At 39.6% G+C, this 69,053-nt stretch overlaps 1 protein-coding gene across 1 annotated transcript; it reads right to left on the minus strand.

Moving 5' to 3' along the window:
* Positions 1 to 15,854: 15,854 nt before the first annotated feature.
* LOC106896969 (gamma-aminobutyric acid receptor subunit pi-like) lies at positions 15,855 to 60,005 on the minus strand. Its single transcript, XM_014957320.1, has 9 exons — positions 59,950 to 60,005; positions 52,801 to 52,904; positions 42,334 to 42,401; positions 40,699 to 40,916; positions 40,005 to 40,087; positions 34,694 to 34,831; positions 23,133 to 23,285; positions 22,023 to 22,216; positions 15,855 to 16,462 (listed from the first exon to the last, which is right to left on the minus strand). The coding sequence occupies exons 1-9, from the start codon at positions 60,003 to 60,005 to the stop codon at positions 16,151 to 16,153; spliced, it is 1,326 nt and encodes a 441-aa protein (XP_014812806.1). The 3' UTR covers positions 15,855 to 16,150.
* Between the last annotated feature and the right edge of the window lie 9,048 nt (positions 60,006 to 69,053).

The following is a 69,053-nucleotide window of genomic DNA, read 5'->3' on the forward strand; positions in this document are numbered from 1 at the left end:
AAAAGACAAAAGAATTCATTTCTTACCTTTAATAGCTCATTGATACTTGGAAACTTCATTCATGAAGTGTTGGAGGAAGCATGTCCTATGGCTCATATGGCAAGGAGGGAGAGAGGGAAGGGAAATGCGTATCTGAGATTTTGTACAGCAAATCTCTGCTACCCAGGTCCTTCATTGGCAGAAAGGCACCAAGCAGCTGCATCACTCCAAACAATCCGTACTCACTCTGCAGCACCAACCTGACCTGGCAAGGGACAACTGAGCCTATGATGCCATCTTCAGAAACAAGAAATACCAAGGGAAGGAAGGTAAGTAGTTTATTGGTATAATTGCAAAACAACACTACCATCTTTCCTGAGAAAAAGAAATTTTAATTTCTGCTTGCTAGTGTGAGACACCCAGAAATTAAATTCTCATCCGTCTCTGCGTAGCAAAGATGAATACAGCACTCCTCGTCCCTCTCAGGACTGTTTGCAGCCTGGGCCCTCGCACAGACAGAAGCAGAAGTAGCATTCTTGGGAAACCTCTGTCCTGGTGGACTGGGCTACTCCAGTAGCACTTTTCTTGACGATCAGGGTAGCTGCAGCGCAGCATGTGTATCTCTCCAAACTGGCACCTCCTGGGTGGGATCAATCGCATACAATCCCTTGATGTTTCGTTGTTGGCAGGGTTTTTTTTCTGTGTTTTAATACTGTTAATTAAATCATTAGCACCATCAAAGTATTAAACCATCATGCATTCCCAATCAATACTGAAATTCAGAGAAAAATATTACCTGCTTCTGCAGCTTGTCATTTGGAAGAAATAATACATGATCCACTAACCAAGCAGCATAACCAAGATTATAAATCACTAAGACTGAAATCCCCAAGCCTTTCCCCAAGACTCACAGAGCTGCAGGACACCTGCCAGAGAAGCAGCATAAAATGCTGCAACACAGATAAATAAAATACAGTTATCCCATCTAAAAGTTCAGATATTTTTCCCCTTCCTAAAGCATTGTTCATGTTTTTATACATAAATACATATAATCTCGACTCAACATTTCTTCACCTCTTCATTCTGTGCTATCCCCCTGCTTCTTTTGCTTTATTCTGCTAAGCAAAATTTCAAGGAGAGCTAGGGAATAAGCAACTCAGTCACACACCACAGACATACCCTCAATATCTTTCCGCAGACCTTTTCCAAGATGTCAGCTGGAAGGTTTCAGGTCCTGCTTATACCTTATTACAGCCAATTACAGTATTTCCATTGACAGGGGGGAGAGGGGGAAGTTATCCTTCGTTCTAATGTTTCATTTCAGAAGCATCCAACTCATATATCGGGGTTGAGGAAAGGAAGAGGAAGGAATTGCAGACTATTACCCAATATACAGATGTTCAAGGAAAGACCTTTTTGCCATTGGTGCAAAGATTAAGTATGGCTCAATCACTCCATCTTAATTTTTTAGGTTTTCAACAGCGGTAACAGCTGAATCTCTTATTTTTTATCACCTTTAAACCCTAAGTTCCTACTTCCAGAGGCATTCTCAATATTAGACACTGGTTTTACTAGTAAACTAAACCAACATGTTAGAGTGTTACTTCTTTCACCTGGCAATAGACTCAGATTCAGTTCTCTCACTGGCAAGATTACAGGAGAAATACTTACAAGCTCACAGCAAGTATATTTTAAACTCACATTACTGTTCATCTGCAAGCAAAGCATCTAAGCACAGGAATCAACTCTACTTAGAGAAAATTCCCAAAGTGCATCACATAGAAGTTTTTAAGTCTTTGGCAAGTCGGTGGTAAAAATATAGGCCTTAAACAGATCTCAAAAGTGAAAAAAAGAAGGACATGTGTATTCTTAAAAACAGAACTGTTGAAAAGTCCTTACAGATCAAATATCTTGCCTGATGAAGAGATTTCCAAAATTTCTATTCAGTCCCTAAAAGTGCCAGTATAGTACAGGATTTCGTGACCCTTCATTCAGTCATTTATTTCCTATCTGCCAGCTGTGATAATTCTGAAAAGGATTGAATTCACATGGTACTGAATAGTTCTCTGTCCTATAGATATGTCTGTGAGTTATCTGAAGCAGTACAATTATCATCACTGCAACAAGGAAATAGCATTGTGGTTCCTTATACATAAATTAACTTCAACTATAAAGTATTCTTTTGTTGGTTTTGTTCTTATTTTTGGAGAAAATAAAATCAATTTGTATAAATACCCGTTTTAAATCAAAACCCAACTGCTGATGTTTTTAAATTTTCATTTTCTTCCATTTAAAAAACCTGAGAAGAATCCCCACAGACTTTACCAAGAAGGGGCAAAGGGTGGGATCAGTCATACATGCTTTGCTTTAGCTTTATTGCAGAAATTCGTGCTGATTTTTTAAATGTATATTATATTCTGAAGCCTTTTCAAGGATATCTCCAGTTTTCTTGCTTATATTTTCCTCAGAGGCCAAAGATCCTACTGGTAAGCACTCATGATGACTGTTAAGTATCCTGAGCAGGATACTTACCAGCTCTTCTGTTGATACTCCACCTGCAGTAAAGTCGTAGTAACACGAAAGTGGGTGATTAAGAATTGATCAAAAAGTTAGATCCATGAAATAAATACAGTGGTGATAATTTTTTATGTAAAATCATTGTCAAGCACTTTAGGTAAGTTGGCTTAGTAACAGCTTTCAGACCATGGATCTTTATGAACAGTAAAATATTTAGTAGTGAACAATAAAAGCTACACAAAAATTATGTGAGAATTGCTGAGTAGCAACAGGCAATAAATAGAGATCTAAAGTTGTACATATAATCAGGTCAGGTTTTCAAGGGCAGCAAAAAGAAGAATACAAGCAAAAAATATGAATGTTTAAGAATATGCACAGCCATAGCAATTTACAGCTTGCTGCTTCCTCAGATACTGGGGCCAGAGAAGCAGCTATTGACAGACCATTTGCTAGCTCTGGAAGTGTTTGTGGAGGTAGAGACAGAGCAAGGCAGAAATATCGAATATAAATTCTTTGTTGTGACCTATAAAAAATAGCCCATTGTCCTTAGACATTTTCAGCAGCGGAATAATTCAGCTCGTTCTTTGCAGGCTGAGGCATCAGAGAAAATGCTAAGATGACTTCTTGTGAAAAGCAATTATCTTTTTCCACTGAACTAGAAAAACTACAGAGAGCTATTTGAGATGTTTTATTTAAATTTGCCTTAAACACAAGGTAGTTTTTTATCGCTAAATATTTTGCTGCTAGTTGTTTTACATAATATACTCATGATTTTTGGACTTCACATCCAAAAAGCTGGGATTCAGAGCTTATAATGATCAACTGAGTCTGCCTGCTTTTTGTTAACACTGTTTTCTATTGAGAAATATTTCAAATCCAAACAGATATTTTCACCGTATGATTTTTGATGTCTTTGTGCCTTCACTTGCCCTGATAATAAAGGTCATCATAGAGTCAAAGAACTGAGGACTGGAAGATACCCCTAGGGTCCAGTGCTCCATCCTTTTCCCCAGTCCAGAAGACTAGTGTGCCTGAAATCATACTAGAAAATCTGATTTCTTATTTTAAGAGTAACATATGGCTGCTGATAGCAGTTTGCATTATTAGACTAAGGACTTTTACATGAAAGGTTAGTAACTTCCATACATAAGTGGGGAGGTTTCAGCTGAAAAGGATACCAACAGAGCTGGGACTAGTACTAGTCTCAGAAAATCTCAATCCAGTGCTCTCTGAGGCTACAGTGCTCCTTATGCTGGCCTGTCAGTGGGAATTAAAATCTATTGAAAATCAAACCTTCAGACTCTTCTTTTGTTCAGTCTACATCTCATCAAATGCAAAGGCAAATAGACAGGGAAATTGTAATGTTCTGGGATGGGATTGGCTATCTTCTTTACTACAGAAGCCCCATTTTGGGTGTAAACTTATCTTGGAAACAGGTGAAATAGATTGATGTTTTCCAAGGTGTCATCTTATGGGGCTCTCATTAATCCTCTGCTAGTTTTCTCTCAGGCATTTAGAAACTGAGTGATTGCTGCTAACATCATTACAATCCCTTAGCTGAATCTGACCCAATTTGCTAGGCACCAATGGAATCAGTGTGTTACCAGCTCCCAGGTCATGCAATACACGCATTTCTATTTGTATTACTTGCTAGATCTTAAGGGCAAAATGCAGTTCTCCTGTCTGCAATGCAGTGTTTTAGCTGCAGTGCAGATCACTAATATCTATTCTACCTGTCCAAGTCTCAGAGAGGTCAGCTATGATTTTGTGAACCTCTCTCTGCAATTCTTTCCACATTCTAGTGTCTGTTTCACAATCAGTGTGATTAGAGGACATGTATTGCCTTTCTATCTCTTCTGGCTTATTGTTGACCAGGCTCAGTTCCCTTTTTTTCCTATGACTTCTTAATGCACCCTCATTGCTGACCTAAGTAGCTACAAGTGACCTATGTTCTCTGACCTCCATTCTTCAGTATATAGTGGATATCCAATAATTCATATGTTTTATTCTCTGGCAAGCCTTTCAGTCCCACCTTACAGTAATTCATGTGAGACCAGAAAGAGCATCTCTCCTGTCAGTGCTGCCCAGCTGCATGGGTCCTTCATTTTTAACCTGTCACGTTGAGAAGTGCAGGAACAGCTAGAACTTGGAGGGAAAGAGCTAGACCAGCAGTGACAGCTTACCTCCTTGTAATATGGTGCCTTCAGATTAACATTTCATAAGAAAGCTGGTCTTGTTTTTGTGTGCTCTCATTTTCATTTCTTCCCTTTCTTCTGAAAAACAATGAAACCATAAAACTACATCTAAAATGGTGGAAGACAGGTTTTCCGTAATCAGAGTCCTTGGCAAACATCAGCTGTTTTCCCAGAAATGTGAACAGATTCAGTGAGGCAGGGACTCTATTTTTCCTTCTTCTTGCTTTCTTCTTTCCCAAAAGGCCACTCTGATGAGTGGACCTCTCTGCACATGGACCTGCAGGAGCTCTGTTTATTTTTTTTATTTTTTGATTTTGATTGTTTGATTTTTGACCTGACCATTGATGCACATAATTGAAACGCAGTCTCTGAAGTGCAGAATGAACCAACCCATGAAATCATGCTTTTTCAAGAAACATTTGTACATATATATGTATAGACATATATAGAGATATATATATACACATACACAAAGAGTGAGAATCCTTTTACAATCCATGTCAATCATTGCTGTCGTACACAAGAAGCATGAGCCCTCCAGGCCTTTTTTTGTGTGCCTGTAAAAGTAAATAGAAAAAGTGAAATAGTGGGGAATCAGAGCAGGGCAGTTCTCATCCATGAGCAGGCTGGGCCAGAGCTAAATGCTGCAGTGCACCAAGACATGCTGCCTTCCTTCTGCCTGCATTTACCCTCTGCTACACCCCTTCAGACAAGTAAACCGAGCCTGTAAATGTCTAGGATTATAACCATCACTTATTCCTTTGTTGCTAGAAAAAGTGAAATACTGGGGAATCAGAGCAGGGCAGTTCTCATCCATGAGCAGGCTGGGCCAGAGCTAAATGCTGCAGTGCACCAAGACATGCTGCCTTCCTTCTGCCTGCATTTACCCTCTGCTACACCCCTTCAGACAAGTAAACCGAGCCTGTAAATGTCTAGGATTATAACCATCACTTATTCCTTTGTTCTAGTGCTGTGTGCAAAATTTCATCACCCTAGAAGACTGGCCCTCCAAAAAATGAAGAAATTGCACACATATATCAACTAACTTTTAAATGGTTTATTTTTATCCATGACATCAACACTGCTTTAGTTAAACTTATCAAAAGTCAGACATTTTCTGATGTACTGTGCTCCCTGAAGTGAAATCTGTGCTCAAATTCTTTGCTAAATTATTAACAGCAATAAATTTTCATTAAATTCTTCTCTAAAGAAAAACTAGTTGTTTGTAAATACTTAGTTATGTGGGATATTTCAAAAATTGGAAATTGATCACTGAAGTTATATGTTATTCTTTCTTTTTCATGCCTGCATAAAAATTCAGGTGTTACTGGAATGAATTGCTGGTCTTGCAATTTTTAAAGTTTTCCATAGCACTCAGTCATGGGTGAGTTCCTGTAAATATTAATGTCACCAGACTGCATGAGAGCATAAACATAACACAGAAAATAGTGTGAGCCCAAACAAAGTAAGTTCATTGTGGAATGAGTGATGTTAATATTACAGTAAGCCTTCTAAAGTGTACAGAAAATTCTAGAATCAAAGACTTGAGCCTATATTTTACACATGGTGCAGTATGAAGGTGTAGCCTATTCAGTGAAAAAAACGGTAAAATATTTTACAAAAAGATCTTTTATTAATCCAAACAAAGAAAGAAGAAGATTCTGCAGACTCCCATCAAAATGTTCAAAACAAAACCTAAACCGTATGAGCTGAGAGCACCCTCTTCTGATCATTGTTTTGGTTTTCAAGTTCTAGGTAAAATAACTTCTCCATCTGTTGTAAAATGTCAGTAACCTGCTCCTTAATCAGGTTTGCAAACACATAATCTGCTCAGGAGATCAATACAATAAATTTCTTTCAGCTACAAGCCAACATTTTTACCTCAATTGTTCTTTTTTACAAAGGTGAAGACCCTTCTTCCAGTGACTCTTTCCCCTTGTATGTTCCAGTTTGATTTCCATGAGGCCGTCCAGGGCCAGAGGTGAAGGAGACAGGCTGATTTTTTCATTTAGCTCATGTCGCCAAGAGAGATATTTAAATTCAGCTAAAAAAAAGTATGCTAGATTAATACTAAAAGAGTGTATTTACAAAGATGAAGGGAGGTGGAAAGTGGGTGGATTGGGGAGTGGAGAATGAGGGCGAGAGGAAGGTTAGGAACATAAATATTTTTCTATAGCTATAGCAGCATCATTTGTAAAGTGTTCTCACACAGGCCAAGTGAAAACATAAATTCTAACTCCTGCTGTAATTCAGAAAAAAAAAAGCAAATAGAGCAGTGCCTCTGCCCTTTTACCTCGCTTTCAATTTCTGATTGCCAGAAAAGTGAAGTAGCTCATGAATGTTAGAACTAATGAAGCCTGATTTTCTCCAGATTTGTGTTTCGGCATTGATTGATTCTCATGTCTGGAAGATATAAATTGTGACTGAAGCTTGTTCTGCATTTGAGGTGCTTGGATGTGCTCTCTTCAGGGTATATTCTCTAGGATTTCAAAAGACTCAAGCTCACGCTGTGGAGTTTCTCTCAGAGGGTGGCAGTCAGATGTCTCTCTGACCTGGACATTTATTTTCATAAAGATTGTAGGAACATCTTATCTCTGAGATTTCTACATCATAATTGTTAAAAATACAACAATGGGTTCAAAACACTAGGTAGAATGGACTAATGGGCAGATATATTGATAAATCTAACCTAATGAAAGCTTGATCCCATCTATTTAAGTATCTGGAGCTTTTTGTTAGAGAGCCCTTGATCGGCAGGGGTGTGGGTAGAGGTTCCCCTCGGCGTAGGTAGTGATTCAAATCAGAAGTGAAACCCAAAGAGACAAGAAGAGCCAGAAGCCATGGCCAACAGTCTCCTGCACTGCAGACGAGGTAGGACATTTTGGGGTGAGTGGTCCCACCTCTCAGTGAGAGAGGCTTATGTACCAGCATGCATTCTCAGCATCACGCACAGTGAAAGCCAATAGAAATTAAATTGGAAGATACAGGCACAATCCTATTATGTGATAAGGAAACCAGGGTGGATAGAGACAGCACAGAGATAAGAAGGTCACGAAAACTAACAGAGCAATTTGGACCTGAGGAAGTGGATGCATTATTCACCAGATGCACTCAGGCACACTGGATTGCCAGATGAGGCTTGTCCTTGTCAAAATATAATAAATTAGCCTCTTCTGCCCTCTCTAGATTTAAGGTTCTGGCATGGGCCATTTTAGACAAACATAGATTGATGGCTGCAGTGTACACGGGAATGACACAAGACCAGTATGATGCTGAAATATCACTAAAATTGATGATTTTGGCTTGTCCCTCTGTCATCTTCAGTACAGCATGGCAGTGCATCTGGAGACTTGAAATTATTAAAGAACAATGTAGAGCCTTTTGGGAAAGGCAATGCTAGAGCTAGAATGCAGGCATATGCAGAGATGCAAAAGATACAGAAACAGTTTTTGATTCTGCTAGTAAAGAGCTGCATGGTAATTCAAGTTATCTGACAGGACAGAAATTCAGCTCAGACCATTCCGAGCACTTGCTTACAGAAAAGGTAACCTACAGTCGGGTTACAGAAACGAAGTTGTAGATGCTTTCCAAAGACTTTAAAGGCAATGCATAGTAACCCAAGGAAAAAGCAGCTTTGAAATTATTGGCCCCAAAGTGGTAAATTAGAAATTAGGATTTTAGGATATTATGGTAGAAATAAAGAAATTGGATCTTCTTCCTTTTGGGCTCTTATACTATTTTTGGTTGCAGGTGCACAGTGGGACTGATCAACTGCAAAAACTCTTTACCATTACAGCTGCAGTATCACCTTGTTTTCCAAAACTTTAGCAAGGTTTTACCCAGTAGCTGGAATGCTCTGGAAAGAACAGTCACAGAAAAACAAGTTTGAGGTTTTTGAGTCTGGTCATTTGTTCCATCTGAAATAAGACCATAGCATCTGAGAGCGTTTGTGGTTTGAAATGGTGCAGAGTCAGCCATGTAGTTGGCATCCATATGGGATGCTCTATGGTAATGTATGGAAATCTCCAGAGTTATCAGTTCTCATTATCAGGCTTTGCAAAATGTGGATCAGCAGTGCATGAAAAGGTTGTTCAGGAGAATTAAAATTATCCTGGGGCATAGGAAGCCTGAGACTTCAAAATCTTTAGATATTTGCACATCATACTTTAGTTTTTACTTTTAAAGAAAAAGATAAAGACAAGGATCTCTGAATCTTTATGATGATGAAAGAACCTCAAAAATCTGAATCTTTATCTTGATGAAAGAACCTCAAAAAGTGCTAGGAATGATACTTGTGCACAACACTTACACAAAGATGATAAAGAATGATGGGGAAAGATGATAAAATGATAGCCTCTTTCTGGGAAAGAAGTTGAGAAAAAGGATCCACTTATATTTAGCTGCTTACAAAATTTCCTCAGACCTTAATCTGCTGTATTATTATTTTGAAGATGATCATTTTGAGAGTTCAAGACTGCCAGTTCTTGTGTTCTAAGAAATTCACCAAAGGGTTGTCAAGGTCAGCCTTATAAAACTACAGCATGGACTGGAGCAGACCCCAGTAACCAATTCATAGACTGGCAGTGTAGGGTCAAAGCTGTTCCTGTAGGTCTTATATTCTTCACAAGGATGGAAAGTACCACAGAAAAGGACAGTTGTATTTATTGGATATCAAAAATGTATTGCCGTGAACAGAAAGCACTTTGATGAAGACTGAATTAGTTACACCCACAACATAGCTCAGCGTCTGAGTCTGATGGACTGGCATTAAATGCTTAGAAGCATTGGAAGAGACTAATGCCTTACGTGATTCTTGTTCGCTTTATCATGGCACTCACCCAAAGCAGATGCTTGATAAACCAAAACTGGAAGTGGGCTGAAATGAACCGGCTCCTAAAGAAACTGGGACATAGAAAAGGAGGAGACAATCCTTTCTTCTGCATCCTTGAAGAATATTTCAGCAAGTGCAATGCTAGCTTTCCCCACACTGGCAAATCTCACAAGTTTGTTGCTGTTTCTGAGATGCAACGAATGTTTTTTGTAGCAAAGCCATTAGCATCAGCGTGAGGGCCAGGGGCATACAAGCTGAGAATGCTAATATGTAATTCAGGCTTCAAATCCATTTTATACTCTCATGTTGTTTTGTTTGGTTTTTTTCATAACTTTGCAGGTTTTTTCTGCTTCCAAAGTAGCCAAGCACCAGCTGGAGCCAGTGCTGTGAGAACTGCTATTCTGGGTCCATTCCTAACCTGCCTTTAAAGCAGAAAAATGACATTCCATGCCTTTCTGAGAAATCGAATAACCCTGGTCTCACATCTTTTTACTGCTGAAGTTCCAGAAGTTATATGCTATAGCAAAGGAAGCAACAGCGGTGCAGCTGTTTGTGCATTAACACAGATGAAATTATCCAGTGGTTAAATCTGGGTTAGATTTAAATTCAGAGGTGAGTTTGAAAACTAATCAGGTTATAGCAGGGGAGTTGGACTAGATGATCTCTATGGTCCCTTCCAACTCTAAAAATTCAGTGAAATTCAGTGAAAAATTCAGTGAAATACAGTTTGTGTGCACATGTGATGGCGCTAAAATCTTATGGGGTTTTTTTGTCTTCTGAAGTTTTGGTTGTGTTTGATCTGGAATGGGAAAATAGGGTCCATCCCAGTTTGGAAAGAAACCCAGAACCCAAATTATATCAGTAAACTCACATCAAGAGACTGAAATGCCCCCCAAACACCCCCTCATCATTCTCTTTCTGGGGATGGAAAGTTTGACTGTCAGATGGAACTGGGTAAAAAAGATGTCTACAGAAGGAAAGTGATGAAAAGCTGAATTTGGCAATATTATTAAAGTGGAGCCCTGGTTTTAATTATATAGTTATATAACAAGTAATGGTAAATCCATTATATATCAAATCATGTCCAGCTTATCTGCTTTAAGCGCTCTCAAGCACACACTTCCCTACAGTGCACAGAATCCACACCAGGCTTCAGCTCTTGCCTTGAGATAGATACCTTGTGCTTGCAGCCACCTGTTTAATCAGCCCAGAAGACTCCTACACCTCGTTTTTCCATCATTTCAATAAACACTATCTGCAAGGGAAACTTTTCCAAAAGATTTTAACTGGCTTTTAAAATTAATTTGATCCTTTTGTCAACTGTTAGCAGTGTGTCAGTGAATTACCTGGGAACATTTATTTAGGATTCATAAATATTTATAGGAAAAATGTTGATACAGCCACTATTCTGTCTGCCTTGAAATATTGAGATTCTCTAGTACTTTGATTTGAAACATTATAACCTGCAGGAGAAAACCTAGACATGAGGATAGAAAACTCAGGCTTGAAACACAAGGTATTGTGGTCATGATGTTACTTTGCAGACTGGAAGAATACGTTAACAGTTTAGGTGGTTAAAATGATGGAAATAGTCTGGGTTTGAGAAGCCTGAACTCCAGTGAGAAAAACAGGAGTCCTCGGCAGTCTGATCTTAATTAATCTGTCACTACAAACATGACCTAGTTACCATAGTACAAATGTCAGCTTGTAATAGCTTTTCCCTAGAGTCCTTAACTAGCATTTGCCATTTGCATTTGCTCATTCAATCATGAAGCCTAGTTAATTGGCTCCACCTACTGCTGCACGGAGTGAATTGTACCAGCAGTGCCAGTTCTCCAGTAGCCTCTTCAGAGGGCACTGGGAGAGGTGTTTTGGGCTCTGCTGCACCGTGCCCCTGGCAGGAGCTGTCAGCAGAAACCAGGAGGTTTACACCTTTCTGTTTCTTCTTCTAGCATCAGCTTTACTGTTACACAGGTTTTCTTTAATCTCTAATCATTTTTTTAAATTATTTTTTGAATTACAGGGTGAAAATGTGGGGCATCGTTATTTTAATATGTTTTCCAAACCAAAAGATATAACGCCTGTCTTTTAAAGTAATTAGCATGAACAATGAGGAGACATGCGAAGAAGGAAACAGAGCTACTTAGGTTACTGCTGCACTGATAACAAAGGAGGCCACTATGCTGAAAATGATCACTCAGATCAGCAGATGGATGCCTTTCTCTTATCCTTGCCATATGTGCTGACTGGAGTATTCAGATGGGGTATTTATTTAGTTATTTCAGTTCTAAAATAAATGTTCTGATTTCAAATGCATTCTTAGTTTATGAGAGAGCCTGTTCTAAAGTGTCATCTTTCTCAGCATTTCCCTTTTCTTGTATGTGGAATACTTCAAATACTCTTAAAAGACCCCAACTGTCACCCCAGTGAGCAGGCTGCAGGAGATACTTACATATGACATAGCTGATTCAGAGAAACACACCAGGTAATTGCCAAAGGGGAAAGGTAGCAAGGATTAATGCCTTCAAAAGTCTAAAATCTCCAAAATTTTTAATTTTTATATTTTAAGAAATAGTTCAGCAAAGGATTTTATTTTCATAATAGCTTTATTTTTTCATTGAGAAAGAAAATAATACCAAAGAGTTTATTGAAGTCAGAGACATTTTTATGCATAACACTTAGGCATCTGTGAGATGGCTGCTAAACTGAAGGACCAGGCTTGCAGGTATTCCCCAGAGGAAGGAAATGTATTCCTTGGGCTGACTGCTGCCTTCAGATATGTCTGAAGTGATGCACGTCCTGCTAACAGCAAAGTGAATTATATGAAGGTCCATCATCAGTTCTTGCTGCTACCCCCTTTGCCTACCTCACGTCCACAGTTGTACACCTGCCTCAAGTGGCCCCAAAATGCAACAGGGCATTTCTGAATTATTAGTCTTAGAAAGCCTCTAATTAGAAAACATTCAAATCAAAGTAAGCAAAAGAAAGATATCTATAAACCAGAAAATGATTGGAGAAAGTCCAAAGTCCAGATATGAAAACCCAGCCACTTTGATTGCTGAGGCCAGCTTTGACTGCCTCAGCCTCGACCTTTGCCCCTTCATAGCTCTAAAAGAGATTTCTCCATCTCTAATTTGCCTCTGAGTTTCAGCCTTCAATACATTGTTCATGAATGCCATTTACTTAGAAGAGCCTTTCCAGCTAACTCCAAGGAATCTGATAGTTTCTGGGGGCAGTTTTGTATATTTGAATGGGATAATTTAAATGCCATTCTTCATTCTTCATCCACTGCACTGAAAATGTTACCCTGTACCCTGGAGGGAACATCTTTTACTTACACAAATTCACGTCAAACCTAGTTTTGTTTTTTTTGAAATTAGTAATTAATGCAGAATTATGCAAAGCAGAATAATAAATAATCTGGCTGCACAGTCTATTCTTTCATGAAAACATGGGGGACTTCAGCATCAAGCTCTGCTTACAATTAGCACATCATTGGGAAAACAGACCTTGTAATCAGTTAATGCACTGTAAATAAAGCTGCCCAGATCTTCAACAGCTTTCTAAAACAACATGTAATGTGAATTATCTCCAAGTTAATTGGAAGCTACAAAACTCTAAATGCTTACTTCATGCTTGGAGTAAATGTAAATCCCAAATTTAGAGTTACACAACAGGTAACTTGCAATGTGTGGATAACTATCTGAAAAGATATTTAAGAAGCTAAGTACAGAGCTTTACTATATGCCTTCTGTGAATTTTATGGGAGTAAGAAACGGAATCTCAAAGTCCAGTTCCCCACCTCATTTCTAATAAAAAAATCTAATAGAATCTGTTTCTCAATAAAGGGCTTAAGGTCAAATCTGTAACAGCAGAATGTTAAAGAAAAAAAAATAATTTTGTTTGTCTTGTCCTTTACACGGGCAGTTTTGGTTTGATTTCTTGAATGCATTTGCTTTCATATGAATGTCAGAAGAGCTACAAGGTACCAAAAGCCACTAGACTGTTCTTGAAGTCACATTGCCTCAATAAGCCTTGCAAAAGGCATTGGCAATAGAGAAACAAGCTTTCCAGCACAACCCATTTATAAAATAAAAATACTGAGGGGATTTTATTGACCTAGTACTTGTTTAACAATGTGCAATGATTTTTATGGATTTAGTTGTGAGTGGGGGCAAATCTAACCCACACTGGTATTTTGCACTTTCCGTCTTCCCCTGGAATGGTGTCCCTCACAGGCAGCACACTGGTACAGGGGTGTATCAAGGAGTCTCAATATCAGGGGGGATTTTTGATTCATTCCTAGTTGTGCAGTGTGTGGGATCATCATAGATGTTGATGTACACAGCCTATAAAAGCACATATACACTTCTGTACATATATATGCAACCCACACACACAGGAGAGAGGTAAGGTCAGGAGAGAGGTAAGATCAGGAAAGAGGTCTAAGTGCTTCTAAACTTCCAGGGTGCAGTATAAGAAACATGTTGCCATATCAATAACTTTTATAATATTTGTCAGTGATGCAACCACGCAGACTGTTATGGTTTTTTTTCAAGTGTAACCATTCTCTCATGTGGGTCATAGTTTTATCTGTGTAGTATCTGTATCATAGTTTTAACTTTCCCTCTTTCCATCAAGAGTTATTGTATACCCAGGGTTTTCTTTTCAATTCAAGAAGCAAACTTTTTCCTCTTTACATGAAATTTTTAATGGAATTTAGTAAGCTGAAAATTAAGCATATCAATTTTTTCCTCTGCATAATAGTTACCCAGGCAGTTGTGACTGAGCAGAGTATGGAGTATAAATGTTGGGACAAATTGTTATATTCCATTAAGGATTGGCCAACACCTAAGTATACCCTCACTTGGGAAAAACACCTCTCTGGATCTTTGTGCCTCCAGTCCATTTCTATTTTCTGCCCTGCACTTAGAAAAGTACAGTGATGCCTGTGGGACTTTTATCTGAAGACTCTAAAGAGTCTTAACATATATTTGTGACCTTAGAAAGAAGAATATACTTGGTTTATGTTGGTAGCCCATGCTTCAAAGCTGTTTCTTGTTATGATGTGGATGTTGTTTACCTGGACTTTAGCGAGGCCTTTGATACAGTCTCCCACAGGATCCTCCTGGAGAAACCAGCTGCTCATGGCTTGGATGGGAACACTCTCCCCTGGGTTAAAAACTGGCTGGAGGCTGAGCCCAGAGAGTGGTGGGGAATGGAGTCAAATCCAGTTGGCAGCTGGTCACAAGTGGTGTCCCCCAGGGCTCAGTACTGGGACCCGTTCTCTTTAACATCTTTATCAATGATCTGGACGAGGGGATCAAGTGCATCCTCAGTAAGTTCACAGATGACACCAAGCTGGGTGGCAGTGTTGACCTGCTGGAGGGTAGGGAGGCTTTGCAGAGGGATATGGACAGGCTGGACTGATAGGCTGAGACCAACAGGATGAGGTTCAACAAGGCCAAGTGCCAGGTCCTGCCCTTGGGTCACACCACCCCCCTGCAGCGCTCCAGGCTGGGGGCAGAGTGGCTGGAGCTGCCTGGCAGAAAAGGACCTGGGGGTGTTGGTGGCCTGTGGGCTGAACAGGAGCCAGCAGTGTGCCCAGGTGGCCAAGAAGGCCACCAGCATCCTGGCCTGTGTCAGGAACAGTGTGGGGAGTAGGCCTCGGGAGGTGATCGTCCCCCTGTACTGGGCACTGGTGAGGCCCCACCTCGAGGGCTGTGTCCAGTTTTGGGCCCCTCACCACAAAAAAGACATTAAGGTGCTGGGGTGGGTCCAGAGAAGGGCAACGGAGCTGGTGAGGGGTCTGGAGAGTAAGTCTGATGAGGAGAGGCTGAGGGAGCTGGGGAGACCTTCTCACGCTCTATAACTTTCTGAAGGGGGGGTGTAGAGAAGCGGGGGTCGGTCTCAGTCACAGGAGACAGGAGAAGGGGAAATGGCCTCAAGTTGCGCCAGGGGAGGTTTAGATTGGAGATTAGGAATCATTTCTTCACGGAATGGGTTATCCAGCATTGGAATGGGCTGCCCAGGGAAGTGGTTGAGGCCCCATCCCTGGAGGTGTTCAAAAGATGGGTTGACATGGTCCTCAGGAATATGGTTTAGTGATTTTTTTATTGCTTATTTCTTATTTATTTTTTTGTCAGAGTTAGGTTGATGGACGATTCTATGACTCTATGAAGCAAGATGACTTTGATCTGCAATTATACATTTTCTTACATAATCTGGAACATTTATGCATTATGGACAAAGCTAGAAGGAACTGAATGCTGAAAGCACAGCAGGAAAACAACACTTAATTGTTTTTATTTTTAAATGTATTTAATGCAGTTTAGAAACTAGTTTAATATAACACTTCTTTTACAAAGTTGACCATTAAAATATTTTAAAAGGACTTATTGGCCTTTGATAAATAGTTTCATACAGGCCATGCATGCTAATAGGAAAGTTCAGCTTTGGATGACAGGCATTTAACAGCGAAAAAGTGAATTAACATGAAACTTTGTAGGAATGCTTGGAAAGATGGTATGTCCTTTCATATCTCTTTATCCAACTTCTTCATTATTCTACAGCTTCCCCTCCCATGTCCACTTTCTAAACTTTAAACTGATTTCACACATTAAAACATTTAGAAATACAAATAATATACCCAATAAAATACATTAATTATGATGAATGATAATGGGAAAGAAAATCTGGCATAGTTGTCTATGTGGTAAGGATTTTTAACATGGAAACAATCAAAGATACAGAAAAGTCTTTTCATTATTGCCATTGGTGAACTACACCCACTGTATTTACTTTTCTCCTTTTTTCTGTCGATGCTGGTTTTGCTGCTCTTGTTTGAGTCGGTCTCGTTCACATTGTCCGGGGCACTCCAACTGTTAGTGACTGCTGCCAGGACTCCATTCCTCCCTTCTTCAGCCTCTTCATCCTCATCCTGATATGAAACAAAGCCACAGGTACTTAAGTGCATTTTTCATTGCCTATTTACTTTAGAGCTGCAGAAAATAACAGGATTTTTCTTACCACTCCTCCTGTACCTCACTCCTTGATTTCAAGGGTGAGGACGTACATGCAGAAGACAGCTCCTTTAAGCTTTCAAAACTTCCATTTACAGGAAAAACACTGACTTTAAACACCATCTTACTGCAAAAGCTTTCATAAGACCATCAAGCAAGCTGAATTTGTTCAAATATGGCCCGCTAAGGTTTACTTAAGACAGCAAATCCATGAAATGCACAACAATAAGTTGTCTTCTGCTCAGGAAAATCCTGGCAAACGTTAGTGGTCCAGAAAGTGGGTAAAGCAAACTCCAGTCTGGAGATGGAGAAGGTGAGGGAGCTGCCAGACCAGTCAAGCTGGTTGCACCCCAAATCAAGCACCCCAGAATACAAGACAGTTTCCTACTGTCCATTTGGTTACTCCATTCCTGGTGCTTTGTGATGAAAATCAAATTACTTTAAAAAAAAAAAAAAACCAACAACAAAACAAAACAAACAAACAAGTAATGAAAAAAAAGCATAAAAAAAAGAGGGTCGTAAAGAGGGACAAGCCCACAAGTAATTAAATACTAAATAGCTCATACTACTTTCTTTCAAGACCTGAAACCCATGCTTTAAATTCAAAGTTATGCTAAAGTTAAATGCATTTTTATGTGCTTCACTGCATCAAGACAGCTCTTTGGAGAATGTTGTATAAGCCTTCTGGTGGGTTTTCTTTCTTTGATTAGAATGGCTCGAAGTCATGAAGTTCATGTATGAAATCTTCGCCCCTTGAAGTCAGCAGGTTTTCTGTTACTGACTCAGAGGACACAGGATTAGACGTCAGCTGCAGCTTCAGCTCTGAATACAAACTTCCTTGAAAGTTCTGGGGTATTTCATTTGGTTTGGGGTATTGCAGAGACATCAGCAGATCCAAGCTACAAAGATTGGCTCCAATTTTGTATCTAAACTAAACCTAAATTTGTATAGTTGAAGGAGGGGTCATTTTAATTCAAGCAGGTGTTCATATAATTTTCTCCTTATGATTTCATTACCTTCCAAATCAGTGAGTGGCATATAAGCAAGAAAAAGCTAAAAGTGTATTTGTGAAATGTACAATGCAGAATCTCTTTCCTCTGACGCATTTGCTTTTCCCATTTGCATCATGAGGAGAAATAGATTAGACAAGGGCAAACTTTAGAAAAGTTAAGATGTACAGCGCTATGGGTAGCCTCATTTAGAATTATCCCAGCTATTCAAGTCAAAGAAGGCTCATTAGGCCACCTGAGTGATCTCCATGCCAGCGCAGAATTGCTCTTCTGCCCAGGGTACTTGTAGATGGCACGCTTCTTGAGCCTTTCTTCCTCTAAAATTAGTAATGTCCTTGAAAATCAAAGTGGAGTCTGGACAATGTTCTCGGACTGCTGTGAATCACTGAAGCAGAACAGATGGAGCTAGAAAAATGGATTATTACTGCTTTTCATTTTCAGTTTGCCAAAAAAAAATCCAGTATATTTTATTTGAGAGAGAGAAATGTAGCTCAACACAACATGTCATCCTAAAAATACACTGACTACAAAACCTTGCTCATCCTCCGCCTGGCCTCCCGCAGCTATGTGAGAATTTTGAAACCTAAGGCCAGGATAAGAATCTGCCTATAAAGCACTAAGAGGATCAATCTATAAAATTCCAACCTGAACCTTACACAATCCCCAGGGTAGTACTGAACCTCAAACCTGGAGTGTTACTTGGGGCATAACTCTGTTATAAATACCTTGCTTCTCTGCTTCAAACAGTTGTGGCAGCGCAGGGGATCGCTGGGGACAGCAGAGGAGCCTCCGCCAGCAGCGCCTGGCTCTGGAAACAAGGCACCAGAGTGGCAGCTTACTGAACGCACTCCGTGCTTCAAAAGCTAATAAAATAAAGAAACCTGTCAGAAGAGTCCTGACTTTCATAATGCTGCTCATTTTTTAGAAAGGGAAAAAAGAGCAAAACACCACCTGTACTTTAAAACCGGCAAGATTTGGGGCATTATTCAGTGTAAGGGTCTATTTGTCTCTCAGGTAGGGCCAGTTAAAAGTTGTACAGAATTAGTTTCACTGCAGAGCATCAAAGGACATTGCGTACGTGCCATTTTTCTTTTCATGCAACTGTATGTGAACAATTCGCAGGAGGCTGATGCTTTATTAGGCTGTTCTTAGCTCCTTTCTGCTTCCCAGGAGGCTGGTGTTACTTCAGCAGAAAATACCATACATGGTGCGTATGTACTTGATTCTGTTTGCAGTGTTACGAGGCAGGGCTCTGGGAGCAGAAAGGAGTTTACAGCAGAATTGCTGTCACATTCCTTGGAAAGGAGAAAGTTATTCCAGAGGAGAATAAAACTGCTAGTTTATAAAGAACTACAATCTTATAAACTGGAACTGTCAAGGGGCTTTTCCACCTCACTATGGAGAATTGAATGTGATGAAAGATTAAGCTGGTTTACATTATATTAAAAAAATGTGTGGCAAGTGTTCACCTGTGGCTTTAATTTTAAATGTCACACTATGTTTTGTCTGGATTTCAGCTGTCAGCAAGAAAATGGCAGCTGGCACTAAGGGCTCTGTTTGAATACAGAATTGGTAGCACCCAGGAAAGGTGTCGCCTGGGCAGCTCTGTACATGGCACCTGCTATTGTGGCTGCTGTTGGTACTAAGCTGACATCTAACAGCCAACAGAACTGAGAACAGTTGTCATTTCCATCCAATAATAAAGAAGTTCAAGATTAAAAATATTTCAGCATAGAGTGTGGCACAACTGGAGCTATGCAGTGTTCAGATATGATGCTTGCACAGAAATGCAAGACACTAACACTGCCTTCTGACCTTATTTTCAGTTCTCAAACTTCCTTCCCTTCTGACCTAAAGGGGGTGGATTAGGTGAAAGAGAGATGAAGGCCAAGGAGAATTTCTGTTTTACAGAAGAGCACAATTGACACCTTTGTATAAAAGAGAAGAAAGTCAGGATTTTTGCTCTGTTTAGGCAGTCTGTTATGCAGTGGACACGAATGGCATGCTTTGCCTGACCCTCCTTGCAGCAGGTTGTTCCTCTGCTTTTGGCCTTCACTTTAAAGCTGTCTCTTTGGGTCCCGTTTAACGTGATGTGAAACAAGAGTGTGGATATGAGGAGCTCTTTCACCAGTTTGTATTCTAAACTGGAGACCTCAAAGGCTTCAAAAGAACATGATATGCTGGTGACCAAGTGCTTTAAAGAGCAAACCAGAAAGCAAGGCAGTACAACTAATTTCTATACAAGGCAGAGGGTTACATTTTCAATTCACCTCCTGTATTTATTTGCATAATTATGAGTGCAAATTTTGTATCAGCTCTCAAATGGGAATAACAAACTGGGAAGTGAGATTTCTAATTAACCTGTGTCCACAAGAGAATATGATAATGAGGAGAACACATTTATAAGTGACGATACACAGAATTTGTTGAGTACCTGCTAGACAGTGATGTGAGATTTTAGCTGCTACTTCTGTCCTTGTGATGTTTTGGGTTTTACAGTGAGAAATGAGAAACACAAGTCAGGTGTGCTCTCCACGGCACCCTGCTCAGTAAGTGGTTCTTGTCCTTGACTACCGTAGGAAAAGGACGTGACAGGCATTTCCCTTATTCTACAGAGTCCTGAGTTGATCAAGGACCAACCAACTGCCCCTTCCCTTGAATGTTTGTGTGGGCAAGAAGTGAGCAGGACTGGCTTGCTCACTCCTGATGCACAGCAGGAACATTCCTGAAGTGACAGACCATCCCTTTAGCTGTTATGTCCATCACAAAACTGTAACTTAACTTTCTTCCTTCTTCATTTGAGGGCTCTTCCTTCACTTACTCCATGTCTTTCAAGTCCTTGAGTTCTGCACTGCACATGTGCCCCAGGTGAAAGGGAATCTGAGACAAAGGGGGGAATGCAAGGGCAGTCACAAGTGCCCGTCATAGATCCAAAGATGCTGAATCACCCAAGCACTGAAACAATTTATTTTCTTACCCAAACCTCCAATAAGCTTTTTTCTTTTTTTTTTTTCTGCTTTTTCTGAGCAAAACGACAGCCACTTACTTCATAAGATGGATATGTTCAGAGGGAATTGTCACTGATGCTACCTTGCCAAGAAAAACTACTTTCAGGCTTTCCACTCAAATCCTCATTTGAAATGAGTGTTTGCCCATTTGCAGACACTCCCCCATTAGATGCTGTCTTTTAAAATCCACTGGGTGGCTCAGCTTTGTGTCCATTTTTCAGCCCTTCTTCACACACCCAGATCTAATGACAGCTTTGAACACATTCCTGTGCACGAACAGAACCTCTCTCTCATGCAAACAGCCAAAATCCCATATTAATTGTTGCACTATCTAGGCATAGAAAAACATCTTGGCTGATCTTCACTGTTTTTAAGCTTCTCCACTTGAACTCAATATCCTGTTTCTTGAGCCTACCAAGGAGCTTTACTGAAGCATTTTTGATGCTCCATTCTAGTTTAGCTTAAATTGTTAATAATCTTTCTTTTTCTGGCGGTTTATCCCTACAGCACTCAACCAAACTTCTTCCTGCTTTTTTTTCTGTTACTCTCACTATTCTATTTGTCCAGAAATTTCATAAGCTGCTTAAAATTTTCTTTTCTATCATGCATATTGGATTCAGTTCCGTAGTGAAAAGCTGCCAGACAATCAGCTTCCAACTTTCTTGTAATTTCTTTCTCACTGCTTATGAAAGCAGCGCTAAACACTGGAGATGGAAGATGTGACAAAAGTTCTTCATGAACCTATCCTGATTATTTCAGCAAGATGACAAACACCAGGCCAAAAAATGCCTAAGATGAAGCAATACCTCTTTATTTTAATTATATTTCACAGTATTTCAGAGTGCTGAGAAGCTCATTAGAGCAGCAAAAAGTGCTGCAATAATAATGATGCAGAACAGAAAGTGAATCCCAGTCTGAGCTTCAGCTGCAGCTGTGGAAAGAGAAGGTGTAAGTGGAAGGCTGTAGGGATCTGATACACCTAATGCCAGAAGCTGTCTGCTGGTAAACTGACTCAAGCACCATGCATGTGCAGAAAGTTTCATAAAGAGAATGCGATAAAATCTTTTTTCGTGGTTTTGGGTTTTTTTTTGCTGTATTGCAATAAGATCAAATCATCAACCTTAATCAGATTTTTGAACCACAAGTAAGTGTATGCCATTGCTGGGGAGACAAGCGCCTATGATTTTTGGGATACGTCTAGCACATTGTTTGATAAATGGCCGTAAGTCCATGCCAAAAGAGAGAATCACTATGGAAGGGTGTTTCAGTTTGTTTGATCTCTTCCAAAAAGCACCAGGTATACAAATAATTTTTCTTTTTCTTGAGGTTATTCTGTTTTCACTGTCCTTATTCTAAAATAGAAACTCAATTTACATTTACCATTAATGCTAAGATAATTTATTTTCTAGCGGGTATAACTGTATTCTGTTTGTAGGACAATAATCAAAGAATTAAAATACCTTTGGAAGTTCCTTTGAACTGAATCGATGCAGAGTGCAAAAATGAGCCACAGCGTACTCTAACAGCGCTCCAAAGATGAAGCTGAAGCAGATACCGAGGTACACATCAATTGCCTTTATAAAGCAATTAGCATTTGGGAGAGAAGTCCTTGCTCCCATCATCAGTGTTGTCATAGTAAGGACTGTGGTAACACCTGTGGAATGCAAAAAATCTGTGTTCTGATAAAACAGACAGCAATGAGAGCGACTACTGCAAAGGTCCTGCTACAGGAGAGCTCTCCCCAGCCCTGTGACCTCCCAGAACACCACCGCATTTAATGTGCCATGTTTTGGAGGGAAGTCTTCCAAATGAACTTGTGATTCAGAAGTTAAATGCTTAAAAACACTCATGAAAAACGTTTGTAAAGATGAGAAGATTGGGAGCTAAAATGAGAGAGATTTTGGTGTCTTAGAACGTATAGTTATAATTAACACATTATTATTATTGCAATACCATGCAAACACTCCCGATTAACACATTATTATTGCAATACCATGCAAACACTCCCTTTAAAACATTCAGATATCATTTTGCTCAGCGCAGTTGCTGACTGGCCCCATTTGATGTGAAATCTTTCTTTCTTCCCCATAGGAGTGGTTTTCCCACCCCAACGGCAGTCTTATCAGAACAAATTTGAATTCTTTCCCTTTCAGAATGTCCTTTATTTGAAATTAATTACATTTAATCTCTTGTAAGTTTCTTATTATTCACATGTTAATTAGTATGTATCATTAGACCTTACAAAAGCCTCACAATTCTGTCTGTGCATGCCATGTGTTTGAATATGTTGAAATTATTTCCAAAATGACTGAGTTTTTTCCTTTGCTTTCAGCAGCCTCCCCTGCCTCCAGGTCTCATGTAGCTCCCAAAGACACCTTCTTAGTTAAGAAACAGCCAGGCTTTACAGGGAATTTGCACGATGTACTGCAAATGGCAAACCAGAAAAGTAATTCCATGGAACTCAAAAGTGTTTGTAACTTTTAGAAATGGATGCCATGTACGTGCAATAAAGCAAACACCTTATTGATCTAACACTTGGTTTATTTTATTCTGTTTTATCGGCTTCTTACCTATGCAGATTCTGGCTGGAACTGATGACTGGCTTATCCAAAACGATACCCAGGAGAGCACAACCAGTAGGATTGATGGCACATACGTCTCCAGTATGAAATACAAGATGTTTCTCTTGAGTTCAAAGTGAAACACTAGTTTTGGGTAATGTCCTGTGGAAAAAGCAGGAAAAAAATATTGGGAACATGCAATTCATAAAAAGTTATTATCACCTATATTTCTTTTGTGCATTACAATGCAGCAAAAGCTTAACAAAAAAGCTTGAGAAAAACTAAACACTGCACTAAAAAATAACTGAAGGAAAAAAAATCAAAATATGTAACACCCAGGCACCATGTACAGAGTTTCATTAAAGATGTCTTGAATGATGAATGTCTTGGAAATTCACTGAGAATTAGTGAAGGAAAAAAAATAAATCCATGAATGTGTGAAAAGGATATTTCATTATATAGCACTGTGCAAGGAAATTTCAAGTCGTATATGTATTTAGCTGTGGCTATTCATAAGAATTACCACAACGAGTATAAATTTGCATAATAAATTGCAATTTTATGAAGTTAGTGTAGGTCCTTATCTTAAACTGCCTCAGATACCTAGTTCATTTTGCTTTCCTTTTCATTTACTGTTGCTCCCTAGTTTATTTTGCTTTCCTTTTCATTTACTGTTGCTCAAGATGTGGATCAAAGGTACCTTCTCTGATACCACTGACCTACCTCTTATATTGCACTTAAAAACAGGCAGTGTCTTTGCCTTTTCACTATCTTGTTTTTTCGTTACGTTAGTGCACTACAGCGTTTGTGCTGCCATGAGCAGTGTCACTGCTGTGGCACAAATAGCTGCTTCTAAATGAGTGATTTCCAGGATATGAAAGTTCAGGCCCACAGTCAAAGGCAGATTTGAGTTTCATTGGGGAACAGCACACTGGTAAGTAGAGCCTGAACTGGATACCCAGCTCACTAATGGAACAAAATCTGGCCATGTTTGGGCAACAGAAGTGCAGGATCTGGTATTGTTACCAGTCCTATGGATCAAAGTAAGGCAAAATAATGATAGAATCATAGAACCATTCAGGTTGGAAAAAGCCCTTGGGATCATCGAGTCCAACCATCAACCCCACTCTACAAAGTTCTCCCCTACACCATATCCCCCAACACCACAGCTAAGCGATTCTTAAACACATTAGGGTATGGTGACTCAACCACCACCCTGGGCAGCCTGTTCCAGTCTCTGGACACTCTTGCTGTGAAGAATTTTTTCCTAATGTCCAGTCTAAACCTCCCCTGTTGCAGCTTGAAGCCATTCCCTCTTGTTCTATTGCTAATGACCTGTGAGAAGAGACCAGCACTCTCTACAATGTCCTTTCAAGCATTGTAGAGAGTGATGAGGTCTCCCCTCAACCTCATATTCAGCTGCTTATCAATTAGAAAAAAGCTTGCTTTTTACTAGCTTAAAAATGTGCAGAATGGTCTTTTCATTCTGACTGAACATTCAGAGTTCAGAATGAAGTGTTTTTACAATTTAAAATTGCTTTTAAATATTTAAGCATTTTTAAAAACATTATGTAAATAAAATTTTTGAACGAGAATATCAGTGAGAGAGTAATGCCGGAATACACCGTGGTCAGACAGCTTTGGCTTCATCTATTTTAACCCAACAAATGATGGTCTCCAGGACCTATGTTTGTTACCATTGCTAAGTACTGAGAGAAAAGACAAAACTACAGAACAGTGAATGCACTTTAGCAACAACATTATATGCACAGACAGGCTATTTGTGCATCCCCTCAGGTGTGCTGTGAGACACGGAGTCCAAGAAGAGTGCTTTTAGAAGCTTGAAGTGCAAGTAATGGATGCCAAGAAATATCTTCTCCCCCCTAGGCTGGAAAATGGATGGTTAAATTTCCATTTTAAAAAGTATCGTATAAATTGCATCTAGAGAACAATAAGGTTTTGTAGAACTCTTAAAATCAGAATCACTAGATTATGTAGTCTGACCCTAATTACAAGTCATTGCATTTCCCCAATTATCCATTGCTTTAAACTCAATCACTTTAATCGGAATAGAGTCCACCCTTCACACAGACATCTAGACCTGGCGTGAGGATATCTAGACACGCAGCATCCACCATCTCTCGCAGTAATCTGTTACAACAATTAAAATAATTCTATCTGTTAAAAATGAATGCCTAATTTCTAATCTTAATCTGACTTCAGATTCCTGTCATGTTGACTCTGTCTTTTCACTACTAGACTAAATGGCCCTCTGGTACTCAGCTCTGCTTCCTCCTGAAGTTACTTAGGGTTCTTCTTTGTAAGTTGAACATACTGAGTTTTTCAAGTCTCTGACTGATACAAAAAAAAAAAGGATACAGACACTAGTCTGTAGTTAACTCTCTCCATGAGGCAGGAGATACGAAGATGAATTATGCTGTTATCATCATTTTTATGTGAAAAGAGGAAGGTAACATTAGTGTACCTCTATCAATACTGTGATTTTTACCAATACAGTTGTTTAAGTAAAAGTTATTTTGCCCACGAAAATCAATTTTAAGTGTAAGCAGACCAAAGTAAAACACTCAAAAGTTAGAGAGTGCAAAACTTAACAGCTGACTGTGCAACATTACTTCTGCTTCTGTCTGCACTCATTCTTGCACTAAATCAAGCAGTAAGGAAAAACACTCAGTCTGTACAATAAAAGACTATAGCATAAAGCATATTTAGGGAAAGAGAATTAGGTCACACAGGCAATTGTAAATCTGTGGCTTTCTAGTGTGTAGGAGAAAGCATGTAAAACCTTAAGAAAAATTAAGGATTTTACTAATTTTGTTTGCAATCTATTTAACTAGAACTCAAAACATAAATTTAAACAGAAAGACAAGATTTTTTTTCTGCAGTGTTTGTACCTCAAACTGTCATTACTGTGCACGGTTGCACAAAGGATGATGGCACAGCCAACGTGAGGGAGGGAGGGGTATCAAATCAGAGGTGTGAGGGTGCAAACCACTAGCAGGAAACGGAATCTTTCACAAGAGTCGTCTGCCTTGTGTTTCTGCACAGCCCAAAGGGAAGGATGTGGTGCCACGTACCCAGCAAAGGGGAGTGAAGAGCCTGGAGTGTGTTTCCTGCAGGGTTCTGCAGCCACTTGGGAGTTGGTGGTGTTCAGCCTTAGAGCTTAGCTTTAAGAAGGAAAACCCTGAAATAGCTGTCAGATAACAGCCATACAGCAATGCCTTCTCCTCGTTAACACCCTACAACTGTATCTCCATTCACATTAGTATAAAAGCCAAGTGTGTACATAGGAAGTTAGTCCAAAAAATCAAACTTGAAAGTCACACTTTGCTGCAATTTCCAAGTGTAGACAAGCTCTTTGATGTTCCCGTGTTCTTTCATGTTATTTTTCCTGATGCCAGAAGTTTCTGAAGAAACGTGAACAACAAAGAGAACTAGAAATGTAACAGATTACAGCTGAGTGGCTCTTCGGGTAACAAAGAAAAGGCATTTCTTGAACTTTAACGCTTTCTGCTTGCTAGAATCCAAAGGTGCATCATTGGCATGATAATAATAGTGTCAGCATTTCTCAAAAGAGTTCAAAAGAGTTTTTATAATGGAAATTTTGAAGCAACCTATATATAGAATTCATATGAGCTCCTCCTGTAATAAACTGAAGGAAAAAATAGTAGTGAAGAAAAAGTATTCAATGCATATTTATCATGCTAAAGAAATGAGCAATGGGACAAAATGGAGATACAGTCCTTTTTTCATCTACACTCCACATGTACCAGAAGTTATCATCTTTAAGAAGAAACAGATTTGTTACTCCTATTACATGAGTTGCATATGAGAGAGTAATGCTGTATCTCATTGCCTTTGACTTGCACATCTGAGGCTGTGGTGCCATCAGTCAGATCAAAAGTGAAACAGGTTCATGAATCCTAGTCCTGGTTTTACTACAGTTAACTCAAGTACAACTCAAGTTAACTCCTCAAAACTGTCAAGTTTGTCCCTTGCTTGAGGCTTATTGACAACAAAATATTGCATTAAAATGAGATGATTTTTCATTCCAGTTTCTGGCCCATGATGGTTGTCGCCTCAGTGTGACTGCTCTGATTTAAATTTGATGCTGTGATGGAAATAATCTCTGTGCAGATTCTCTGCAGAAAAGGCATATTGTTATCACTTACCAAAGTACCAAATTACTGTGTTTAATTACAGTTTCTCAGAGGAACCTGAACCTAAATGACTGTGGGTATGCATACTCAAAACCCACCAGAGGGTGAGGTATCCTACTTAGGTCACCCCACAGCAAAAGAAGATTAAGCTGAGTTACTTGGGCTTTATTGATTTTACTAGAGGGCAGAAGTACAAAACTAGACAGTAACTCCAGCTTGTAGATGAAGAACAGATCTAAATAGCAGGCTATAGTCTCCATACCTACTCTAACTCTCTCTACTGCTTTAAAAAAATAAATAAACAAATAAATAAAGAAATAAAAATAGTACGGTAGAAAGAGGTGAAAGAAATTAAATTTCAGTTATCTCCGGCTGACTACTTGATTCAATATCATCAAAATTATACCAGCATAGACTTTTCTCCAGTAGCTGAGCAGGTGTAGGTCTGGGTCTAAGACAGAACTTTCTGAAGGGAAAAACAAAGGTAGTTTGTTCCTTTCTAAAACTTGCCTTTAAAGTTTGGCTTTTGGCTTCTAAAAACAATATTTGAATTACAGCACTGTCTTTCTGACACTTTGTACAGATCTTGCTATGATACTGATGATTTTATCAACACTGACTACTGCTGCACTGCCTAAGAAATAGATATAATCCTAAATAAATACCCTAAGTCGTTCATTTTTTGATTATGCCATTTTTTTTTATGGCATCTGTTCCTGGCTGATGGCAGAATGCTGCATCTCTGCTCTTTCCTGCTGCCCTCTGCCCGGTGGATGGTCACAGCAGAGGCACCTGAAGGAAGGATGGATGCTCTCCAAATGCTGTCAGCAGTTCCTAACCTTCACTGTAGTGTTACAGGATGGGAGCATCTTCCCAAGAGTTCCTATGGACTTTTTGATGAACTCTACTCCAGTAAAAGACTGCTCCATATTCCTCCTTATGTAAGAGGCACTTTGGTATCCGGCACAGGGTGTGCAGTCAGGCAGAAAGAGCACATTCTTCTCTATCATGAATTATGTATGCTAACCCCTTGGGTGCCAGCTAAAACGTGTGATGTACATCTTGCACAAGCCCATCTACAATCTAACTCTACTGATGCATCATTTTTATTGCTGCCCTCTGCCCGGTGGATGGTCACAGCAGAGGCACCTGAAGGAAGGATGGATGCTCTCCAAATGCTGTCAGCAGTTCCTAACCTTCACTGTAGTGTTACAGGATGGGAGCATCTTCCCAAGAGTTCCTATGGACTTTTTGATGAACTCTACTCCAGTAAAAGACTGCTCCATATTCCTCCTTATGTAAGAGGCACTTTGGTATCCGGCACAGGGTGTGCAGTCAGGCAGAAAGAGCACATTCTTCTCTATCATGAATTATGTATGCTAACCCCTTGGGTGCCAGCTAAAACGTGTGATGTACATCTTGCACAAGCCCATCTACAATCTAACTCTACTGATGCATCATTTTTATCTCTTCTTGCACCTTTTAAGGACATAGTACAGAAAAGCTTTAAATAGAATTTAACTACGTGATGAAAATGTAGTTTTCAGTATGGATTTTTTTATTGCTTGTTTACAATGAACATGTGCATTAAGGAACAGGTAGTGTCCCCACCTTTATCAAACAAGTAAGTTGTGGAACTGAAATGCAATTCTCTGACTGATGTAGAATGCTAAGGGTGTCAACATAGATGGTTAATATGTTATTTCAGCTCATTTGTCCCTCCCTCAGAGAACAGTCTTTTCTTCACACTCAGGATTTTATGAACTACCTCTTCTCCTATTTGCTCTTCAGAGGTGAACTAAAGGAAATGAAAGATCAGGCCAGGCTTCTCAAACATGTGTTTCATGTTCACCAAAATTCTTTCAAAAAAAATTGGTTTGAAATTCACATTTCCTAAGATTGAAGCAAACCCTGTCAGGAAGAGTTTGTGTGGAGATATATTTATCTATTTAGTTTACCTGTAGAAAAAAACTTACAAAAAATTATGCCACAGAAAGTTTTCCAAGTGTTTATGTGTACTTCTGTCTATACTAGAATGAACTTCCCAGAACTTAAACAAAAAAAAATGTGTCTTCTTAATATCCTTGATATTCATTCCATTTATTGCATTTCAATGTGGTTTTATGCTACTGTAACTTTTTCCACGCCTTTTCCAAAACTGTTTCCTTTCTAAAGTGTTCTGCATTGCAGTAGCATCACAAGAACAGCTCATGATAGAAAGCTTTTCAACATCAGCTGAAGTGGAAAACATTGCTTACAAAGAGTGAATAAATGAGCTCAGATAGGTAAGTTGAACATAACACGGTAACAGATACATATGCATAAGTAACTTAGGTAAGGCTGACCAAAGACTCACCAGATAAGATTATACTGAATAGGGTTCTGAGATTGTTTGTAAGCACTGTGTGTCAAAGAAGATGTTCTCAGAAATAACAACTGGAGGGTAATTACTTATAATTAATTATAAGAGAACTGATAAAGGGAATGAGAGATGCTACTCAGTGTACCATACCTCAAAAAAGAAGAAATAAAAATTCCAGAAACATTTGATTTTTAACTAAGAAAACTCCTGAGCCTTGGGAAACTGCAGATGGGCCCGTAGGACAAAGCAAGGTAATGCCTCTATTTCAAGAGAAAGAGATCGGTTGATGAACATACACTCTGTGTAGGAGTTACATTTATACACTCTTATACGCCCTTTATATACTTTTTGATTTTCAGATCACTAGTTATAAATGAGAGCAACTCATCGCTGGCTTACTTGTGACCTCCCACCTGAAACACCAGTAACGTGGAGTGGCCAGGGGTCAGCAGAGTTTCAGCACTTCGTAGCCAAACGAGGTCTGACGAGGCCTGAAGCACAATTTGTCATAAACACCGAACTCCTGGCAGGGACTGCAGCCAAGGAACAGCAGCCAGCTCCTTTGCAGTCTTTTTCAAGAGGGCAAATGTCTTGTCTTTGTGCGTCAAGGAGAGGAGACTGACTTTATGCTTCTGTCTCTTCTTTCCTTCTGTTCTGCCAAAATGATACCATTTGAATATGTCATTTTGCTGACCTCAGAGTTTTCTAAGCAGGGAATCGCACTGAGAGCCCTGACTGCTTGATGTAACTCTCCCTTCCTTCTGGGCTGGGGCTGAAGACTTGGTGTTAGACCAGAACTGGGCAAGCTGGGCCGCTTCGCTCCTGCTGCTGGAGGCTCGGCACGAGGGTTGCAGTAATGAGAGAAAGACTTAAGGGAAGCTGCTGGCCAGAAGAAAGGCTATCAACAGCCAGTTAGCCTCAAGTATTAAATGACATCTATGCTTCTTTCTCCAATTAAAAATGCTAATTGAGATTAATTAGCTATAGCTTGCTGTGAAAATGGAAGCATTTATCGAGTGGGAACATGAGGTCTGTCCTGTGGCCACTACTGCTCAGGAACAAACATCACAACCTACCAAGTGTCTTTTAAGAAAGGAGCATTAGCACATTGAAGAACAGGATTAGAGTTCAAATTTCTCAACAACTATCAGAAACAGCCTGAGTAAAACAAGACACAGTTCAACAAAAGCAAGTACAAAGTCCTACACTCAGATGGGAATTGCTGACACCCCAAACAGAGTACAGGGAACATGAAGCTGCAATGCAATAAAGGAGAAGTAGTACTAGAAAGAAGAGCAATCTGAACAAGGTCAAAAAAGCAAAATAATTTTCTTCAAGAAAATCAAATATCAACCCAGAACGGATAAGGAGGAATAGAGTTCATGAAATGCATTAAGTAAACCCTTCCCTCTATGGAGGGTATCTGATGGGAAGAGCGTACCCAGTTTTGAGTGCTGCACATCACCAAAAATATGAGAAATTATATGGGAAAACAATAGCAAAGAAAGAAGATCTAGAAAACTGTTTATATGAATTAAAAAGAGGGAAAGCGCGGGTCTGAGAGAGGATATATGTGTCATGAAGTTGTGAAAAGGCTGCTGAAAAATAGCAGGAAATTTATCTTCCATATCCACATAAAGGGTCTGAAATGCACAAGGGAGATCAAGATTAGACATGAGGAAAATATGCTTGTAATAATCCCCAGAAAAAAAAATCATCTAGGGAGGTTGTGCAGTAGGCGCCTTGGAGGTTTGTGTAACTTACTCCCAGAAACATCTGTCAGGAAATAAGCTGTAGATACAGACGATCTTGCCTTGCAACATGAGAAAAGATTAAGTGGATTTTTAAAGTCTATTCCAGCCTTATTTCTATGATTATTTACAGAAAAAGCTAGACTGTAACAGTTGTTGCTTTTTATATTTTTCCAATAAGAAATGTAAGCTTTTTATATTACTATTACCCTGAGAATGCAGGTGGTGTTGGCTAGACAGCTACAATAAAAACCCAAGAGCCACCAATGCACATATATGGTTTTGAGGTCCAAGACTGTATGCAGAATAAGGACTGTAGTTAAAAGACACGTAAGAAGTGGTTCTAGCAATTAACTACCTACGTCCAAAATGAAATTGGTCTGTACCAAAACAAAATCAACACCAAAATCTAGGCAGCAGTCTAGCTAACATTATTCCAAGTGACTTACTATTACGTGATTACAATAATGTGATTACTGTTATGTGATACATGCTGTTCTATAAACAGGATTAATCCACAATGTCCTTTTCTTAAATGTACTGAAGTTACTGATGCGGGAATTTTGCTGACCACATTTGGAATTTTGCTGTCAGTGGCCGCACGTGAAGGCGGGTTTTGCACGGCTCTACAACATTTCACTTGTGCAGCTGCTGTGCTGCCTGTTCAATCATCATTGCTTCTTTTTCTTCTGTGTTAAGAAATACTACACACAGCTCTTCCCTCCTATCTCTGCCTTTAGCCTTGTGAATTGTGACTGTGATAAATAGCTGTTATTTATAATGTAGCTGCTGTTTATAAAATACTCTCATATACCTATTAATGGTGTTAAGGAAATGCAAAGCATCATTTTTCTGTTCTAAATTGATTACATGGTTACATAACACAATTGCTTTTTTCTTTTATTATGGGCTACAGCAGGCACTGCCTCCTTTAAAAAAATCTGCAGAAAACAGCACCTAACTCATAATGACTCAATAGAAAATGAAGAGGATTATGAGATTTCATTTTAAAAGTACTCCATAGCACTTGATAATATGGCTTTCTTGAACAGGAGAGTTGAGACAAGCAGGTGTGGGAAATTTTAATGGAGTTAAGTTGCATGGTTAACATGTATAATTAAAAGAAAAAGTATCTTTTGACTGCATACACATGATTCATTCCAACATAAAGGAAGGCAAACAGCATCATTTACTGAAGAGCATAGTTCATCTGATCATGCCTCTTCAGCTATAGTTGGAAATTCTTTTTATTGCATTTGGTAAAAAAATAATTGAACTTTTTTTAGCTTTAGAGTCTTACTACCTTATGATAGGTGGTAAGAATTAAACAGGTTTCCTCTTCCCCTTTCCTGTATGGTGAACAGGCCCTAATACCCTTTTAGGCAGAAGAGCAATAAAATTTTTTCTCCTTTGATTGAACATGATGGTGCTTGCCCAGAAGCTGTAAAGAGGAGGAAGGCAAGCAGATGTCACTCATGCAACTAGGAAGAGCCTACTGGTATGTATTTCATTTCGGCACTTAAATCCATGCGGAGAACTTTGACTTTTAGCCTGAATTAATATCTGAAATTAGGTCATAACATTTCTCTGTGTTGAATAATTAAAGTAGAAATACCCAACAATGGAACAGAGAAATTATATTTCTGTTATTCAGAATTAGTAACATATCCTCTGGTGAAACTTCAGCTCTGAAGGATGTGTGACTTCATTTATAGATCACCCTTTCAGTTGGCATGTTGACTTGGGCAGAATAGAAACTAAGTATGCAGTGAAGAACAGCAATGAAGAACCCAAGAGTAACTCGAAGAGCATAAAGCAGGTTTGGCAGGTATTGAACTCTTTGAAAGCCCTTTCAAAATCTCTGGAAAATGAACAGGAGCAGACTCTTTCATGAAGTTAAGTCCTGCAGTTAGACGAAACTTTCTACAGCAGTTTCCTAACATGAGCAGAAGAGCAGGTCTGTGGAAATGCTTCTGACTCTTCCCCAGGCAGAGGAATCTCAGGTTGGGCAATCTGCGCTCTGCTGCCTACCAGGCTGGAGATAAAGAACAACCCTGACAAACGCTAAACATGAAATTTTTTGTGGTTTAGGCCAAATCAGCCAATTACGGGCAACAGATACTCTCCCCCAACTTTCTCACTCCAGGAGAAAAAGGGAAAGAGATAAAGAGATTTACGAGTTTAGAATGAACTAAACTACTTTAATGAAATATTAATATTAAAACTAAAAAGGAAATAATGAAATAGATACAATATATACAAAACCGTATCAAGCTGCCAGGATGATGTCACCAGCAGGCACTGGGGAAGTCCCAGACTGGGTTCAGTGACAGATGGGAAGTGGATTCCAGCTTTGGAGTCAGGAACACATGGATGGGGATCAAAGGCAGATGAATAGACAGAGCCCTCTTCAGACATCAGCCATTGAAGAAAGAAGGGCTGACCCTTTGATCCCTCAGTTTTTACACTGAGCATGGGGCAGATGGGATGGAACACCCTGTTGGTCAGATTTGGGTCCTCTCTCCTGTCCCCTCCTCCCCTCTACGCTTTTCCATTTCCGACCCTCCAAAGGGGCAAATAACAAAGTTACCTGACCTTGGTTGTTACAACAAGAAGTGTAAGGAAGAGCCTCTCTGGACACCGTTCCTTGGCATGACGTACAAACATTGTTCTTATGACAAAGAGCAGTTTTCTCCACAATATGCTGGTAATTTCAGAGTGAGAAGATGCTGAGCTAAGATGTAAAATTACTGAACAGAAAATTGGTTCTATTTTTCCTCAAACCAGGACAAAACCCAACTTCTTGCAGTTGCAAAAGCACCCAGCATATTCACGGAAATTTCCATGGCTGAATAGAGGCTTTTGAGTTGCCTAATAAAGCCAGAGGGGCCATTTCCAGGAAGGCTGGGAACTGTTCTGAGCTGGGTACCCAGGGTCCCTGATCTCTCTCCAATTTAAATGCCCAATTTACAGGCTTTTCTTCACAAGAGCCCTCTCTGACCTTATGTAGAAGTAGTAGTACATCTCTTGTTTATCATTCTTCAGATAATGCACAGCCTCCAAGAAAATGCTCAAAAACTCTCAACCTTTACATTAGCTGGGTCTCTGCTGGTAACATCTGGAAAAGTATGTATGGTTTCAAGAATGTAATCTAGCAGAAAATTGAAACTGTCATCCTAAGAGAAAGGAAAGTGTAGAGAAAGCAGTTCCTTAATGCTGCTCTGTGTCCAGGGCCATACTCTGAAATGCACCTAAAAAATGTTAGAAGGGTGTTTTTACCTGTCTCATACACTGCCTCGGATACAGAGGTAAAATAGTCTTCTACTGTATATTGTGCCAGTCGGAGCGTGTCCAAACCTCGAACTGAATCATTTCCTCTAGTCCAGTAAAACATGACATCATTGATGTTGTAACCCCCTGTAGTGATACACAAGCCAATAAAAGTGTTTATTTTACACAATAATTAATTTGTGTTGAACCCACTTACAGCTCAGCTGTTTCTTATTTGTCTGTCTGAAAGTACAATTAGACATAAACAATTGTAAGTTCTGGCAGAACATAATGCTTGTTCCCAACAAAATTCCCAATAACATGCAAAGTCTTATAATTTAAAATCTGACTTTTTGGATGTGGTCTTTTTTTCTATCTTTTATTCTAGTATAGACGACAAACTAATAAAAGAAAATAGTACCACATCCTAAATTCTGAAGGCAGAAGCTATTAAGCTTTTAAATAAATATTAAGCTATTAAATAAATACTGGTTTTATGAGTTACAGCAGTGGCAGCACTTGGACTAAACATTAAGAGTGCAACATTTTGTTGCATTTCAGGCTGCTCCTTCTCAATGCCATGTGTTTGGTCCCCACTCTCATAGAGACGAGGGGGTGAGGGGAGCAGCAGGCTGTGGTGGGTGCTCGCCCTGGTTTGTCCCCCCACCAGCTCCTGCCCGGCCTTGGCCACCACGGCCACCACAACAGCAGCTGTGAGAACTTGCACCCGGTCTCTGGGGGATGGCTGGCAGCAGAGTCAAAATACTGTCTGGAGTGGGGACCTAGAAATTTTGTTGCCATGAAAATATGACTATAGGTCAATTATCTTACTGTATAAATAGTGGACAGCCCCAGAGCCCTTGGAGCTCTCCTGTACGGCAGCGGCTGCACGCCAGGATCTCCCCTTTGGTGAGGACGCTCGCTTAAGGTTCTACTCCTCGAGGTTAGAGATTCCTTGCCACAACAGATTCTCGGTGAGTGACTAATAGCATGCTAAACTTTGAAATCTTAGCTAAGTAATGTAAAGGATTGATTGCGCATATATAATCCTTTAGACATAAACCGTTGACCAAGTCTGGGACTAGGATTGGATCCAGCCGCACCCAGACTCCTCTCTGAGAAGGAGTTTAGAAAGCAAAGGGGTCCTTTCTGAACCTCCTGACACAATGGGAGGGTCTCCCTGACAGCTGGTCTGACACTTTCTGAACCTCCTGACACAACGGGAGGGTCTCCCTGACAGCTGGTCTGACCCTGTCCTCTGGGCAGTAAATAATAGAGTGTACCCTGACAGCGAATCTCTTATTACATTTACTACTGGTTTTATTGCACTTACTATTGGTTTTGTTAAATCACTGTTTCACCTTAATAAATATTTCACTGCTTCACTCTAACGAGTGAAGTCAATCACTCTGTCCACGACACAGGGCAGCTGTGTGCTGGCACCCTGCTCTCCGCTGGCCTTGGGTCACCGCTCGGGATGACATTGCAGCTCAGAAGCTTGGATGCTTCCCAAGGACACCAGCTTCAATGTTTTTACAGTCCCAACAGCACGGCACGCTGCAGGGGCCCCAGGAGACTTCCTCTTAACCTTCAAGCAGTAACCAGGAGCTGAGTGGGGACATGAATCATCTATCAGAAGACAACTGTATTTTGCACACGCTTGTCAATATGTGGCACAATCATCGCTAAAATACCTCGGTAGGTTCTTCCCCATTATATTAAAAGGCAAGCAATCTTCAGACTAGTGAATATGATTAACTCAAGATTATGTTAATGTAATTTACATGTTAAAAGAGAGCATTTGAACACCTTTTACTTAGTTTACTTAGATCAATCTTTCTTGTATTTGACAGGCTTCTATTATGCAAGTTAATAGCTAAGCTTAGGGGACAGAAACATGAGCAGATGATTATTTTTAGACTCCAGTCAATTGTAAGTAAATTGCAGTGTGAAACAATAATGCAACACATTGCACAAGGGTATATGCTGCAAAAAGAACAACGATCTAGATTCAAAGAAAAAGACATGCATTAAAAAGAAAAAAAGAGCATTTTAATATTTTTAAGTTAGCAGCTTTGGTGCTTGCAGTGACAAAAAAGAACTGATTTCCTACAGCCATTTAATGTTGGAAAAACATGAGTTTAGAAATTTCATTTCAAGGAAATTGTGCTGGTTTCCAGTTAAAATGACAATTTCACCTGGAAATTCTTTCCCTGACGATTCTTTAAATGTAAATTGTGTTTTCACTATCACTGGCAGTTTTCTGAAAAGGTACCATGACCAGGGATCTCTGCTCACATTCATAGCAATCACAGCAAACACACTGCTGTGCCAAAGGGCTAAGCCAAAAGCACACGCATCCGAACTAAGTTCTCGATTCACTAAAATCACACACTGGGAAATTTCCCAGATTTGGGAGATGAAAAATAAGTGACATTTCCTATAAACAAATGATTGCATTGTCCTCAGTCAAAACAAAGAGGTGTGTAGAAGCATTTTTATGCATGACTCCAGGTATAGATTCATTTGACTTCCCTTCAGTATCTTCAGCTGCAGATATTTAAATGAAGTCCAAAGAACCAGACAGTATCACAGTAAATTCTTATTTATTTTTACAAGATATTGAGTCTTCCGAGTTTTGTGAGATCGGAAAAATTCCCGATGCCTGGATGGGTAATAGCAAGCATATCTCCAAATGGAGGTTGTTTTGCTTTAATAGAACCATTTTTACTCTAAAGTACTTCCATTAGCTGAACAATTATTAGGTTTTGGTGATCCTTCCTATGAAAATTCTTTGAAAATACTAATTCCAAAACCCTTATTTGTGAAGAATTTTCATGACAAAAGTCTTCCCTATAATCAGTAAAATTAAATAGCACTGTGGTCCCTCTGTGCTGATATTCTTTATTGAGGGAATTAATATTTTACTAATTATAACGTTTTAAAAATTTAGAGACAAACCCCTTAACCCATGTTATTTGGCTTCTACAAGTAATCTCTGTTCTCTTTACATGACACTGAGTCTTCATTCTAACTAATTTCTAAAGCTGAAAATATGTCATTCTTGTACTTCTCTGATGCAGTATGAGTATCTAATGTCAACAGGGTTAACTACAGGAATAGCAAATTTGGGATTAAACATTCATAATGCCTAATACAAATGAGTTTCTTTACCTTTCTGTTGCTAAATATAATTTCCCTTGATTGTCAAGCACAAGTTAAGTGCCTTCACATGGCTCTTCACTGAATAAATCCTAAAGGACAAGTTCAAAAAGGAAATAAAATTTCAGAAATGGGACCAAAACATGAATATGTATTTGGGCTGGAGGCCCAGAGGGGCAGGGAGAGGAAAAAATCCCTCCGCCCAGTGTGGAGGAATGGTGGTTCCCTACCCCAGGCAGAGAGCGTGAACCCCCGGCAGCACCAACCGAGGCAAGAGCCTTTTTGGCTGAAATGCATTTTGTTATGTAGAAAGTATGAGTCAATTAATGTTATTAACTACTAATAGCAGAATAGCAACTTATAAAGGCCGTGAGGGATGTTGTATTGTGTAAAGCCTTTGCTTTATAACATCATGTCATGTTTGTCTTTACATTAGTAATCAATAACAGGCTTAACACTTTGTCTCAGCTTAAATATTTGCTATACGTTTTATATTTTATTTATAAATGTCAGCATTTGTGTGGATGTGTATGTATGCTTGCATCAACAATTCTTCATTCCAGCTAATGGTAGTTGCAAGTAGTATTCTGGGATGATGTCATTATTCATCTATAAACTCCCATAGCTTGTCTCATGAGGGGGCAAACACCATTCCCAGCATCCCCAAAAGAAGGTGTTACAGTGCACCAAAGAAAAAGGGCCACAGCTAAAGGCACACTGTTTCCTTTTGCATTTATTGTTTCTTGCTGTTTTCCTTAAAACTAAACACCAATGTCATGGGAGCATTTGTGAGGACATTTCTGTTTTCCCGTTGGACAGGAGACATTTGTGCCTTACTGAAAAAGCAGATGGAATCATTCTGAAAATTGCTTACTTTTAATTATATAGGGAATTGTCTTTTTTTTTTTTAATCTTGTCAAATAGATTTAAGTTCCTGTGGGACAAGGATTTCATTCTGGAACTAGAGAAAATGTTAAATGACTCATTAGGCAACGCTGCTAATGTAAATCCATATGCATTGACTTACCAATATGCTCTTCCAAAGGAAAATAAAGAAGAGATAAATCCAAATTCTACCTCAAATCACTATTTGTTAATCATATTATAAAACTGCTGATTCTAGAAGAACTCCTGTCTGAGGAAGGTTTGGGGGTTGATTACATTTGTGGTTCTGTCTAAAATGAAACTTTGCAGCAATCTTCTAATTGGTCATTATCAACAGGAGATAAAGAACACACATACACATCTGAGATGGTAAAGAATAACAAATTCACAAGTACTGAAAAACCTTCCAAAAGATTTTGAGTATGTATTGACATACATTTGAACATCTGTTTTCATCTTACAGGACTGGGTAACCTTTTACATTATCCCATGCAAAAGTATTTTGACAGGGTCTTAGCATAGAAATTTTAGCAAAAAGTGAACTATAAACATGCATTTGGGTATTTGCAAATCAGCCATGTCTACAAAGTAGTAGAGAGCATATTTTAATGAAAATTATGAGGACATTGATTGATAAAATTAGAACGTATAAAGGTACATTTAGTCTTAGTCCATCAATTGATGAAATTTTTTCCCAGGGCACTGGGACAGAGATGATTAAATAAGTCCTAGAAGGATCTGTATATACCCATCTCAGAATAAAACTGTTTAAGCAATTACCTTTTTTTTTTTTTTTCAGTATAAAGACAGTAAATTAATTATGAACTCTATGCCTTACAAATAAGCCTTATTCTAATTTCTTTCTTTCCTAAAGGAATGTGCCTCAAGGGAGAAAAATATACATACTATCAGAAAGAGAAAAATAAAATAAAATAAATATTTTCTCTGCTGTGCTGGAAAATGTCTGCTCACAGAACTCCCCCTGAAGACCAACAGAATAACTGCAGGATGAGCTGCAAAACCAGGCCTACGATAATCTTCTGAGGTTTTGTTTAATCATTAATAGCGTGGCAGCATTTCAGTACTGACACACTATTTTCAGTGAAGCCTTATGCATTTATATTTGTATACAGATAATAATTCAAGAGGGACTGGTCACATACTGTCCCTTGGATGCTTTGAAAATTCCAGCCCCGTAATATCCAGTAGCCCTTGGAAAAGATCACAGATATTTTTCTAATTCTATAAAAACAGTAAGGATTAAGTATCTTACAGCTTTCCAGTTGCAAAGTACATGTCTGCTTATCCATTGGATATTTGGTCAGATCCATGCTGCACGCAACAGTCGTGGTGATCCTTGGGGGAAAAAAAAAAAAAAAGAAAAAGATAAAGAGTATTGCTGCTTATCAATGGGATAAAATTGTTCATCAGTAAAAATAAAAATAATCCATAAAAAAAAAAAATCTCATATTTGCCATTATTCAACATAGAAAAGTTCCCAAAAAGGTACCCACTCCTGAACAGCTGATTTTAGTAGCAGTCCAAAAGCTACCTCTTGTTCTCACTTAAAGTACCCATTTTCCTTTGGTGATATACTATGATACATTTTGTAATTTTGTTATATTTATCAAAATCTATTATACAGGATAATCTGTGATAAATAATGCAAATCAATCATCACAGCCTGATGGCTTCACTGCAAAATAACTGGAACGGCAAAACGCAGTTCCTGTAATTCATCTACATGAAAGCAAAAAGGGCTATTTAGGGAAGAAAAGCAGACATTATTAAAGTTAAGAATTTAATCATAATAGTCAACAATATTATATATTTGTAAAACTAAAAGACCATGCATATTCTACATTTACAAACTGATCAGTTTCTTAAGCATAAAACGATGCTAACCTTGAAAGCTTAAAGCGTAAGTAGAAACCAAATATAAAGGCTGGTGTGTGGTATATACATACCGTAGAGCATACAAGACTGTTCCATTAGGGTATATTCTTATAAGACGATTCTCAACAGTGATATCATGAAGAAAAGACTTTTTTGAATCAACTATGAAGGTATCCGGTACCCAAAGCATTTCCACAAGCCGGCCATCTAAGCTTAAACTCTTATTACCATCAAAACAAAGTCTCTCATCAGTCCATCGCTGCCTTAGAAATATGGTAGCTGTGTAGTCCTGAAAGCAAACACAAAATTACTAAACAGGGCATGCCTGTATTATATTCCGTTTTACAAAGGCATATGGAAACAGCTGTTGGGCACAAATGGCCTGTGACTCCGTGTCCCACTCTTAAATGCTGGCAGTCTGACAGCAGCTGTACTGGCTCCTGTACTGCCAAATTTTCCAGGACTTGATGTGAGGTTGACATCATTAAGAAATATTATCTTGAGCAGATTTTGTTCTTAATGTCATTGGAATTTTACAGTAAAAGCTGATGGCCTAAGTCTGGGGCTATAAATCAGCTGAAGTCATCAGAGTTTTGTAAGCAGAAAATCTGGCTCTGTAAATCTTTAAATTTTAGAATTATTTATATAAGTGGTTGCAAATGTCATTTTGTTCACATAAACTGCTTTTTTTTTTAAAGAAAACTTTGGGAAAAGTTGTAGAAATTCAGATAGACAAAAGAAGTGAGTGAAATAGGAAGGGAACTGTTATCTTTTAGAAAAATTTATCCTTTCAGCATCATAAGTGATGCTAAATTTATCAAGACCTTGAATACAGCTCTCAGCCGAGTTCAGTTTCAAAACAAATATGCCTTGTAGTCGCATTATTTCTTAGCACCTTTTTAATCAACTTTTGATTTTAGGGTGTGTTCTTATCAGGATGATAAATTCATCTTAAGGTCTGTCCTTACTTCTCCCTTTCTAAATAGTAACTAATACTTACTAAGTACAGAGGGATTCTACTATTCAATTTCTGTGGAAGCCTGAGTAATGAAATGGTAAGGTACTTTTAGATATATACATTTTATTTTATATATATGTGTGTGTGTACACACTTTTTATGCATGCACACACAAAAATATTTTCTAGTATTCAGTATCTCATTAATTAAATTTGCCTTTTATTTCTATATGTACTAACCAATGTACTAACATTGGATCTTGAATAATAGAAAAGCATGCTCCATTTCATAGTTTGTTCAAAAATAAATTATACAAATGTAACGAAACAGCTGGAATAAATTAACGTGTGACTAACACTAAAAGAAAAAACAATATGAGTTCAGCTGCGTCTAATCACAAGGAAAGAGAGTGGTTTCAAAGTCAACTGAATACATGGTTTATTTTCTGAAATGCATAAATATTTAGACATTTCATCTGGAAAATAAATACCACTCTACATGCCTTTCATTGAGATTAATGCTCAGTAGCAAACTTCTGTTTGTATCTGTGAGAGGTGTCGTTTGCATCTGTATTTCTATACTTATTATAGTGCTATAACCACTATCTGTAGTGAGAAATAAATTTCCTTCTCCAAACACACGCTGACTGCACCAGGAGAAAAGACTCAGTCACGTTGCCAGCAGAGGTACACACAGAACATTGGCTTATCAACAAGCAAAGTAAAAAAGATTGCAAAAGCTATAGTACCATATTTATTTCCGATATTGTATCAATGCTTGCAATATCCAGGCTCATTCCAACCGAGACAGGACCATCTGCAAAAAAGAGAAAGCCAGACTCTAGCACACAGTTCTTTAATACTCCTTGTTCAGGAGAACTGGCTACAAAATCTTTCACAGTATCACCCACCCTTAAGATTATTAAGGAATTTTAACAATCTCATAACTAAAATACAATACTTCTAAATCTTGGTTTTAAGAAGTATGCTTTATTTCTTAAATCTTTCCTGTTTTATGAGATTATTTCTTTTTCCCCAGAAAAAAAGCATTGGGGAAAACTTAGCACGAGAAGGTGCCATCCCCATGGAACATCACACCCTCCTGCTCCGAGGTGCAGAGCAGTGGAAAGAATTCTTCCAGTCGCAACATCTGGTCCATCAGATGTCAGCAAACTAAGGAGCTGCTCCTGTCCATGTCACATGGTGAATATCCAGATGGGATATGAGTGGCTTTACTGCCTATTTAAGCATACATTGTCTATATTGTGTCACTGTATTTGAAAGTCTTGCTTTTGACCTTTAGCAGCTAATGTAATTTAAACATTTGTGTTTATGAAGGAAACCTAGTAATTTCATTCTCCTTTTAATATTAATAACAGCTGAAGGTTTAAATGTGATTAAGCACCTTACCTAAGGAGTTGTTACGATGTCACTGTAATGTTAAAACGCAGAATTTGTGCAGAGCTGTCATGGAAACATGACATTATTCCTAGATGAGTATGTGCAGAATAATTAACAGAGTATTTGCACAAGGAAATTCATATTAAATAAGTGTATCTCTCCAAGTAATTCAGAAGCAGAGAATGCAGAACTGAGAAATGCAGAAGTACTTTAGCTAAGATCTCAGGAGCTGATGGTCCCAGGATGTGGCAGGCACACTGCTGAGACCCCCGCGGCTCCCGGCGATGTCTTATGGACTTATAAGCTCCCAAACTTATAAGCTCCCAAACTCTCACTTATAAGCTCCCAAACGGCACCTAGAGGAAGACGGGGTCGAACTCTACCCCAACTGAGCAACACCAGAAAAAAAAAAAAGTGTCATTCTAAGTGGTCTAAGTTTATTAGGTGTCTTGTTTTGTTTTCAAAATAATTTCCATTTGTAATGCAAATGTTAAAGTAGTTTAACATCTGGCACTCCTGAAAGAATCTATAAATGCTTTGTTCTGGACTCAGTTGAAAGTTCAAATAGAAACCTCCACGTTAAAGCAGGATTGTAGGCTTGCAGCACCCCCTCATGGCAATCTATGTGTTCATTATATACCATAGATTATGCACAGAGATTGGAAGAAATTGTGCATCTATTGGAAGACTTTGGAGGTTAACTTCACAAGATCATTTGACTGAAAAGTTTTCAGACCATTGACAGCTTGTTCTTCTGTTACTTTCCATTCTTTTCAGGTTTTGATACTCCAAGAATACATTTAGATTTTGTCCCTCCACAGTTAAAAACTTGACCCTACAGAAAACAGCCCAATTTTCTTGGGCGCAACAGCAACAGAGTCAATTAATACTTACACTTACCGCTGTGCTATACTGTTATTACAGGTACAATATTGCCAGCCTCAAAAGATGTGTCAGACCCTCCAAAAACCATTACATTTAAAAATAAGTGTGATTTATAATGCATTTTTAATTGTTTTAAAGTCTTGCTACAGTTTCTCATGTATGACTGTAACAGAGCATATTATTGCCAACTATCACAAGAATTTGGGGGGAATCTCATCATGCAAGGCACGTGCTTAACAATGGACCGTTGGAAGTAGATGACACTGCAGTGTTCAGCTGGCTATGTGGGAATTGTGGCTGGGAATAATTAGACTCTTTCCTATTATACCATATTTTATTGGTAGGAGCAACACTTCATCCTTGACTAGTTAAGGTGATACAGATTAGGGGAAATATTCATTAGCAGCATTTCAATATAATCAGTGATACTGTTGCACATCTGAAAGGAAACACTGACTTTCCAGAAAGCTTACTGAAATTAAATTAGGCTTAGTTTTTCTGGAATCACAGAAACAGGACTTTGTACATCTCTTCTTTCTTTCCTGTTGAAGTATTTTTCAAAATATTATGGACTAATAGAAAAAAATTGTAGTGTTGGGTGACTCCCAACCACCAAAAGACATCTAGTTTAGCTTCAGAGGTGCTTCAAGCTCAAATGGATTGGCCTAGCACAGAACTGCCTTGTAGTCCAAGAGCTAGAGAGCAGTAGTGTCGTCAGGCAAAACCATCCTGCTCTGCGAGCCCTCATCATCTTCATGGCCTGTGTGTGTGCTGTGCAGCCCAGCCAAGCACCCATGAAAACTCAGCAGAAAATTACATCCCCTCAGATTCAGCCAGAGAAAAGGAGGCTGAGGGGAGACCTTCTGGCTCTCTCCAACTCCCTGAAAGGAGGGTGTAGCCAGGGGGGGTCGGTCTCTGCTCCCAAGTCACAGGCCATGGGACAAGAGGAAACGGCCTCAAGTTGCACCAGGGGAGGTTCAGATTGGAGATTGGGAACAATTTTTCCATGGAAAGGGTTCTTAAGCCTTGGAATGGGCTGCCCAGGGAAGGGGTTGAGGCCCCATCCCTGGAGGGATTTCAAAGCCGGGTTGCCATAGTGCTTAGAGCCATGGGTTAGTGATGGTTTTATCAGAGTGAGGTTGGTGGTTGGACTGGATGATCTGAAAGGTCCCTTCCAACCCAGACAATTTCTGTGATTCTATAACATTCTAGGGGTAGTTGGGGGTGGGGAATGGGGAGAACAAAACCAATTCACATTATGGAATGGGTCTTTATTAACATAATACAAGCTACTGATCATAGCTGTGCTTTAATTAAACCAGAACAATAGTAATAGTTCAAGTTAATTTCTTTTGCGTGTGTGAGGCTAAATAAATTTAAGGAGCCTTACTAAATAAGAAAAGTATTAATAACAGAATGAGCCTTCCCATAATTATCCACCAGGGTTTCCCCTGAACTTCCTCTGAAAGGTCTCCTGCTGACCATGTCAAAGCCAGGACAGCAGACCAGATGAAGCACTCAGTTCCTCTATTTCCATATGTTTGGCAGGAACTGTACGTATAGCAACAACTTCAGAAAAAATCTACTTTCTTCAGAAGAAAACTAAAGTCAGTCTGTCCTACATTATTGAAGAGAACCTTCAAGACATAGCAAAGAAATGCCAGAGGGTGTGCCTTATACCATAATGGGTGCACAATCTAATTAAAATACATTTTACCTTTTACTGAAATTTATGTAAAAGGCTGTTACTTTATGCACTTTACAGGCATTCACAGTAATCCCATACAGAAAAGCTGTCAGAAGAGTGGCAGAGATCAAACTTAAAAATCACTGCAATGATCACAGTCTGTTAAACTTTGTGCCAACAAAGTAAATCACCACTGAGCTTCATACGTATTTGTAACTCTGAGGACCTACTACTTAAATCAATCAGCACTATCATGAACTGACAGTACCAGCTCTTCATTTAGTTTAAAAAAACTTGTAACATTCTGACATTCAGAAGCATCTTAAAAGGGATAGCTTTCTGAAATAACACCTCATCCTTACATCAATACTGGATAAAATCCTATGATGCTCTAATACAGAACTAGAAGGGAAAGTATAACTAAGACTGATTTATTAGAGTTTCATGAAAAAATGGTTTTATCTGCCTTATTGATAGCTTTGCTTTGTTTTAGAGTGTTATGTGACTTTTAGATAAAGTTATACATTACACTTGGATTTTTTCCGGTGCATTTAACTTCCCACCAGAGACATCTTTCTTGACAGAAAGATGTTACATGAGGAGACTGGACAAATGAAGACAGACCTTCTGACAGATCTCAACTGTAATTGTTGATACAATGAAATCAGAAAACAGACCCATTTCTAGCAAGAATCAGCTTCAATTCTACTTTTTTCACATCACTGATCTTTAGACAGTGATCAAACTTCACTAGTACACTTTGTGGACAAGGCAAAAATATGTGGGGAGAGTAATAATAACAGCTCATTAAATCATTTGTCAAAACCCCATATTTTAATACAGCCAAATGCAAGCAATTATGCAAACCCTGTGAAGTTCAACCAGGCCAAGGGCAAGGTCCTGCACCTGGGTCAGGGCAATCCCAGGCTCAAATACTCTCTGTGGGCAAAGAATACTTTGAGAGCAGCCACAAGGGGAAGGACTTGGGAATGTTGGTGGATGAGAAGATTAACACAAGCCAGTAATGCATGCTGGCAGCCCAGAAAGCGTGCTGGGCTGCATCAAAAGAAACACGGCCAGCAGGGCCAGGGAGGTGATTCTGCCCCTCTGCTCTGCTCTGGTGAGACCCCACCTGGAGTGCTGTGTCCAGCTCTGAAGTCCTTGGCACAGGAAGGACATGGACCTGTTGGAACGGGTCCAGTGGAGGGCTACAAAGATGCTGTGAGGGCTGGAGCACCTCTGCTGTGAGAACAGGCTGGGAGAGTTTGGGGTGTTCAGCCTGGAGAAGAGAAGGCTCCGGGGAGACCTTATAACGGCCTTCCAGTACCTGAAGGGGCTACAGGAGAGATGGGGAGGGACTCTTGATCAGGGAGCGTAGAGATAGGATGAGGGCTAATGGTTTTAAATTGAAAGAGGGGAGATTTTAATTAGATATTAGGAAGAAATTCTTTGCTGTGAGGGTGGTGAGGCACTGGAACAGGTTGCCCAGAGAAGCTGTGGCTGCCCCATCCCTGGAGGGGTTCAAGGCCAGGCTGGATGGGGCTTGGAGCAACCTGGTCTGGTGGGGGGTGTCCCTGCCCAGGGCAGGGGGGTTGGGACTTGATGACCTTTAAGGTCCCTTCCAACCCAAACCATTCTACGATTCCATGAATTAATGTGGGGACAAATAATGCAGGCAGTATGTACGGGATAGGAAAATATATTGGCAAGCAGTGCCTTTGAAAAGGGATTAGAGGTTGTCACAGATAATCATTTCAACATGATTCTTCTGTATTATGCTTTGGCAGAAGCACTATTGCAATGGGGAGCAATTCACAGAATTATGTTGCAATCTAGACTGTATTGGCAAGACCACTGTTAAGTTGCTGTGACAAGAGTGGTTTTCCACATTCGAAAAAAAATGTGCAAACAGCAGACAGAGTTCAATTGAGAGAGGAAAATATTCCAGAAGACAAAAATTTTAGAAGCTTAATAGCAAAACTTGTGACATGACAATTCAGAAATAGCATTTGCTCAGGTCCTCAAAGGGAAGATGGAAAGGTGACTTGCCTGATGTCAGTAAGTGCACAGGAAAGGTATCCAGCAGTAAGTTGTACATGTTCTCTGACAAAGCAAAGCAAGATACCAGCTTAAAGAAGCTAGAGACAACAGGAAACTTCAAATAAACTTTTTTCGGACTGAACTCAATCATCTTTCACCATTTAGAGTCTCTAGAACTCGGCATCTCGGGGGAATATGGGGAAGAGACAGGGACAAACCAAAAACAAACCCCAAACTGTCCTGCATGCAGGAAGCTGGGTTTGATGGCAATGACAGTCTTACAATGTCTCTTATTTCCACAGGAAACAAAGGAACATCTACATTACCATCTGTATGCTGAAGTTCACAGCTTTTCACCAAGTCACTGATTTAATAAATCACAATTTTAAGGATTCAGTAGGGATTCAGAAGATGTTTCTTCTGCAATATACAGCTGGCCATACGTATTCTAGGCTTTTTGCCTTTCTCTGAAGGATTAGACATTGGCTAATTGGCCCATAAAATAGTCTTTAGATGACAGTTATCTGGTACTTCCTTCTCATGTGTCTTGTGAGTTTGTCTCACTAAAATCAAAGTGGTTCAGATGTTGCTGACATTCTGATATCTCCTGATCTCTTACCTCTTGGGTAAACTGTAAACTTCTGAGGACTAAAATGTCTTCATGTCATTAAACACACAGAACAATATATAATATAAACAACATTTTGGTGAAAAATGTGATGACTGGTCTTACGCAGAAGACTCGACTCAAGGATTTATTTTGCTTTCTTGAATTTAAACCATGAAATGTTTCTCACTATAAAGCTAAGGAAAATAATGTGGTTTAGCATAACTGATTTAGGCATGGTACTTTTCTGTACCACTTGAAAGCAGCTTCCATATTCAAATATACTTAGCTGTGACCTTCTCCTAGTCTCTCTTTTTAATTAGAACACTTAAATTATCACATTCAATCACAGAACAAAATCTGTTTGTATAAAATTATCTACAAGATTTTATGCATCCCTTAACAACTCTATGAACCTGATCCAAGGCTCACCGAAGTCAGCAGGAATTGCTCATTAATTCACAGAGGTTTGGCAGAGCACCTAAAGTTAGAAAATTCATCTACAGAGTTTCAGCAGCAAACCTGATGTTGAAATCAGCTTGTATTGCTGTGATAGCGTGTCGGAGTTATGTAGCACACTTAAGGAAATTTAAAAATGCAGTTATTTCCCTTATGTCAGCTTTTCTATAGAAGACTTTCACATATATCTGAAAGTCTAGGATGGATATTATTCTGTTAAGGGGTACTATCTACTAACACTAGTACAGGATTATTTCATATTTCAGCCCAGATAATGGCTAAAATAATTCTAATGGAGATTGCCAGGTCTATCTGCTCAGTTTATTAAGACTTGCTTAATGAACCAACTCAAAGAGGAACATTAAAATGCTATAGTTATGGAAAGAGAACATTCTTAAGAGTAACATTCAGATGGGGGCAGAGGCACAGCCCGGCTGCGATTCCTCTGCAGTAAACACTGTGTAAAAGTAGCCCCATAATTTGGTAACTGGTATGTGCCACCCGCCATGGACAAACATAAAACACTCATTTTTATTTGCCTGCAAGCCTTTGCCATCCTCAGCCTGGTTTCCTCTAATCTAACTGTAGGCACCTGATTCAGGTGCCTAGAGCTGGGAATGACAGTCTGTATCGGGCATAAATGGCAGTTTGGGCAGCAAGGGTCTGGAGTGGTGTCCTTTGAAGGAGGGATGACTGAAGTAAGGTGAGATTAATTCTGGCTTAAAATCTAGAAATCTACTAGATGCAATCCATGCAAAGAGAGGAGAAGACAATTTTTTATGTTGTTATGCATAGTCATTGGATTCAAATGAAAAATATCTTCAAAATCCCCTCATTAATAACACCAGCTGAGTTATATCCAGTTAGGTAATTTCCAGTCATCTGCCAGCCCCAGTACAGGGACCAAACACAAATAAATAGGCAAATGGGAGGCTTATTAAACTAAGATCATATGATCTGACATAACGTTTCCTTGACTAGTAAATATTTCAGTTTCTCCTGGCTTTAGGAAACAGGAACCTTCATTTTATAACTCATTTGCTTCTACCTAATGCTTTCTTTTCAGGACTGAAAAACCATTTTGCTAAATATTAAGGCATTCAGTATCAGTGATTTCATAAGACTATGATTCTATCTTGGCAGCAAGCATCATTTCAAAAATCCCCACTTCCTGCCTAAAGAAAAATTTCAAGGACAAATAACATTGACATGACCTTGAAATCTGTTATTCTAAAATTCAAGCTAACCTCCGGCCTCTCACACTTGATAGAAAACACATTTCAGTGTTCCATAATGACTGGCTAACATTAAACTCAAAGCACCGTAGAAGCCAACCAGTAACACCAGCTAGTTTTATGACACATTTCTTCATGCATATTTATAAGTACATATTTAACTGACCACACAAATAAACAGAAATAGGCACTTTTGAAAGTAAAGGAATCAACATACACTTAGTATGTTCCCATTTTATGCAAATCCTTTCATGAACTTCAGACAGCAAACATAGATCCCGGGGTTAATATGCATATACATCCTTTCCTGTTCATGGTTCTGGACACACAGAGTGAATCAGCACTGAGAGACTGACACAATGGGAACCCTGCAGGTTTTTACAGCAGCTGATGATCTCCACCAGGACCAGAACACTCCAGTTTGTTTTTATGATGTGTCTGTTCATCAGCATACTCAAGTCTAATCAGCACTTTGATCTTCCAATCTATTTTTGATTGGTCAGTCTCTTACTATTAACACGCAAATACAATACCAAAGAAATTAAGGATCTGAGGGAATAAGGAGGGGAAAAAAAAAAAATCACAGAAGAGGTATATATGACCAATGCAATACTTTGGCTTCACAAACAATTTAACAGATGTTTTGTAGCCATTATATAGTTCTGAGTAAGCCAGTTATACTAAAATCTTTCTCATGAAGAAGAGATACAAGGGACACCAGCTGGAGGCAGATAATATCCATAGAAATAAAGAATTACATGGAACAAAGTTAGGATAGCTGTGGTCGCACAGATCAGTGTAATCCACTGATTTGTTATGAGGATTTAGATGGTTTACTAGCTCTGCTTCTGAGAAGAGCAACAGCTTTTCCTAGACCTGAATCTCATCCAAGCTGCAGCCCACCTTGCCAGTAACAGCAAGGGCAAGGGCTGGGCAGATACCCCACCCTGAGCATAGAGGTGATACCCTCTACCCCATGGAAAAAGATCCCAAACGATCTTGCAAAAAGCTACACGTCCAAAAATAGGGATGAATGCATCCTGGGTAATCCTAACCTAAATTATTCCTACAAAAGAAGTCATTTCTCACAAAAATACCAATTCTGCATTTAGAAAACACATTAAAATTCATTTTTCAGGGTCTCATCCCATTCATTCAGCAGTATGGCTACTATATATCCATCAAAGATTTCTGAGACACAAGTGTTTGCATGCTTGAGCCATGGGGGCACACACAGCAGTGCTGGCACTGTCTGGAAGTGCCAGACTGGCTCCACATGCAGCATAGGCTTGATCTGGTTTGAGCTCCTCTGGGATTTCCAGGCAAACACAGAAAGCCCTTATCATCCCTCTGAACAAAGTTCCCAGGCAAAAATAAAAAAAAAAGCAACAGTTGTGCTCCATTACATCAGCTGAGAAAAAAAAATTGGCTCATATTAGAAAAGGGAGATTCTTAACTCAAGAGTGCTCTAGAGTTGGTGTTATCTACTATCAGTGGATTTTGCAATTAAATTCTGTGTGCTGTCTACCAAAGCACATCCATCATGGCAGTGCTAATGTATCTCTAGTAATGAAGTAATGAATTAATTATATATTCAGTGGCCATTAATAATATACTTCCCCTTATGCGTCATCTCCAATGAGGAGTTAGTTTACTTATTTGCATTTCTTTTATTTTGCCAGAAATCTTCCTAGACCATGTCAATACTTCAAAGCAGTTGAATTAAAATCTGAGACAATTACAGTAAAACCAAACAAATGAAATGGTATTTTATGTTTAAGAGAAAGGAAAAATAACTAATTTATCTTAATATTTTTATGAAATTTATTCAGAAAAAGCACATCATGCAGAGTGTCCTGACTAAATGGCTGATAGTCTCACCAGGTATTTGTATGGCAAGAGGTAACAGTATGGTCTGAGAAACTCTTTAGTCAATCATTTTTAAGCAAGATATAAAGGCACATAAAAGTCTAAATTTGAAACCCCTTTCTGAATATCTGACTTAAGAACTATTGCCTAGCACTCACTCTGTATGTTTATTTTCTGACAGACAACTGGTGCTGAGCATCTTTTCAACAGGCAGAATATTTTCTTTTTCGGAGTTAAACAGCAACTCCAGGCAGAGACTTCACCCCACCTTGTAACTCTTCAGTACTTCCAGTACGTACAATAGCCCAACTCAAGCAGGGAAGATGTTTGTCCCTGAGACTTCAGGTGCCCAACTCTGCCTGCACTGCAGGGCAGCAAAATCAGCGTTGGTGCAGCAGACTACGTGGGTCATCCAACCTGGGGACTGTGGCCTCCTGACACAAGGAACTGATATTTTTGACTCATTTTCCTCCCACAGATCTGCACTAAAACAGTTCAGCGACCATTAAGACTCAAGGCAAGAAGCATTTAGTAAATTTTTGCAATCTTATAGTAGCTGCACCTAATATTTAGTAAAGTAACAAGATTTGCCTGTCTTTTATGAACAGTTTGATATAAATGCTTTCTTTAATAATTTTTTTATAGTTATTATTTAGAGAATTAGGTGAAATTATGCTTTTAAATAGGTATTTTTTTTAAACAGTTATTATTTAGAAAATTAGGTGAAATTATGCTTTTAAATAGGTAAGGTATTACAGCTTATTTCACTGAGACACAGGAACATCAATAGCCAAGTTTCTAACAGAGTCTGGAAGTTTTGCTTGTGAATGCCTGGGATACATGTTTCACCTTGGGTCACAAAAGCTATTATGCTGTATATGATTATATCAGAGTACACCATGTATAATCAGATCAGTCACTATCAAACATCAGAGGAAAAAAAGTACAGCAAAAAAATCATTTGGTCTTCGCTGAGTTTCAGACACTGCATTATGTGATGGCTCAATCTTATTAAAACAGCTTTTCTACTTACTATCAAAAAATGGACGTAGATACTTGTTGTATCCTTTTATTATCTTTTGTATAGTTGGAGGTAGAATTTCATCTTTTCCTTCAGCTTCAGGAATTTGCATTGACCTAAAAGGAATGAAAAAAGTGAGGATGTTTTAAAAGAACATCATCACTAAGAGCAGAGATGACATTCCAATAAAAAGTTGCATTAGTTCTGAGATTATTGACAATTGCTGCCCATGGATAACATACCATGTAACATTTGTATGCTGGCATTTCACAGCACCATAGAAAAATAATGTTAAAAATATCATATTTTATAATCTGTATTAGTTATTGTTCTCAAAAATATCATATTTTATAATCTGTATTAGTCCCTTAGTGGAAAAAATACCAATTTTATACTGAAAAGTCTATAATTTTTTTTAAGTTTATCATTTCTTAACATCTCGCCTGAAAAAATAGTTCAGTCTTCTTTAATACCTTCTCTGTAAATAGGGCACTCTCGTTATAATCTAGGAATGTGGGAGGAGCATTGATTGTTTATTTCAGCATTTAAAATAAAGCTTCTTTTTACATAATGAAATACATTCAATTTAACTCCTGGAGAGATACAAAAACCAGCCTTGGAGATTAGTGCATAAAGACACTTTTAAAATCCTGCTTTTACAACACAGTTTTTAAACAGGTTACAAAAATAATCCTGTCAGGCAAAATCACTGAAGCATAACGAGAATGCAAACACTCCTTTTTGTTCAGAAATAGCTACAAACATGATCCACAGAAGTGAAATATGAAAAATTAACTACAAACCCCGTTTTTTTCTGTGGGGCCCCTGCAACAGCCATGTTGGGAGGTGACGTGACACAACCAGTGGAGATGCATACCTGAACTGCAACTCTTTACTCAGACCACATCAGGATTCATATTTATATATTCCCCTCCACCTTTTATGGGTCTTGATGGTGTGGGAGGGACAGCCGGGGCCACTCGGGGCTGTTTCACTCCAAGCAGCAGCCCCACAGCAGAAGGCAGCAGAGCTTTGCTCTTCATTTCTGCCTCACCCCCAGGGAGCACCCCCAGGCCCCAGGCAGGGTGGGCTCCCCCCTCACACGCTCTGTGCTCTTCCTAAATCAAACCACGAGCAGTACGGACCGCTCGCTGCTAATTATTTGAGAAAAGCAGGGGTGCGACTTTTCTTTAATTATGAAGGTGAGAATTAAATAACTGATTGACTCAAGGAAGCCCAGGTGCCTGCAGGCAGAGGCATTGTCTCTGCTGATGGAGAGCAGCCACCTACATATTCACCAGGAGAGGGTCTCTCTGTTTCTTATCTCCCACAGGAAAAGCACAAGAGCTGTAGCGTCTCAGCCCTGCCAAAGGCATAAGTACAGATTGATGGTTGAGGGAGCACCCATATTTCGTGGTCTTTCCCTGTCCTGACACATCCTCACTGAATTTCTTTTTTCCCAAGTTTCTCCTAGAGCCGTTCCTGAAATCTCTGCTTGCTCTTCCTCGAAGGTATTTCTGAGCCTCCTGCAGTTTTCCAAAGTTTGTTCCTTTGTTTTCATTTTTGTTATATTTCTGAGATAGCTTGAGCTGTTCTGGCAGGAAACTGTGGTTTACATCCTCCAGGAATATTCCAGTATCTTAGATTGACAAAACCTAAATGCTGCAATGTTCCTACTGTATGCATGCAGCCAAATCACGCTGCGGTTTTAGATGTGGTACCCACTGTCTCAAAGCACTGATATTACTGTTTAATTTTTCTGTTCACAAGACCCTATTCCCATATAAATAGCTGTTTTTCATTAGCAGTCTTGTAACTTGTATAGCTGAGATATTAGAATAATCCTATTTGCTTCCCTTATTTTGTCCCGAGTATTTATTTCTTTATTGCTGGACAACTATGTTATGTTATTACATAATATTAAGTGTGGTCTTGAGTAATGCCAATGTTGAAATAAGGAATGTTTCTCCTGTAAATTGTGTCCTAAAGAAACAAGAACAGTCATGTTGTGTTGAAATGTGAATATAAATAAAAAGACCACTTTTATAATGCTCAGAGGTGCTGCAATTAGAAATGAGTTGAAGTGTGAATATCAATAAAAAGACCACTTCTATAATGCTCAGAGGTGCTGCAATTAGAAATGTGCTTGAACTTAATTAATTTCTTAGACATTGTACTTGCAATAGATGTTTCTGCTTTTGTAATTTACATATAATTTTTACTAAGTGTTTAATGAGCTGCACGAGTTTAATTTCACAGTTTTACTGGATTGTTCTTGAATAATTTTCATATATCGTGAAACAATAAAGGAAAGCTTGTCTCTTTTCCACTGCAAGGGTATAACATTGTTCTGCTGATCAGTACGCAATTGCAGAGTGGTTTGGTGTGTTATCATTAACAGCTATTTTCTGAAATATTTGGCATCATTGTATGGAAGGCCTTCCCTTAAATCACCTTTGGTACCCTTTGAAGTCATTCTTGATTTCCCTCATCAATAACATGATATGTAGCCTCGTGTCTTTGATTTTTACAGTTAAGTAAGAACTTTTTGGCATGGGAGAGCTGTTGTGCAGCACCGTCCCTCGTGGGCTATTTTGCCGTATGACCTTTGAGAAGTCCTACCATAGTGAGCCAATATGTGAGAGGAACCTGATGTGAACCTACATGTGGGTGAACGTGTGGTGTTACCAACCTGTTAACTTTGGGGACGCTCAGAAGCAGATTGTCAGTTTTGAAAGGCAAAGAGCCTGCAGATGTTAGATGCCTGAAGTGGTTTGCCTTAGCTACATTTTAAGGGAGGATGCTCTGTTTCCTTTAAAGTGCTCTTCAATTCACGTGCCCCACTCATCGCTAAGAGTGAGCTCACAAGCTGCCCATGTTCCTGTATTCTGTCATATGGCCTTACGTAGGGATCACAAAGGATAAAAGTAAAAGCTCATTCCTCTCATACGTGTATATCTTCCCAGCAATGCCTCTATGCTTCTCTTTTACCCCGTATTTGTGTTGTTAAATTTAACTGACTGCATACATTTTACTTCCTCCATTTTCTTAATGTATTTGAAATACACTGGTGTGCGTTTAACTATGGAATTAAAACAGCTGTTCCAGCCACTGAGGAGAGAATAGGCTTTTATAGAAGAAAACTGAATATATATTTGTTTGACAGCCTGGGATATCTGTCTGTTCTGGGCTGTCAATGTGTAATACATGTTTCAGACTCTTCATGCTCAATGACCCATGCTTGCTTTCATAAAAGCTGAATTATAATTATTTCATGGATTCACGGATTTGAGAGAGTTGGAAGGGACCTCTAGAGACCCTCCAGTCCAACCCCCCGGCCAAAGCAGGGCTGCCCAGAGCACATCACTCAGGAGCATCCAGGCGGGGCTTGAAGATCTCCAGAGAAGGGGACTCCACACCCTCCCTGGGCAGCCTCTGCCAGGGCTCTGCCACCCTCACCCCAAACAACTTCTTCCTCCCATTGGAGTGGAACTTCCCATGGTCCAGCTTGTGCCCGTTGCCCCTCGTCCTGTCCAACCCTCTGGGTTGTGTCACACAGCCAGGACTCAATCCACCTCACTGCCCTCTCATCTAGCCCGCCCTTCCTAAATTTTCTAATGAGGATGTTGTGGGAGACAGTGTCAAAAGCCTTGCTGAAGTCAAAGTAGATGACATCTGCTGCTCTCCCCTCATCCAGCCTTCTAGTTATAACATCATAGAAGGCTATCAGATTGGTTGAGCATGATTTACCCTTGGTAAATCCATGTTGACCACTTCTAATAACTTCTTTATCTTCAGTATGTTTGGAGATGACATCCAGAACAAGTTGTTCTGTTATTTTCCAAGGGACAGAGGTGAGACTAATTGGCCTGGGTCCTCCTTCTCGCCCATTTTGTAGATCGGTGTGATATTTGCCTTCTTCCAGTCCTCAGGCACTTCTCCTGTTCTCCAAGACCTCTCATAAATGATGGAGAGTGGCTCAGCGATAACATCTGCCAGTTCTTTCAGCACTCGTGGGTGCACCCCATCAAGGCTCATAGACTTATGGATGTCTAGTTTGGCCAAATGGTCTCTAACCCAATTCCCCCAAGAGGGAAAGTCTTCCTCTCTCCAGACCCCCCCTTGTCTCCAGGGTCTGGGATTCATGAGGGGCAGCTCTGGCAGTGAAGACCGAAGCAAAAAAGTCATTTATTTCATTTCCTTAGTTATTCTTATGGTGCTCAAGGTTAGTATGTTTACAGGCTTGGAAGGTGCTGCAACTGCTTGTTATTTAACAGACTTTCAAGTTAGTGTTTTGACAGAACTGGGTAACTAGAGGGGCAAAAGGGAACATCTGCCCTAAATAGTACTATATAACACTGCTTAAATGAAACTACAATCTAGACACACATATGGGAACATTTTTCCTGGCCATTTTTTGTCAGAAGTTATGTATCACAAAAGAGGCAGAAACACCTCAGAACTCAGAGAAGGGAAAAACAAAATGACAAACACAGTCTGAGCAAACTTTTGAAATGCCTCCTTCAGGAAAAACAAGGTTTTTTTCAGGCAACCCACTGATAGGAAGAATTTACAGATGCAGACAAAGGTGTTGTTTCTTATTTCACAGTTGATGTGCTCGAGGATACAGGCTTTTGTATGGTCCCTGTAGATAAACTGCGGCAGAATCACTCACATCACTGATTAATTCTTAGGGAAAAAAAGCTTTTTTTCAGGCAACCCACTGATGAGAAGAATTTACAGATGCAGACAAAGGTGTTGTTTCTTATTTCACAGTTGATGTGCTCGAGGATACAGGCTTTTGTATGGTCCCTGTAGATAAACTGCGGCAGAATCACCCACATCACTGATTAATTCTCTGCTTCAAAACAGCCAGTAGTGTCATGGGGTTTTGGTTAATCGGTGAGGTTGAATCAGTATCATCACGTTACCACTTACTAGATACAGGAACAAATACTTCAATAATGTAAGTGCTCTTAAACTCAGCCAAAAAGAAAATAAACATCCCACAGAATTTTCTGGATCTGACCCTATAAACCTAGGCTAACATTCTTTCATTTGAAAACACCCTTCCTGAAACAAATGGGAGCCCTTCTTGGGATCAAATAGCATATATTTACTCAAGCCAATTCCTGATAAAGATTTGAAGTACAAGTTCTATTGATTACTCAGATAAATTTGCCTCAATTTTTTCATTTCTCCTTCTAAATAAAAATATTTCTGGGAAGGTGACCATCCAGGCAACGCCGTGGACACAGATTTTTTTGCCCATGTGTCTATGACGTGATTGTAATATAATTTAATGTCAAGTGCAAACAGTGAAGTTAAGAAATGTTATTCAGGAAGGGAGAACTAGAAAGGTGAAGTCTGATAGCCTGGTGTGACACCGTTAGTGTGTGTGTTGTGACAGATCATGTCCTCTGTGTATGACAGGGAAGATCAGGCTCTGACTGTCTCTAAACTTAAAAATAAATAAATTTACCAAACAAGCCACCGTCATTACTGATTATAGAGTACTCAGTAGAGGAAACTCTCCTCACACGTTAGGCAGAGCTTATACAAGTGGGATATCTAAGGGGCCACCTGGGGAGCGATCCTGGCCCTTGTTTCAGTGCGTCTCAGTCCTTGGATATTGCTTAGAAATATCTCTCTGCCAAGAAGGATACTTTTTCCTTTAAGCAGCACTTTGAGCAAACCTTCCTGATTCGTGCACTGGAAAAAGGCATTTGTGTTTCTAAGCACCATCCCAGCCAAGGGGCAGAGCTGCTCCTCAGCCCCTGTTTGGATTTGAGTTCAACGCACCCGGATCGGTGCTCAGCACTTTTCTCCAAGCCTAAGGGTGCTGTGCGTACGTGTAACTCTGATGTACACTCTACAGAAACTTACTGTCTGTGCCTCCCGATACTTTTACCCATGTGAAGCTGTAAGAGAGGATTCATGAGGTCTCCCTGATGATAACAAAAGCAATTATATACCACACGCTGAACATCTCAGGGAATTTTGCCTCCTTGTTATTTAGATGCTTCTGAAATGTTGTTGGTCTTTTACCAGTGTTCTATTACTGTAAACCCATGAATCATCCAGTCGTTACAGAGCGTGGCAAGTCACAGCTGATGAGGAAAGATGGTGGAATTAGAGCAAGTTCCAGACATTCTGGACAAAGGTCTCTGTACCACACTGGAGAAGGTGGAGGAGATGGATGTTTTAAACTCCCTTTCAGGGGACTGTTCCACCTGCCCTCACAACCAAGTGGGGGTTTATCTAAACATGTGTTTGTACACCCACCTGAACTACAGCTCAGGCAGAATCTTATCTTGAGGCATTTACTGGGAGACCAAATAGGTCGGGAAATTCTACACAGAGAATTGCCTAACAGACTTTAAGTATTTCAGTTAAAGATGGAAGTGACAATGTTTAACCTGTCCATGTTTGCATTTTCTTTTCAGAATTACTTACAGAGAATAACTTTTTCCCAATTTTTATAGAAGGAATACATTTTAAGTGCTCCATTTCTATCTTAAGTTTTTTTGCCATGGCAACTGCACTGTCAGCAGGATTACCTGTACACGGGAGGGACCGGTTTCACCTTCCAGCTCAACACAACTCAGCTTTCCTAAAGACTTCATGATTTCATCAACAGAGGATAGGAAGACAATGTTTTAAACAGGTTATTCTTTTTAAGATAGTCTCCTTTAGTAACGAGTGCATAATGATGACTTTATTACCTCAAGCTTATAGTACGTCTGGGTGGCCTGTGTGCTCCTTTCCTTGGGCAAGGTGCTCTGCTCCAGGCAAGGACCACATGCCCTTCTAAATTTGCCAACAGTCTGATGTGATATTCACACTCTCTACACAGAATCCTTCCTTTGAAGGATCATTTGCTTAAGTTAAATTCCTTTCTTTTTTTCCCTCATCAGTCTTCTCAGTGAGAAGATCTTTAACTCGATCACGGCAGCGGAGGTGATTTGGGAAGTTCAGTCCTGTGTTTCTGTTACTCGTACCCAGGCTGTTTAAACTTTGTAAGAGGCAAGATTCAACTGTCAAGCAGATTTGGCTTTGTTACCTGGTCAGACAGGTTTCTAATTATAAGTAAATCGATTATAAACCAACTGATATTAATATACATTGAAAAAAGAATATTTTAAAGCAAATATTTCTTACCTACACAGCATCAACAGAAAAAGGGCTCTGAGACCGCTGCATTTAAGATGGCACATGGTCCGTAGTTCCTGAATAGAGGTGCAGAGATAATGTTTTACAACACACTTGCATTTCAAATACACAAATTTCACAAGGTTTTCAACACTAAAGATATCATATCTTGAATAGCTGCTGCCACAAACATTCTAGTAAATATCTACAGCAATAAATAAAAAAAACAAACACCTTGAAACTTCAAAAAGGACATGCTATCAGCAATGGTTTAACTTACTATTAGAAGCTGCATTCCAAGATATTACAGCTCTTTCATTTTTGCATTTGTCCTTTTAAATATTAGCAAAAGTAATTGTTTCAAAAAATAATGCAATCATGTGCAGGAGAATCATTGACACTTCATTTTGTTTCTGCTACCCATGCCTGTAAATGAGTGCAGCTCTGGCTCAGAAAGGCAAGTGCATACCCCATCTTAGAACACAGAGCTGTTTAAGAGCAATATCTCTGGTACGTGGGTAGTCATATACTTATGATACATATCTTTGGCAAGCTTTTTGTTCATAAGGAAAATTGAAATGATATATTTCTACCTCTAGCTACTTAAAAAAATGATCCTTTGACTGTCTGTAAGCAATCATATATAACCCTCCAGGCTACTCAAGATCTTTGGCTGAGGCAAGATGTTTTCTTCTGAAGGGGATTTCTTTGCTTTTGTCAGTATGATTCACATCCATAATGGTTATTTTAAGTATCCTGTCAGCTCTGTAAACCATTTCTGAGTGAAAAGAGTCTCAATCAATAGTTTCATGCAGTCATCCAACAGATCTGAAACTCACGGACTGTGCAAACTTTTGCTATATTTCATCAAAGCACTGAAACATTATTTGTAAGACTTGCTTCAAAACTTTAAAAATACATATGTGACAGGAACATTACCTACCCAGAACCAGCAAGACAACTCTTAAATGTTAGTAAATAAAAATTAAATACCTGTTGTAAGTTTTAGGGGGGGAAATCAAATAATACTATTTTCAATGTCCAGAATGAATTTTGCACTTTAATTTCACAATAAATTACTAACAGTAAAGAATTTGAAGCTTTATGACTTGAAGCTTTGTTTCACCATCCTTTAGTGACCAATGCAAAATGCTAACAAACTTTTTTACTGTAGTAACTCGTCTTTCAGTCTGTAGTTCTAGTAAGAGCATCACTAGTGGTATTTACTTAAATTAATGCAGTAATGGCATCTGACTTGTACGTAACAGTGGGGAAGTGACAAAGTTAGTTGTTAATGTCTCCAATGAAAAATGAAAGCCGTGGCTTTTTAAACAAGTAAAAATTCTCAGCACTTTAGATACTTTGAGCATACACCAGCCTGGTATATATTAACGTCAAAATAAATCATACACTCCTACTGACTTCCACAGAAAATTATGCATGAGGCATTAAGAGAGACCGTTATAGGAAGATAGAGCACAAATGAGCAGATGGTGTTGTCAGAACATTGCTCTCTAAATGCTGATTCTCTAACACTCCTGGTGCATATTGTGGGATTTCTTTTGCGTATTTCATTTTGGGTTTGGATGGATTCTTTCGACATTCACTATCTTTATCTCATAGGAAAATATGCTAAAAATAAGTGTTATCTTTCTGGTTTCCCAGAAAAGCTCTTACTGACTTCATAAGTACTTCATAAAGCTTCTTTTATATTTAGCCTTTGAATTGCTACTATGGGCTCCTAATGTGTCTGAAGATCCTTTATAAACAGATTAAGGAAATCTATGGATATTTCTGTACTTGTTCTTTAGTGTTTACAGTACTGAAGATCAGAATGAGTAAGTTGATTATTGATCTCTTTCTAAAGCAACTGGTTTACCTTCAGATCTTAACCAACATCCAGTTTAGCAATATTATGGGGGGATGGTAAAGGCCAAATCCATTCTATGGTACGTGGATTAATTTTGTATGGTCAGAAAGAGAGAGCATCAAAATAACAGCATGCAGGGGATCTCTTATTTCTGTATAAGAAATACTAATCAAGTGATCTAATTGTCATGTCAGCTGGCAGCCCATCACTGCAAAGGAACACTGCATGCAAGCCAAGGAATAGAAATGGTTAACTATTGAAGGCTTAAGCAGTTTCACAGATAATACTTAAGCTGGATATATAAATCGCAGCTGATTGTGCATACATGCTTGCATGCACACATTTTCTCTGCTGTCCTTTTTTCACGGGACTTACTGAGCTGATCTGTTCCATTGAAAAGCCTGCCTCTTGGCATGTTTGCACATCTGGACCTTTCCTCTGCCATGCATTTATTTATCAAATGCTATATGCTCACAGCAGGATACCTTCCTGCATATGTAGACCATATTAACTACTAGTGTTTAAAACTAGTTCAGCAGGACCCATAATGTTTTCCCCTTTCCCAGAGCATAGAAAAATATACATAATCTGTTCTCTACATGGAATATTATTACTAGTGTTTAAAACTAGTTCAGCAGGACCCATAATGTTTTCCCCTTTCCCAGAGCATAGAAAAATATACATAATCTGTTCTCTACATGGAATATTGAGCCATTTGGTTTTACCAGACAGACTACACACTGTCCAGATTATTGTGCATATATTGACACATCTTCATGTTCTAGACATACCATTAAGTAGTTGAGGCTAAGGTAACAAATACCTGCCCAAGTTTCCCATGTGATGAGACAGCAACACTTTCTACTTCAAATCAGATCAGATTAGGACTGTAAAATACTATCTAATGTTTTGGCATTTCTCCTGGGAATTCAGTATTTATTATCTTCAGCATAAGAAGAAAAGTGAATTATGCAAGTTTCACAAACCTCCGAGGTTGAAATGATGAAACACAGAGCTGGCAGAGGTAGGAGCAGCGCCTTAAAATTTCACTGGAAGTGAATTTTGTGTGAATGAATCAAAGGATGAAACGCCTTTTATACTGAAGTGTCTTATCCACAACTGGACACGTGGAAAAGACTAAACATTGTAAGATAAAGACACTTTGTCATATGGTAGTGGCCATGTGCCTGAATTCCCATGGCTGTTGTCACAGCATCTAAAAAATGATAGAAAGCTGAAAATACTCAAGACTCAGTGGGAGGAAGGGAGCGGACATATGAAAGGCAGTCACAAGCTGAGATTCAGAAGTAGAGGGGCAGAGAGACAAAAAGTAAGAGCTCTGGCACGTGGCCCCAAAATGCTACTGTCGCTTCCAGATTCTTTACTCATTCTTCACTCCTGCCCCTGCTTTTGTAAATTGGCACCTGACACCACATTGCCATCTTCATTGGCTTCTCCAGTTCTTCTGGGCAACCTTCCTTACTCATCCTATTTCCAAGTTGCATAGGAAATAATTTTGTTGTCTCCCTTCAGCTGTGCATAAGCAACAAGTGAAAGTAAAGGGACAGTGATTAACTTTTGTTTGATGCTCAGAAAAGCAGCCACACACAACTGACTGACAGAAGTCACTGACAGGTATCATTTTGTGGAATAAGGAGACATGCTATCCATCTTTGTATTAATCTGGATGCCAGTCTGTAAAAGCCCTAGTTTTATGATACTTTACCTAAAAAAGGTCTCCCTAAAATACATAGATCATGAAAGAGAAGAAAATGCAAAGTTGTCACACATTATTTTTCATGTTAAGAACCACTAATACTGCAGACAGTGCGGCTTGAGTGAAAAGTAGCTAGAGAATTTTTGGGGGGTAAAACAGAAACAAGGAATAAAACCCAGGGCAGCAAACTCCAGGTCTAATTGAGAAATTGACTGATGAAAGTGGACCGATGCATGTGTCTGCATCCTATTATAAGGGTCACCCTCTTATTTGACTGACAAGCTGGCTGCTGGCATACCAGCTAGCTTGTTTCCAAACCCTAGGTACATCTGGTCTTGCCCAGCATGGACATGAACCCTGCAATCTCCTTGGGCAAGTAAGCAAAGTTAGATTCACTTGGTTCGCTGGAAGTCACTGTCCTGTCATGTTTTCTTTGTGCAGACAGCCAGTATGGGGCCATCAGTGGTGACAGCGCTACGTGAGCAACTGGAGGGATGTTAAATTCCAACTATTGATGTATCATAGGTTTGAAGGGACCTTTGAGATCCTCTAGTCCAACCATCGACCGAACTCTGATAAAAACCCTCACTAACCCATGGCTCTAAGCACTATGGCAACCCGGCTTTGAAATCCCTCCAGGGATGGGGCCTCAACCCCTGCCCTGGGCAGCCCATTCCAAGGCTGAAGAACCCTTTCCGTGGAAAAATTGTTCCTCATCTCCAATCTGAACCTCCCCTGGTGCAATTTGAGGCCATTTCCTCTTGTCCCATGGCCTGTGACTTGGGAGCAGAGACCGACCCCCCCTGGCTACACCCTCCTTTCAGGGAGTTGGAGAGAGCCAGAAGGTCTCCCCTCAGCCTCCTTTTCTCCAGGCTGAACACCCCCAGCTCCCTCAGCCTCTCCTCATCAGACTTCTTCTCCAGACCCCTCCCCAGCTCCGTTGCCCTTCTCTGGACCCACTCCAGCACCTCAATGTGTTTTTTGTGGGGAGGGGCCCAAAACTGGACCCAGCCCTCGAGGTGGGGCCTCACCAGTGCCCAGGACAGGGGGACCATCACCTCTCGGGTCCTACTCCCCACGCTGTTCCTGATCCAGGCCAGGATGCTGGTGGCCTTCTTGGCCACCTGGGCACACTGCTGGCTCCTGTTCAGCCGACAGGCGACCAACACCCCCAGGTCCTTTTCTGCCAGGCAGCTCCAGCCACTCTGCCCCCAGCCTGGAGCTGCAGGGGGTTGTTGAACAATATATAGCAATAGTTCAAAGTGAAACACTGGACTCCAGTTAGACTCTCATGTTCTGATCAATATAGGTCTCACGTGTGCCAGGTAATACAAATAATAGCTGAAAACCTCACTTTCTCACTGAAACACTCTACAAGTTCCTCCAATCAGTACAACACCTTTCTCAAATTTTGTGGTCTGAGATGCCTTTGTTAAGGACATTGTTTAACAGCAAAAGGTCATATTGTTAAAATAAGTAGAATGAATTTAAGATTCACCAGAAATGAAAAATCTGCTTCTCTCGTGTAGCAGAATGAGCTGTAAGTGAAACTTCATTATTAAACATTGCTTATATATGTATAGGGCATTGTCTGAGAGTCTTTAAAATGATCCTGAATAAATCTGTATGACAAACGTGTTCAATTATTTTGTGGTTTTTTTAGTTAAATTAGCATGGCAAGATTTCAGGCTGTATCGACTCCTCCTCAGAGATACATTTCAATATTCTGAATAATATTTAAGTTCACATGTAAAATCCCTGTCCTCAAAATACACTGGATGGTCATAAGCTGTGCCAGATAAATTCATTGTTGTGGACATTTAGAATTTTTTTTTAGTATCAGTACTTATACCCACCAGAGAAGTAAGGCCTAGCAGAATGCTGCTAATACTGAGGGTATTAACATACGAATACTGTCTAATTGTTAGAGACATTTGCCGTTCTAGATTGAGCTCTTTATTCCTCACAAGGTTCTCTGCATTATCAATTTCATAAACATCAAAGCCTTAGAGTAACTTACATAACCCATAATAGGCTTATTTTATATGTTTATCTGTTGTTGTTTTCACTCTGTGCATTTTAAATGGATTAGTGTGTATCTGGGGTTACTTGGGAAATGAGTTCACTGACAGAGATGTTGTTACTATTACAGTTTTCCTGGAAAATGAATTGCAGATTTACATCAACTGGGTATCTGGGATGGCAACGCAATTCTAGGAGTTACTTTCATGGAGCAAGTGTCAGATGTGTCCTGCTTCCAGCCAGCGTAACACTGAACTGAAAGGTTTCAACAATGGGCAGAAATTGCTGTAGTAATAAAGATTCACAGAATAGCTTTTAATAAATGAATGTATTCATGCGACTGCTTAAATATAGCACTCATTACAAGCTCTGCACACCCCTAATGAAAAATACATAGACAGTGTGCTATGCAGGTTATTTTCTAGCAAAAAAGACAATGGGTTAAATAAATATATAAGAAATTAAATAACTATTCCTAAATATTCTTTTAGATAGCTGACACTCAGAAGTCCAGCAGATCCATGCCATGTGAGCCATGGTTGATGTTTGCCACCATTTGAAAGTATTCAATGAATCAGAAGTTTGTGGGGTTGTTAACGGTTGTTTACATGGGCATCCAGAGTTTCTTACTTACATCTTGGGCTCTGTGCGCCCCAGTTCTGCTCTCTGTGCAGCTGGATCTCTACATACATCTGCAAATATTTAAGGGTCCTCTTGTATCAAACTACAGATCTTTCCATTGGGAGACCTTGAGTGACTTTTTAAGGTGTGTGTCAGCACTGCAAGGTCCTCCCACAGACAGTCAGGGGTCACCTTCTGCCACACCAGCCTGCGTTTGAGTCACACGTCACAGCCCAGCCACGTCCCTGCACCAGAGCAGCAGGGAGCAGAGAGGGGCTCCGTTTTTGTGCAGTTTAAACGCGTTTGAGTCAGTGCTGGTCAGGCCACACCTGGAATACTGTGTTCAGTTTTGGTCCCTGCTATACAAAAAAGATGTGGACAAGCTGGAGAGGGTCCAGAGAAGGGCTACAAAGAGGACTGGGAAACCTGCCATAGGAGGAAAGGCTGAGAGAACTGGCTTTGATCAGCCTTGAGAAAAGAAGGCTCAGGGGACACCTGATCACCACGTTCCAGTATTTAAAGGATGGCTACAAAAATGATGGAAACTCCCTTTTTACAAGGAGTCACACGGAAAAGATGAGGGGTAATGGGTACAAGTTGCTCCAGGGGAGATTGGACACAAGGGGAAAATTTTTCACACTGAGAACAACCAGCCACAGGAATAACCTCCCCAGGGAAGTGGTGGATTCCCCATCATTGAACACTTAAGGTTCAGCTGGTCAGGGTGCTGGGCCAGCTTCTCTACACCATGCTTTTGCCAAGAAAGTTTGGACCAGCTGATTCCTGAGGTCCCTTCCAACCTGACATTCTGTGATTCCCATCCTGTGTGCAGGCATCCTGCAGAGGCTGCAAGTGATGGATGAAACCTCAAAGGCACCTCAAATGTTTTGACTGTGCAGGAAGGTGCAGCCAGCTTCCCCATGGCTAGGACTGGCTTGGGTGGTCTCCCATCTCCCACCTGGGAGCTGCCTGGGTGAGCCCTTTGGATCACCAGGTTTCTAAAGGGCTGAAAGCAGAGACAGTGCTACTGCAGCACTGACGCCACAATTCATGGATATACAGACCAGGAAAACTTGTTTCTGCAGCCTGTAGCAAAGTGGAGCCACGGTTTTGTTTGGGCGCTATCAATATAGTTACGATTAATATAAATAGTTGAAAATCCAGAAAGTTGGACAGAATATGTCAGTTCAGATTAAGAGAGCAGGAACTTGATTTGAAAAGACAAGTGAAGCCATGTCTTTCTGATGCCATCTTAAATTACTGTTCCTTACAAAAGTTACGAGCCAGAATCTTCAAGCATTCTCATGTTGTAGAAACTCTCCAGGACCCAACCAACCTGCCCCTGGCTCCCCTCCGTGCAGCCTCTGGCACGGGAGACCGAGGGACATCTCGCTTTGCGTCACTGAACACGGGCTGGGGGGGAAAAAGTGACAGCCCTGCGGTAGCAGATTAGGCTTAATCATATCCACCTCCTCTCCTTGCGGAGTATTTTGCAACGTGCCTCTGAGATTCACCACAGAGAATCAGTCCCCTGGTTTGCAATTAATTCTGTGTGCAGTTGCAGAGGGCTGTTTGTCGGGGGGGGAGGGAAGGAAGGGAATACAGCCCCGAGCTGCCCTGTTCCGTGAGAATTATCAGGCCGAACCGTAGATTTTTCCCATTTACGGACACGCACAAGAATGCTCAAAACCTCCAGAAAAAGTACCATTTTTCTTGGGACACTTAAGTCGCCAAATGACAACTTGTCAGGTTGAGTCTGAGGTCTGTAACTCCTTGCTGAACCACTGAGGGTCCTGCAACCAGGAGATGGACAAACTCACCATTCTGAGCAGCGCAACAGGATGAAAAACTATGAAGGAGAAAATCAGTTTTTTTCAAGCAGCTTCGTTTTTTTCAGTCTGGGAAGCTCTCCCATTTGAAATGAACTGGCACAAATTATCATCGTTAAAATTACTCAGTAGAAACACATATATTCACAGGAAGAAATGCATTTAATTGTACAGCCACACAAAAACATGAAGCTTCTTAAAGAAGTTCAGTGCCTCTGTACCTGCCCGGGCTGACGCTGGAGGAGTTCCTCTGGCACAGAGATGGAGCTGAGCTCAAAGGCAGCCCTGATTCAGCCCAAGAGGAAATCACAGGAGGGGCTTTGAAAGGACGTGGCATTTTTCAATAAAACACGTATTTCAGATTTTTTCCATCAATACAGATATAACTAATCTTCCCATATGGATAAGTGTGTGACTGTCTCAGCATCTTCCTTTTCCTTAAGTACTTACTTGCTTTAGCTTTATTCTGTAACACAGAATGACTCATCCAGCCATTAGAATCACCTGGAGTTGTGGCGTGATGAAGAGCAACCTTTCAGAACCCTATTTATAAAGTTTGAATAGACATTTAAATTATGTATATAGGCAGGGGATTTTTTAATATCGTTAGAAAAAAGCCTGATACAGAAATTAAATGCTTTCATTTAATTCAAATCTCTCCTTTCCCCATGACTCAATGCTCAATAACAGGTTTAATCAACATGATCCACTTTCATTCAAATATCGTACACCTTTTTAAGTGCTGGCACATCGTTGGCCTCCCGTATTAATTTGGGGTGAGATGTGCAGATCTGGGGGGTGGCGGGGGAAAGGCGGGGGAAAGGGAAGCTTAAATTATCTTTCTGGAAGAAGTTTCTCCATGTACCACCCACTGGTTTTAAAAGTAAATTTTTGTAGGCTTTTTTGTGGCGGGAACTCACTTCTCAGACTTGACTTAATTAATGTGAGTTACTCTGTGCTATTTTAAATCCAGCGAAACGCATCTTCACAGTACCTCAGAGACAAAACTGACATTATTTTTATTTCTTTTTTCCCCTGAGGAAGGCGAGGGGCA

Source organism: Calidris pugnax, unplaced genomic scaffold (assembly GCF_001431845.1).
Source record: "Calidris pugnax isolate Ruff unplaced genomic scaffold, ASM143184v1 scaffold4, whole genome shotgun sequence".
NCBI classification, from domain to species: Eukaryota; Metazoa; Chordata; class Aves; order Charadriiformes; family Scolopacidae; genus Calidris; species Calidris pugnax.

Excerpts from the sequence above, each read along its gene's own strand:
- LOC106896969 (XM_014957320.1), bottom strand. The coding sequence starts at position 60,005 with ATGTGCCATCTTAAATGCAGCGGTCTCAGAGCCCTTTTTCTGTTGATG. Across the intron at positions 40,088-40,698 it reads ACAGTCTTGTATGCTCTACG|GATCACCACGACTGTTGCGT; the intron begins GTATGTATATAC and ends TTTTCCCCCAAG. Across the intron at positions 16,463-22,022 it reads GTTCAAAGGAACTTCCAAAG|GATGAGGATGAAGAGGCTGA; the intron begins GTATTTTAATTC and ends GTTTCATATCAG.